Source organism: Bufo gargarizans, chromosome 4 (genome assembly GCF_014858855.1).
Source record: "Bufo gargarizans isolate SCDJY-AF-19 chromosome 4, ASM1485885v1, whole genome shotgun sequence".
NCBI classification, from domain to species: Eukaryota; Metazoa; Chordata; class Amphibia; order Anura; family Bufonidae; genus Bufo; species Bufo gargarizans.
This window is the reverse complement of record NC_058083.1, coordinates 517,977,336-518,049,424: the sequence shown is the minus strand read 5'-3', so window position 1 is coordinate 518,049,424 and position 72,089 is coordinate 517,977,336. Positions and strand designations below refer to the sequence as shown.

Below are 72,089 nucleotides of genomic sequence, written 5' to 3'. Positions count from 1 at the left end.
AGGAGAAGAGGGCTTCCATCAGGTAAATTGATGACATAGTCAAGATGGAAGAAAAAGGTGGGAAATGGTTAGAAGGATAGTGAAGAGAGAATATAAAGTGCCACCAGAGAGTAGCGGAAGATTAGAAAAGGTCAGGGTGTATGAAAAGGAGAGGAAGAACTATAATCATTAAATGTCAGAGGGTTAGGACATGTTATCACACCGGACATATCACAACACCTCATACAGTCAAAGGAGGGTTATATCCTCCCTTTGGTTGAACAGTAGAGATGGCCTTGCGTTTTGCCCGGCGGTCGTTTCGTGGCGAACTTTGCGTGTTCGCGACTGCCGAACATATGGAGAAATTCGCGCCCGCCATATTCTTTTACATTGTGAAGAACTTTGACCCATGACACATCCATCAGGTGGTAAAGGACAGCCAATTGAGACATTTCAGCAAATGGACATACCCCCTACCTTATAAATAAACCTGATCTGGCCGCCATTTTACATTCAGTGTTTTGCCAGTGTAGGGAGAGGTTGCTGTGTGGAGCAGGGACAGGCTGTTAGGGACACCAAACTCTAGCTAAGAGGGCCACAAAAGTCATTTTAAGCACTAGTATAGGTGTGCTATCGATATGTGTGATACACAGAGGGGTGCGATATACTTATAATATACTTTTATAATGAGTCAAAAACACATAGATCTATATAGTGATCACCTGGAAGTCAGGGGGCTAGGGGCTTACTAGGGCCATTTTTATATAGGGTAAGGTTCCAGACGGGGTTGCTTTTATTAGGGCGGGTGGTCTGTGGTTAGGCTATCAGGGCCAGAATAGCACCACCCTGTAGGGCAATATCAGGGACAGTTCTTTGCCCACCCTGTCCTTCAATACCACATCATCATCTAGCCCAGGGATGGATGTTTTTTTGCTTTCCCTCCTGGATTCATCGATGTGCACTGGAACCCCCCCAGATAGTGGTAGGACATATGGTTTCTGATTTGGTGCCGCCGAGCACTTGTTATTGCCTACCACAACTATGCTTTTTGGTTAACTTTAAAGGGAGTCTGTCACCTCCATATGGCCATATACAGTGCTTACATGTCTCTGTAGCAAACCTATACAGGATTGTAATGGTACCTTTGTCTTAGTTTTTCCTGCTGGTGCAAGTCTAAAGACAAAGTTTAATTCATATGCAAATGAGCACTCGCAAGTGCCCAGGGGAGGAGTTCAGTGTGTAAGTGCCCAGGGGAGGAGTTCAGTGTGTAAGTGCCCAGGCTGCTCTGCCTTCTTCTCACTTTACTCCTCCCCAGCCTCTGCCTTTGCCCGCCCTCCAAGTCTCTTGCCTCATCGATAGGTCCGGACTTGGAGGAAGGGCAAAGGAAGAGGCTGGGGACGAGTAAAGTGAGAAGAAGGCAGAGCAGCCTGGGCACTTACACACTGAACTCCTCCCCTGGGCACTTACACACTGAACTCCTCCCCTGGGCACTTACACACTGAACTCCTCCCCTGGGCACTTACACACTGAACTCCTCCCCTGGGCACTTACACACTGAACTCCTCCCCTGGGCACTTACACACTGAACTCCTCCCCTGGGCACTTACACACTGAACTCCTCCCCTGGGCACTTGCAAGTGCTCATTTGCATATGAATTAAACTTAGTTTTTCCTGCTGGTGCAAGTCTAAAGACAAATACAAAGGTACCGTTACAATCCTGCATAGGTGTGCTACAGAGCCATGTAAGCTCTGTATATGGCCATATGGAGGTGACAGACTCCCTTTAATAATTTAATTTATTTTCATTTTGAGGGATATCTTTTCCATTCACACGTCCGCAAAATGGGTCCGCATCCGTGCTTCCGTTTCCGCAAAAAAATAGAAGCTGTCCTATTCTTGTCCGCAATTGCAGACAAGATTAGGCATTTTCTATTATAGTGCCGACGATGTGCGGTCCACAAATTGCGGAATGCACATTGCCGGTGTCCGTGTTTTGCGGATCCACAAAACACTTACGGACGTGTGAATGGACCCTCATAGTAACATTATTAAAGGTTGCGTTTTATCTTTATGTATATTCTAATGGATTGCCTTCCTTGTACAATGTTATAATATACTTTCTATGTTAGAAATTATATTATAGTGCATTTGTATTGTGCGGTTCTGCTGCGATACTGCAGGTATATAAAGGGAAAAGCGTTATTGGAACAAATAATTTCTACTGGTGCGATATACCAGTCGTCCCCCCAAAAAACTGATTGAAGTGGGGTGTTATATACCAATATACTTTCTTTATAGTACATTTGGGTACTGTATAGTGCATTTGCGCGTGCGCATACGCGAAAATTATATTGCCGATTTTTCGCATTGAAAAAAAAATGAATGGAGATCGCAAATTCGAATAATACATCTGGTCGGTCACTGTCCATGTTGTGGGACTATTTGTGCACTTCTAGTAATTATTTCTTGGCTGCAAATATGAGCTGAAGGTTTTTCAGGTTCGTCTGCCATTAAAATGAATGGGACCCACCGCGAATTTGCGGTTCGCGAACATTTGATCGCGTTCGCGAACCGCCCCGGCAGATGTTCGTCCATCACTATTGAACAGTACACTCGGTCTATCACCAAATGGCTGGTTCAGGTGTTGTCTGAGATTATGTTCTTGGATCTCAGTGGTTCTGCATTCTTCTTTAGTTTTGCATTGCGGTTGGGAGGAACCTCTTCCCTAGGAGTTGGTGGTTGGATGTGTGGTAGGTTGGCCAAGTCCCTGACCGCTGCCCAATCTGGAATTTGGAGGTCAGGTAGATCTAGCTCTATGTAGGCATCTGGAAGGTCTGTTACTGAACAGATCAGGAATCGTTTGCCTCCAACTGAAAACATGAGGCAGAATGGGAACTTCCAGCTGTACTGAATGTCCTTGGCTCTGAGAGCTTCTGCTAGTGGTTTAAGGGTTCTTCTCATGGTGGTTCATTATCTCTGGGTTTTCTCCTCAGGGACCTATGAACATGTTCAATAATGATATCTTCTGAATTAGAGTCTCCAAGAATAGATTGAAAGAATTACTGGATGGTGGAGAGTAAGGACGTAGGTGAAACAGATTCTGGTAGACCCTTTATTCTCAGATTGTTCCTGCGGCCTCTATTTTCTTGGTCTTCGATTGCATCAAAGGTGGCATTGAGGTATTTTTGACATGAAGATATGCTTTCTGTAATTGCTGTGCTGTAATCGCAGATGGCAGCTTGAGTATTTTCCAGTTGCTCTACTCATGCTCCTATTTGTTTCACATCTTGCTTTATATCATGTAGGTTCTTTGATAAAGGGCTTAAAGCTTTGGCCAAAGCTGTATCTAAGTATTTTTGCAAAAAGGAGCGGGAGATTGGGAGAGATTCGGACTGAATAGAGGTGTAAGCGTCACTGTCCGTCTCCTCGCCAGTGTCCGCCTGTGCCATGGGGAGTGATTCTTTGGATGTCGTGATCATCTTGGAGATGGTGGGGTTGGAGTTCTTCTTTTTGGTCATATATTTATCCATTTCTCCACTCGCAGAATTTTGGATGTTGCTGGGGTCCTTAGAGTTGGAATTCCCAATTTTGACCAGTAATATTTATCAATGAAGTAGTGGGTCTCTTATGTGCTGTATATTTGATTACATCAGAGATCGTAGTTTGGAGTGTATATTGAGAAAAAGATAGTCCTAATTTTTAGGTGGTTGCATCCCTTCAACTACTATGTCCTCAAAATATAAAATTTTTATTTTAGACAGGGATGTAGTAAGTCCATTATACAGCAGACCTGAAAAATTGGGGTATTATACCCCTGGGGCGTAGCAGAACAGGAGAAGGGGGTGCTTGGTAGCACTGTAGTGGCGGGATCTGAGGTGCCTGGCAGCAAGTGATGGTGTGGGGCTCGGGCCTGCAAGCCGATCCCAGGCCACAATGTACAGTGCTTCCCCAGGACCCGGGCTGTCGCGTCAGGTCTGTACAAGTTCAGGAGCGTCCGGAACCTGGTGATTATGTTGGGCAGTTGGGAGCTACCCTGGGTGATATTAGTATGGGTTTACTTTACTGTAGGCTTATTACGGACCTCAGTGTTCTGCGCCACGCGGTCACGGCCCAGGGCCCGCACTAAAGGTCGGGTTCTTACCGGGACTCCCGGCCCTATTCTCCGTCCTGGTAAGGTTTGTGGAGCTTAGCGCAGCCACTAAGTCATCCAAGGCGCAGCGAGTAGTCAGTTGGCGGTCCAGCGGCGTGAGCTCTGCGGTCTCACAGGCCTCGGCTTATGTTTCCGGTTCTCAGTCTGGGAGAGGTGTCAATAAAGGCTCGAGGGTAGAGTGCACTGTGACTGGGTTGGTATCTGTCAATTCTGGTCCGGATCCCAGCAGTATAGACGCTGATGGCCAAGGATAAAGCAAATTATTCCAAAGAGCACTCTGAAATACATCTTGGCTGCTCAGCGTTAAGCCACGCTCCCCCAAGCCAGCGTACTTTTTTAAATAGTGTTACACGATTAGGTTAATGACGCGTGCCATTTAGGGAGCATGTGTTATGTCCCTCAGGTTCACAGCAGCCATAATGTTGCACCCATTGTTGTTCACCACCTTGCCATTTGGAGTTGGCGGGGTAACAGCCAGTGGGATGTTTGCTGCTTGATGTACTTTAGCAACTGTTCGCTTTGTGGCTACTCTCGCCCAGGCTGATCAGATCCAACACCGCATGGCAATGCTTGACTTGACACATGTGATAGGAAGGGGGAGTAGTGGGAGCAACACTGTGCCCTGCTGTTGGGGATGGCAGAGTGTCCATGGCAGGGGAGGCAGATAAGTACCTGGCCTTGTGGCTAGGATGCTGCCTCGCCACTGCCATAAAAAACATTGACCCAATAGGTCTTGAAATACAAGTACTTTCTCTGCCTTTAATAGCTGCTCCAGGTTTCCACTGTGGCGTGCACCTTGCTGTACAGTAACAATTGCAAGTCAGAGTACAAGGCACTACTAAATGGTAAATGTACCGCCAGCAATTTAGTCAGATGGGGGTTAAGCTCAGTGGTGTAACTAGAGTTCTATGGGCCCCAGAGCGAACTTTGGATTGGGGCCCCCTATTATAGGTTTGAATTTTGCCCCTCCCACACTGTATATATATATCATTTTGCGCCCCCTGTATTTAGTTGAATGATTGCCCCCTCTCAATCTGTATATATTTTCATTTGCCCCCTCTTACTCTGCATATATTTTATTTTGCCCCTCTCATTCTGTATATATTTTATTTTGCCCCCTCTCGCTCTGCATATATTTGATTTCCCCCCCCCCCCTCTCACTCTGCATATATTTGATTTTGCCCGCTGTATATAGTTGAATTATTGCCCCTGCCCCTATCACTCTATAGATTTTTGGCCCCCTCTGTCTCATATGAATATATATGGCCGTTTGGCCCCCCTTTCTACTTCAAATTCTAAAAAGTTTATAGTGCTGGGTGCCCCCCCCCCAGAATGGAGCGTGCATACATAAAAAAAAAATATAATAATACTTACCTCTGTTCTGTTCCGGTGATTCCACGAGACCAGGCGCTGAGGTCACGGGTCTGGATCATCATGGCAATCGCACATTGCTGCGCCACCAGCCAGGCACAGAGTTCGGGCACCGGGCTCGACCCGACTGGCCATTACCATTAAAAGCACCTGCGGCAGGTTGCGGGGCTGCGCCCACATTCCCCACCTTCCCCGCCGGGCCCATTCGCACCCTCTGCAACAGAGATAGTTACGCCCCTGGTTCAGCTTGTATACAAGACAATTCCATTATGGATGTCTCGCAATGGACCAGAGGATAATTAAGAGGTGGAATCGTAGTAGGAGAAGAAGCTGATGATAATGACAAGGACACATATTGCTTGGGCATTCGGATTGGCTGCCACCAAAAGGACCAGGAGAAGGAGGACAGATGTATTCTGATTGGGAATACTAGCCAGTTGTAAATTTCCCAAATGATCCAGTGATGCTGCTGGTACTTCTTCTATTTGTATTTGAACGCCCACAGTTTACTTTAATCCTGCAGACCTTGCACATGGCTGTGGTTATGTGTGCTGGCCTTGTGGAGAAAAAACTTTATTTGGGAGTTGCTTGCACAGAGCTAGCGAAAAGCAAGTTTGGCATAGGTCTGGCACATTGCACCTTTGCCCACGATATTATCAGCATCACCAGTTCTCAAGCTGGACAGAATATAAGCAGTTCTGGCCCTGCCAGTTCTTTGGAAGGTTTTGGCCATACATTGCTTTCACTCTATTTTGCCACAACGACCACCACCCTTCTCCTTAGATTTCTCCTCTTCAGCACTCTTATCTGGCTGCCAGATCCTGTTTAACACACAATCATTGGAGCACTCTTCCCACCACTTATATCAGACTGTGATATATCATGGGGGTCTACTTGGTCCCCCTCCCCATTCTCTGCTCTGTATTTGCTCTGACTGCCAGTGTCGCTGCCTCCACTTCCAATACTGTGGCTACGGGTGTCACTATTACTACCAAAAACCCAGCTATGCATGAGGCCGCCAGCATCCTCCTGAACCTCCTTCTCGGGGCAGTCCAAACGATGAATGGTCTCACACAAGTGGTCAACAGGGAGACTTTCTTGACCATCTTCCTTTGGGAGTGGTGGAATTTTGTTGCCTCTTCTTAGGGGAAAAAATGGTGCCCCACAAGGAAGGGGCAGTGAAGACAGACTAAAGAAAGCTATGACCCCTGGCTTCAAGGAACTGTGCCAGACTCAGAACTAACCTCCTCCATCCTGCTGTGACTGAGAGGAGAACTGAGCCATCCAATCCACAATCTCATCCTATTTTTCCTTAATGATAATGTTGCTCCTTTCTGAAGCCTGGGACAACTGTGGCCTACCACCACTACTACTATTACTTCTGACTGGATAGCTGGTGCTGCTACTACCCACATTCTGGCTCTGGGAGGACAAGGTTTGTCCCTGGATCATTTATTTGGAACCCATCAGTGTTCCAGAAGTTTTTAGGACTAATGTACACAGTCACACAAAGTACGTAATGGTTTGAAAGTCTGTTTTCTGGAACTTAAAGGGATTGTCTGGGCTTTTACAATTGATGATCTATCCTCAGGATAGGTTATCAATATAAGATCGGCGTGAGTCCGACATCAGACACCCCCGCTGATCAGCTGTACGAAGAGTGCGCACGTGCCGTCTGCCTTCTCTCTTCCTGTTCACCGCTGCTGTCTATGGCAAAGCCAAATCAATAGTGAAAGCCAGGACAACCTCTTTAAAAGAGAGAGAGAGACGCAATAAAATGTCCTTCCCTTTCTACAAACTCCCTGAAGACACTGCTTCCTACAATTGACTTTGTAAATAATGCAGTATCGGCGCCACTAACAGATTTGGGCCTAATGTCTTATGTGCCTTCAAATATGCAGATTCAGAAAAAAAAGCTTTCTCTGGTGTAAAAGACAAGTTGTCAAACTACAGTCGTGGCCAAAAGTTTTGAGAATTACATAAATATTGGAAATTGGAAAAGTTGCTGCTTAAGTTTTTATAATAGCAATTTGCATACACTCCAGAATGTTATGATATTAAGAGTGATCAGATGAATTGCATAGTCCTTCTTTGCCATGAAAATTAACTTAATCCCAAAAACGTTTCCACTCCATTTCATTGCTGTCATTAAAGGACCTGCTGAGATCATTTCAGTAATCGTCTTGTTTACTCAGGTGAGAATGTTGACGAGCACAAGGCTGGAGATCATTATGTCAGGCTGATTGGGTTAAAATGGCAGACTTCACCTGTTAAAAGGAGGGTCATGCTTGAAATCATTGTTCTTCCATTGTTAACCATGGTGACCTGCAAAGAAACGAGTGCAGCCATCATTGCATTGCATAAAAATGGCTTTACAGGCAAGGATATTGTGGCTACTAAGATTGCACCTCAATCAACAATTTATAGGATCATCAAGAACTTCAAGGAAAGAGGTTCAATTCTTGTTAAGAAGGCTTCAGGGCGTCCAAGAAAGTCCAGCAAGCGCCAGGATCGTCTCCTAAAGAGGATTCAGCTGCGGGATCGAAGTGCCACCAGTGCAGAGCTTGCTCAGGAATGGCAGCAGGCAGGTGTGAGCGCATCTGCACGCACAGTGAGGCGAAGACTTTTGGAAGATGGCCTGGTGTCAAGAAGGGCAGCAAAGAAACCACTTCTTTCCAAAAAAAACATCAGAGATAGATTGATCTTCTGCAGAAAATATGGTGAATGGACTGCTGAGGACTGGCGCAAAGTCATATTCTCCGATGAAGGCTCTTTCCGATTGTTTGGGGCATCAGGAAAAAGGCTTGTCCGGAGAAGAAAAGGTGAGCGCTACCATCAGTCCTGTGTCATGCCAACAGTAAAGCATCCTGAGACCATTCATGTGTAAGGTTGCTTCTCATCCAAGGGAGTGGGCTCACTCACAATTTTGCCCAAAAACACTGCCATGAATAAAGAATGGTACCAAAACACCCTCCAACAGCAACTTCTTCCAACAATCCAAAAACAGTTTGGTGAAGAACAATGCATTTTCCAGCACGATGGAGCACCGTGCCATAAGGCAAAAGTGATAACTAAGTGGCTCGGGGACCAAAATGTTGACATTTTGGGTCCATGGCCTGGAAACTCCCCAGATCTTAATCCCATTGAGAACTTGTGGTCAATCCTCAAGAGGTGGGTGGACAAACAAAAACCCACTAATTCTGACAAACTCCAAGAAGTGATTATGAAAGAATGGGTTGCTATCAGTCAGGAATTGGCCCAGAAGTTGATTGAGAGCATGCCCAGTCGAATTGCAGGGGTCCTGAAAAAGAAGGGCCAACACTGCAAATACTGACTCTGCATAAATGTCATGTAATTGTCGATAAAAGCCTTTGAAACGTATGAAGTGCGTGTAATTATATTTCACTACATCACAGAAACAACTGAAACAAAGATCTAAAAGCAGTTTAGCAGAAAACTTTGTGAAAACTAATATTTGTGTCATTCTCAAAACTTTTGGCCACGACTGTACTATGAGAATATTACCCTAACACGTGCAGTAAAATAATGATTTTATTGGATTCATCCGAAATGAACCTAAAAAGCTTTGGGATCGTCTTGGGGGACGAAATGTTGGGAAGTTCGTAACAAACCTGATTCGCTCATCTCTAATCTCACGTTGATGGGGGGAAAAGGGATTCACAGTCACGCCTCTCTGGGAAGAAATTCTGAAGAAAGTAATATCTTGAGACTTCCCCCAGCAGATCTCACTCTTTTCCTACAGCACAGGAAGAGACAGCTGCTGCTGGGTGTCTGTCCCTTCTCTAGAACAAATACAATTTACAGATCACAGACTCCTGCAGACTGTGCTTTACCTCTTCCAACAGCACAGCCTAGAGTCTGACCCCTCCCACACAGGATCACATGGTCATGACATCATCACAGGTCCTTTACCTCCTCCAACAGCACAGCCTAGAGCCTGACTCCTCCTACACAGGATCACATGGTCATGACATCATCACAGGTCCTTTACCTCCTCTAGGAACACACTCTGAAGCATGACTCCTCCCACACAGGATCACATGGTTATGACATCATCACAGGTCCTTTACCTCCTCTAGGAGCACAGTCTGAAGCATGACTCCTCCCACACTAGATCACATGGTCATGATATCATGAAAGGTCTTATAGCCCACTAATTCCTATCGGTAATGGTTGAGACTAGAATGGAGTTGTTAGGAGGAGGTCCTCCTCTATTATCAGTAATATAAGCTACAGAGCTATTAGAAGGAAGTCCTCCTCCTGGAGTCAGTAATCTAGCCTGTACACTATAGAATCAGCTACAATAGAGTTGTTAGAAGGAGGTTCTCCTCTATTATCATTGCTAGAAGCTGCAGAGGTGTTAGGAGGTCCTCCTGGAGTCAGTAATATAAGCTACAGAGGTGTTAGAAGGAGGTCCTCCTCCTGGAGTCAGTAATCTAGCCTGTTCACTATAGAATCAGCTAGAATGGAGTTGTTAGAAGGAGGTCCTCCTCTATTATCAGTAATATAAGCTGAAGAGGTGTTAGGAGGTCCTCCTCCTGGAGTCAGTAATATAAGCTATAGAGCTATTAGAAGGAAGTCCTCCTCCTGGAGTCAGTAATCTGGCCTGTTCACTATAGAATCAGCTAGAATGGAGTTGTTAGAAGGAGGCCCTCCTCTACTATCATTAATATAGGCTGCAGAGTTGTTAGGAGTCAGTTAGGCTACTTTCACACTAGCGTTAATATTTTCCAGTATTGAGATCCGTCATAGGGTCTCTATACCGGAAAAAAACGCTTCCGTTTGGTCCCCATTCATTGTCAATGGGAACAAAACGTAACTGAACAGAACGCTCCAAAATGCATTCCGCAGCAAGCAAGACGGATCCTTCGTGACCCATAATGCAAGTCAATGGGGACGGATCCGTATTCTCTGACACAATAGAAAACGGATCCGTCCTCCATTGACTTTAAATGGTGTTCAAGACGGATCCGTCTTGGCTATGTTAAAGATAATACAACCGGATCCGTTCATAACGGATGCAGATGGTTATATTATCAGTATAAGGCTACTTTCACACTCGCGTTTTGTGTGGATCCATCATGGATGGATCCATTTAGATAATACAACCGTCTGCATCCGTTCAGAACGGATCCGTTTGTATTATCTCTAACATAGCCAAGACTGATCCATCTTGAACACCATTGAAAGTCAATGGAGGACGGATCCGTTTTCTATCGTACCAGTTTGGCTCAGTTTCATCAGACGAACACCAAAACGCTGCAAGCAGCATTTTGGTGTCCGTCTCCAAAGTGGAATGGAGACTGAACTGATGCATTCTGAGCGGATCCTTTTCCATTCAGAATGCAAACTGATCTGTTTTGGACCGCGTGCGAGAGCCCTGAACGGATCTTTCAAACGGAAAGCCAAAACGCAAGTGTGAAAGTAGACTTAGGCTACTTTCACACCTGCGTTAGGTGCGGATCCGTCTGGTATCTGCACAGACGGATCCGCACCTATAAATGCAAACGATGGTATCCGTTCAGTACGCATAACTTAGTCAAAAAAAGTCTAAGTCAAACGGATCCGTCCTGACTTTACATTGAAAGTCAATGGGGGACGGATCCGTTTACAACTGCACCAATATTGTGTCAATGTAAACGGATCCGTCCCCATTGACTTACATTGTAAGTCAGGACGGATCCGTTTGGCTCCCACCGCCAGCAGCGTTTTGGTGTCCGCCTCCAGAGCCAAACTGGTGCATTCTGAATGGATCTGCATCCATTCAGAATGCATTGGGGCTAAACTGATCCGCTTGGGGCCGCTTGTGAGAACCAGAGTGAAAGTAGACTTGGCTGTAGAGTTGTTAGCGGGAGGTCCTCCTCCTGGAGTCAGTAATGTAGTCTGTTCTGTACTGTGCAGGTTAGAATAAAGTGGACAAAAGGAGGCCTCCTGTATTTGATGTGACTTTTATTATAAGATATGATATACAGGGATTTTAATAAATATTTTAAAACAATTTGACATATTTAACCCTTTATAACTTGGCCGATTTTTGTGTTTTCATTTGCTACCCTCTTCCCTAATGTAGTCTGTGTAGAGCAGACTAGAATGGAGTGGGAAAAAGTAACCAAGCCTGTTCAGTGGTTAAGCCTCATGCACACAACCTTATCCGTTTTGCGGTCTGCAAAGTGCCGAACCTCAAGATACATATGTGAACCGTACGCATTTTTTTTGGCAGACCCATTGACTTTGATGGGTCCACGGTCTGCATTTTGAGGACATATTATATCAGTTTTTCAGTCTTCAAATCGCAGATCCACAATATACAGATGTGGTCTGTCTGCCATCCAATTTTTTTTTTTTCGCGCCGTCATAGACAATGCATTTTGCAGACATATTTTAACTTTTTGCGGAACAGGTGCACAAAGCACATGGATGATCTGCGTCCTTTAAATATCCATATTTCTGTTCTGCAAAAGATAGAACATGTCCTATACTTGTGAACCACTAACCTATTGAAGTCAACAGGTCAGCAAAAAATGCAAATGAAACATGGACGGTATCCGTATTTTGCGGACCTTCGATCTCCTAACCGCAAAATATATACAGTCACGTGCATGAGGCCTTAGAAGGAGGTCCTCGTTCTGGAGTCCTGAATATAGCCTGTTCAGTGTGGAGCAGGCTAGAATGGTATTGGCAAAAGAAGATATGAATAATCTACCCTGTGCAGTGGTTAGGAGATCCAGCAGTTATTAGAATGAAGTCCTCCTTCTGGATTCTACAATCTAGTCTGTTTAGTGTAGAGCAGGCTGGAATGGAGGGGGCAAAAGGAGCGATGAGCAATCTACCTTGTTCAGTGACTAGAATGAGGTCCTCATTCTGGAGGTTTAAATATATCCTGTGCAGTTGTTATAACAAAGTCCTCCTTCTGGAGTCCATAACAGCCTGAGCTATTGTTAGAATGAGGTCCTCCTTCTGGCGTCCATAATATACTCTGTGCAGTTGGTAGAATGAGGTCCTCCTTCTGGCATCCGTAATATAACCTGAGCAGTTGGTAGAATGAGGTCCTCCTTCTGGCGTCCGTAATATAAGCTGAGCAGTTGGTAGAATGAGGTCCTCCTTCTGGAGTCCGTAATATACCCTGTGCAGTTGGTAGAATGAGGTCCTACTTCTGGAGTCCATAATATACCCTGTGCAGTTGTTAGAATGAGGTCCTCCTTCTGGAGTCCATAATATACCCTGTGCAGTTGGTAGAATAAGGTCCTCCTTCTGGAGTCCATAACAGCCTGAGCTATTGTTAGAATGAGGTCCTCCTTCTGGAGTCCGTAATATACCCTATGCAGCTGTTAGAATGAGGTCCTCCTTCTGGAGTCCTTAACACAGCCTGAGCTATTGTTAGAATGAGGTCCTCCTTCTGGAATCCATAATATACCCTATGCAGTTGTTAGAATGAGGTCCTCCTTCTGGACTCCTTAAGACAGCCTGAGGTATTGTTAGAATGAGGTTCTCCTTCTGGAGTCCATAATATACCCTGTGCAGTTGGTAGAATGAGGTCCTCCTTCTGGAGTCCATAACAGCCTGAGCTATTGTTAGAACGAGGTCCTCCTTCTGGAGTCCATAATATACCCTGTGCAGTTGTTAGAATGAGGTCCTCCTTCGGGAGTCCTTAACACAGCCTGAGCTATTGTTAGAATGAGGTCCTCCTTCTGGAGTCCATAATATACCCTATGCAGTTGTTAGAATGAGGTCCTCCTTCTGCAGTCCTTAACACAGCCTGAGGTATTGTTAGAATGAGGTCTTCCTTCTGGAGTCCATAATATAACCAGAATAGAATGTGTTCTATTTTTGAGGTGACATCTTACACTCATGATATACTTAGGTAAACTATTACATGTATTTTTAATATAAATTAAAATTGAATGGCAGTATTGAAGGCTTAAACCTGGCACAGTTAAATAGACTTTACAGTGAGACGGGCACAAAGCTGCGACTCTCGTTATATGTTTTGTAAATGGCAAATGTATTGATAGAACTGTAACTCCCACTGCAGAGTTCTATGGAGGGGGATGTGGAATAGCGTAGGACATGCTTTAGGTTTATACACTTTCATGTAGTCAAGTGCAGACACACCATAGGCCCTTTTGAAAAGATTCCTGGTGGGATGATTCCTTGGGGGCCACCCAAGCTCTTATCATGGCAGAGGGACAGGTACACAAGGACCTGACCCTTCCAGCATTAAAAGGGGTTGCATTATCTCAGACAATGGGGGCATATCGCTACAATATGCCCCCATTATCTTATAGGTGGGGGTCCCACCGCTGAGACCCGCACCTATATCGGGAACGGAGCCCCCCAAGGTGGTTGCTGGAGGACTCTGGTCCAGCCACTACCAAGCCGCCTCCCCATAGAAGTGAATAGGTGCGCACCGCGCATGACCGGCCACCGCTCCCTTCCACTTCTATGGGCTCGACTGAAATAGCCGGCCTTATAGAAAATGAATAGAGGGCAGCTGCGCATGTGCAGTGCGCCCTCCTTTACTTTCGGGCTCCGTTCTCTATATAGGTGTGGGACCCACACCTATAAGACAATGGGGGCATATCCTAGCAATATATGCCCCCATTGTCTATGATGAGACAACCCCTTTAACAATGGGAGCATCAGGTACTTATGTGCCCGGCCAGAGGCCACAGCTACCCACCTGAATTCAACTGTATCACTGCCCTTAGGACAGAAATAGAGTTGGATAATGTTAATAAGACCTCTATTCAGACCCCCAATATTTATAAGACCCCTATGTTAATCAGACCTCAGATCTGAGAAGAAAAAAAATAAATAAATCAACTTACCTCTCATGCCGCCCGCTGCTTCTGAGATCCAATGCTCTTGCTACTGCGCGGTGCTATGACCCGACGTCACACAGCGTGCGATGGCGTTCTCACACTGTGCGCAGGTCAGGGAGTGGTTAGTAGAGAGCTCAAACAGGGAGCGCTGTATTCACCGCTCTCCGGTCCTTCTGTACTGATGAGCGCTTCCACAATGGAAGCGCTCATTAGTATTCGCCCCACAAGACACACTGAGATCCCCCCCCACCTCGGTCTTATAAAGCGAAAAGTACAGTATTTGAGGGCATTGGTCAGTACAGAGGGCACATGATGGGAAAGAGGATTGAAAAGTGAGAACTCTAAGTTGTGGCAAACTCTGCAGAGCTGAGATCTAGCTGAAAGAAGTTGTCAAGAGGTTCTTGACTGACCTTGAATAGAGGCGAGGAAGCAGAATGTTTACATCACAAAAGACATCACAGGATGCATTAGGTAAGTAGTGTTTTATACTCCATTATATCTGGTGGTGCTGAACAAGGTAGCACGCTGAAGGCAGGACTGGCTTGGGGTTGTGGCTTGTATCTCAGAGGCTTCTGGAGGGGATTTTGTGCTGCACTGTTATTTGTGCTTCAGCAGAACCAAAAATCCAGTGGTATCTGTTAGTGCTTGCAGGCATTTTGCGCTGAATTATGGTATTGCTGACCCCAACTTGGGCCACTTAGTTTTTTTCCAGGGCCAGTAACATGCTAGTCCACCCCTATATGTTTTGTGTATATACCTAGATTTTATTACATGGCTATAGTGCTATACAGAGAGGCACAGCCTTTTATGGAACACTCAAGATTGGCTTGGGGGCTATACTAGGTCCTGGCCTGCATATATAGCACTTATTTTTGGGGGTCCAATGGGAAACAGAGGGAGTCCACTCCCTCTGTAACCGCTTACATGTGGAAAGCACCATTGCTTGTGGCATGTAAGAGGTTAAACCGCCTGGATTGGCGCTCCTGCTGGTCCAGGCTGTTAGTGCAGGAACACTGCTCTCAAGTGCATGCAGCGCTTAGATTGGGCCGCTGTGAAAAGGCTATGGCCCCTTATTGACTGCCAGAGAAAGGCGTATTGGTGGTCACTAAGGGGTTCAAGTCAAATAAAACTATGCAAAACAAGATGACAAAGTTTGAAATCACATTCTCGTAGTCTGCAGCAGCTCGCATGGCGTTCTGTACTGAATCAAATCTTTGCAAAACAGGCGTCACGTGCAGCGGCAAAGTCCGGAGGAAACAGAAAAAGAGTCTCTTCAATAACAGGAAAGGTTACGTAGAGGGCCGCATTCAGCCCAAATACCTGAAACATAAGGCACATATGAAAACGTGTTAACCCCTAAGCTTTCACGGTCAATAAAAAAACTGACTGCTTCATCTAAGGAAAAAAAAAGGAATTTTTTTATGTTAGGGTAAGATTACGTCTCTGTGCTTTCCATTTTTATGTTCTAGCGAACATTTTTTTGGGGCAGTGACGAGTTTGTAGTAGTATGGGCGAGATCCATTAGAGACTGCAGGGATCCTCTCACCTAACAAGCCCTCTGAAGCAAACTCCCTTTTTCCCCTCTTTAAACTCAACTCTCCACCTTCCATCCAAATAAAGACATCAATAGACTTAAAAATATATTAAATATTACCTACATGCCGCTTTCAGCGATGTGATGCAGGCCTCTTCAGGCCTGTGTCCCGCTCTGTACGGCTTAGGCGGCGGGACGACATCATTGCACCGCCTGCACAGGCCTCTATCAGAGGAACGGGGAAGGGCGACACCTCTCCGCTGCCCCGCAGCACAGCCATCCATACAGATGAGTATAGAGATGAGCGCTTCCACAATGGAAGCGCTCATCTCCCTGTGCCCTGCCGCCCCCCACTTGTCACCAGGGCCGCGCCACCTGAGGCGATCGCCTCACCTCGTCTAATTGGCGGTGTGGCCCTGGAGAAACCGATGCTCAAAATAAAATGGCTTTTTTTTTTTCTTATTTAGAAGAGTTGAAAGCTCAATGAAAGTATGAACCCAGCCTTACATTGTCTCTATAAACAAGACCCAATGGGGCACGTTTACTAAGACCTGCATTTTACGCCTGCACAGGATCCGGCACTGGAGCGCTGCTGTGCGCCTGCACAGGATCTGGCACTGGAGCGCTGCTGTGCGCCTGCACAGGATCCGGCCCTGGAGCGCTCCTCTCCCCTGGCATTAGTGACTGGACACCCCTCTCTTGTGCCATTAAGCTACTAGGAATACGATCTATGGGGTGCAAAAACACAAACATGTCACCACACAGCCACATAAGAAGAAAATGTAAGATGAGCCAGTGAACCCCCGACCACATGAAGCCCAAACCTAGGAGCCGCACTCCAGACATACATGCCGTACAACTCCCTGTAACTGCCTTGAGCGAGTTCACAGCGACACCCCCTACTCCAGACGGTGTCGTTCCTATACCCCATAAACATACTGCAACAGACGGCCCCTGACTTTACAGACTACACTAAAAAGTCCTAAGACCACTCCTCGTGCCACCCTACTGTAGCTAACAGCAGAACAAGTATACCCACCCCCATCCCATATACCCACTGACCCCCACATTGCCAGGGCCACTCGTCATGTCACCCCTCTCCCACAGTCTCAGATAGCAGCACGAGATCCCCTTGTTTGATCTGCATGGGTCCCACACACCACATGCCCCCTCCTCCCGATCTGCACCCTCATGTCTCCAGAATACACCTGGATCTGTACTATAACCTCCCTTAATTGCACCAGATTCCACTCCATGACCCCCACTGCCCCTGAGTGCTCCCCCTGCCCCTCATATATGAGCTCCATATGTCGCCCCTCCCCCGCTCCCCATGAAGCTCTGTGTACTCCAGGACTGCACCACATCCTGGCACACACAGCCCCTCCCCCTGGCACACACAGCCCCTCCCCCTGGCACACACAGCCCCTCCCCCGCTCGCCATGAAGCTCTGTGTACTCCAGGACTGCACCACATCCTACCTCACTGGGCTGCTTGCAGGCACACAGCCCCTCCTCCTTACACAAGCTGCTGCAGTCGGGGTTTGTCAGCACGTCCCACATTTGGTCATGTGACCATGAAGGAGCATGTGACCAATGACATCACAGACCTCCTTCTAACAACTGCACTCTAGCATCTACCATAGTCTGAAGCCTGACTCCTCCCACACATGATCACATGTTCATGACATCATCATCACAGGTCATTTACCTCTTCCGGCAACACAGCCTGGAGCCTGACTCCACACATAATCACCTTGGTGACGTAATCGCAGTCTGAGATAGGTTGTGGTGAAAGGTAAGTGTCCTGTGTGCTGGGCTGCGGGGCGTCCTCTCCGTGTTCTGTGCGGTCTCCTGTGGGGTCAGGATTAGGGACAGGTTTACAGTCAGGGAGGTTTTGTGGAGAAACATTAGTTTCTAGAACAACTTGGGGGCGGGGCTACATCCTCTCAGAAGCCCATACATTCTAGGTGGGTACATGTTGTGTCCAGCAGGGCAGGTAGGTGTGTAGTCACCGCCATTGTCTGTCAGGATTACTGGGGCAGAGGGGGCATTAACCCCTTCACCGCCAGCTCTCTCGGCCAGGCACAGTCAGCCTCCGCCAGCACTCAGCCCACTAGGCACTAGGCTGCCCAGGGACTGACTGAGCTACAGGAGCAGCACCCGGGTCTATCTGAGTGTAATCTGTATGTACAGCGCAGGTATATACATAGTCATCCTCCTGTGTATTATAGTATATACTGTGCTGGTATAACCTGGGTATATCTGAGTGTAATCTGTATATACATAGTCATCCTCCTGTGTATTATAGTATAGACTATGCTGGTATAACCTGGGTCTATCGGAGTGTAATCTATATGTACAGCGCAGGTATATACATAGTCATCCTCCTGTGTATTATAGTATATACTATGCCGGTATAACCTGGGTCTATCTGAGTGTAATCTATATGTACAGCGCAGGTATATACATAGTCATCTCCTGTGTATTATAGTATATACTATGCTGGTATAGCCTGGGTATATCTGAGTGTAATCTATATGTACAGCGCAGGTATATACATAGTCATCCTCCTGTGTATTATAGTATATACTATGCTGGTATAACCGGGGTCTATCTGAGTGTAATCTATATGTACAGCGCAGGTATATACATAGTCATCCTCCTGTGTATTATAGTATATACTATGCTGGTATAACCTGGGTCTATCTGAGTGTAATCTATATGTACAGCGCAGGTATATACATAGTCATCCTCCTGTGTATTATAGTATATACTGTGCTGGTATAACCTGGGTCTATCTGAGTGTAATCTATATGTACAGCGCAGGTATATACATAGTCATCTTCCTGTGTATTATAGTATATACTATGCTGGTATAACCTGGGTCTATCTGAGTGTAATCTAGGGTTGCCACCCGTCCGGGATTGACCCGGACAGTCCGGGTTTGTAATCCTGTGCCCGGGTACAAGCCTTTCTTAGACCCGGGCACAGGATTATTCTATTCATTCAAACTGCAGACAGTGAGTGTGGAGTCCGTCCGATCGCATAAGCTGCCTGTCGGCTGTCACTAGTGACTCACACTGCTGCGGCCGGGTGATCAGCTGAGCGGAGTGGAGCGGAGGCTGAGCGCTCCCTCCCCCTCCTCCTCTCCTCTCCCCTCCCCTCCCCTCTTCTCCCCTCCCCTCCCCTCTTCTCCCCTCCCCTCCCCTCTTCTCCCCTCCCCTCTCCCCTCCCCTCCCCTCCCCTCCCCTCCCCTCTTCTCCCCTCTTCCTCCCCTCTTCTCCTCCTCCCCTCCTCTCCCCTCCTCTCCCCTCTCTCCCTCTCTCCTCTCCCCTCCTCTCCCCTCCTCTCCCCTCCTCTCCTCTCCCCTCCCCTCCTCTCCTCTCCTCTCCCCTCCCCTCCTCTCCTCTCCTCTCCTCTCCTCCTCCCTCCTCTCCCCTCCTCTCCTCCCTCCTCTCCCCTCCTCTCCTCCCTCCTCTCCCCTCCTCTCCTCCCTCCTCTCCCCTCCTCTCCTCCCCTCCTCCCCTCCTCCTCCCCTCCTCTCCCCTCCTCCCTCTCCCCTCCTCCTCTCCCCTCCCCTCCCCCTCTCCCCTCCCCTCCCCTCCTCTCCCCTCCCCTCCCCTCCCCTCCCCTCCCCTCCTCTCCCCTCCCCTCCCCTCCCCTCCCCTCCTCTCCCCTCCCCTCCCCTCCCCTCCCCTCCCCTCCTCTCCCCTCCCTCCCCTCCTCTCCCCTCCCCTCCCCTCCCCCTCCCCTCCCCTCCTCTCCCCTCCCCTCCCCTCCCCTCCTCTCCCCTCCCCTCCTCTCCCCTCCTCTCCCCTCCTCTCCCCTCCTCTCCCCTCCTCTCCCCTCCTCCTCCCCTCCTCCTCCCCTCCTCTCCCCTCCTCTCCCCTCCTCTCCCCTCCTCCTCCCCTCCTCTCCCCTCCTCTCCCCTCCTCCTCCCCTCCTCTCCCCTCCTCCTCCCCTCCTCCTCCCCTCCTCCTCCCCTCCTCCTCCCCCTCCTCCTCCCCTCCTCTCCCTCCTCCTCCCTCCTCTCCCTCCTCCCCTCCTCCTCCCCTCCTCCTCCCCTCCTCCTCCCCTCCTCCTCCCCTCCTCCTCCCCTCCTCCTCCCCTCCTCCTCCTCTCCCCCTCCTCTCCCCTCCTCTCCCCTCCTCTCCCCTCCTCTCCCCTCCTCTCCCCTCCTCTCCCCTCCTCTCCCCTCCTCTCCCCTCCTCCTCCCCTCCTCCTCCCCTCCAGTGATGCGGCTCACTCACTGTTCAGTAGTCTACGTTCTCCTCCTTGCTCCTCCCCTGCCTCCCAGTCCCTCCCTCCTTCTCTCTGATAAGGAAGTCAGGTCCACAGGAAGTGACATCAGAGAGAGAGGCAGGGAGGGAGAATTGAAATCATTCTTCCAGCAGCCTGCCCATGCCCAGCCCAGACTGTGCCCACTGTGCCCTGCCAGTTTTTTTCAACCTGACCAAGACACCAGATAATCACTTACTACTTCTAAAAAGGTATAAATATAAAACATCTGAAGTGTGTATGTAAAATACAGTGTTTAAACAGCCTCAATTCTGAATCTGTCAATCAGAAAAAACATTATGTTATGTAGCTGACTGACGTTAGCGATGGGCTAATGTCAGCAGTACATAACAGTGTGTTTTATAACTCCCTGCCCGCCGCTGCCGCCGTTCTATTAAAATAAAGACGTATAATATGCTAATGAGCCTCTAGGTGCTATGAGGGCGTTGCTGCAGCACCTAGAGGCTCCGTCTATTCACCCTTTGGCAGTGGCACGCCCATGTCCAGTTGATTGACGTCCAAGTTCTCCTCTTCGTCCCGTAAATCCCGCACCTGCGCCGAATACTAAACGGGATGGCGCAGGCGTGGGATCAGGGGCGTAATGATCACGGTGCGACAGCGACCAGAAATGGAGGTGGGATGTGGGCGTGGTTGGAGGCGGGACATGGGCGTGGCTGGAGGCGGGACTGGAAGGGGGCCCTCCCTCCCTTCTGTTCGGGTTTGGCTTGAAGAAAAGGTGGCAACCCTAGTGTAATCTATATGTACAGCAGTGGCGTACCGCCCATAGAGGCAGACCACGCCACTGCTATGGGGCCCGCGGCACTGGGGGGCCCGTAGCGCAGATAAGGCCCCGCCCACTGATGACCAGCAGCCGGCTATGCGGCTGCTTTTCTCCCCAGGGCCCCCCCCATGTTTAGCTGAATCGCCTCCCAGAGGCGCGGCTAAGTCCTAGACACCCGCCCCCCTCCTCAGCGCTGCGCTCTGAAACACCCGATCCTCCTCTCGTCGGCGTCCCAAATCCCGCGCAGGCGCAGTGCCGGCGATTGCCTGCGCTCTGATAATACGGCTGAGGGCAACAGCTTCAACATCGTCACTGGGCATGCGCCGAGCCCAGTGACGATGTTGAAGCTGTTGCCCTCAGCCGTATTATCAGAGCGCAGGCGCAGGCAATCGCCGGCACTGCGCCTGCGCGGGATTTGGGACGCCGACGAGAGGAGGATCGGGTGTTTCAGAGCGCAGCGCTGAGGAGGGGGGCGGGTGTCTAGGACTTAGCCGCGCCTCTGGGAGGCGATTCAGCTAAATGATGGAGGCGTTAGAGTTTTCATATTTAGGCGGGCACGGCACTAATCAGAGGGGCACCGTGGAGAAAGAAAAACGCCCCTCTGGGCTCCAGTCCTTACAGCAAGAATCGATTTTTAGAAGAAAGGACAAGACTGACATGGAAAAGAAGAACACAGATGGAAAAAAGGTACTTTATTAAACATGGATCCATGAGTACCTTTTTTCCATCTGTCTTGTTCTTTGGATTGTGAGTCTTGTCATTTCTTCAAAAAATCGATTCTTATGATATGTAAATGACGCTGTAAGGAGCCCAGAGGGGCGTTATTCTTTCTCCACGGTGCCCAGGAACGCCCCTCTGAAGTGCCGTGCCCGGCTAAATTTGAAAACTAATAACGCCTCCAAGTTCATCTAAATCGCCTCCCAAATCCGATCCTCCTCTCGCTGGCATCCCAAATCCCGCGCAGGCGCAGTGCCGGCGATTGCCTGCGCTATGATAAGATGACTGACGGCACTGCGCCTGCGCGGGATTTGGGATGCCGGCGAGAGGAGGATCGGGGTGTTTGCCGCAGAGCGCGGCACTGAGGAGGGGGGTGTTGAGCACTTAGCCGTGCCTCTGGGAGGCGATTTAGATGAACTTGGAGGCGTTATTAGTTTTCAAACTTAGCCGGGCACGGCACTTCAGAGGGGCGTTCCTGGGCACCGTGGAGAAAGAATAACAGCGTCATTTACATATCATAAGAATCGATTTTTTGAAGACATGACAAGACTCACAATCAAAAGAACAAGACAGATGGAAAACAGGTTCTCTGTTAAACATGGATTCATGAAAAAAAAATTGGGGGTAAATTGCTAGTGACAGATTCCCTTTAAGGCTACTTTCACACTTGCGTTCAGAGCGGATCCGTCTGGTGTCTGCACAGACGGATCCGCACCTATAATGCAAACGCTTAGATCCGTTCAGAACGGATCCGTTTGCATTAACATGAACAAAAAAAAAAAACAACATTTTTTTTTTTGTTCATGATAGTGCAAACGGATCCGTTTTGACTTTACATTGAAAGTCAATGGGGGACGGATCCGTTTGAAAATTGAGCCATACTGTGTCAACTTCAAACGGATCCGTCCCCATTGACTTAGATTGTAAGTCTGGACGGATCCGTTTGCCTCCGCACGGCCAGGCTGCAAGCAGCGTTCAAGTGTCCGCCTGCTGAGCGGAGGACAGACGGAGCCATACTGATGCATTCTGAGCGGATCCGCATCCACTCAGAATGCATTAGGGCTGGACGGATCCGTTCGGTGCCGCTTGTGAGAGCCTTCAAACAGAACTCACAAGCGGAGACCCGAACGCAAGTGTGAAAGTAGCCTAACATGGCACCCCAAATAAGGAGACCTGCAGGCTGCAGCAGATATCCCATGTGACAGGTCACCCCCAGGAAACCCCTAACAGTTTCTGTAGGTCATGTATAAATTTATTTAATGGGGGTGTGGCATGGGAGGAGCAAAGTCAGGAAGTGGGAGGGGCCATGGTGGGTAGTGGGCGGGGTTAAGGGGCCCAATTCAGATTTTTGCTATGGGGCCCAGTGATTCCTATGTACGCCTCTGATGTACAGCGCAGGTATATACATAGTCATCCTCCTGTGTATTATAGTATAGACTATGCTGGTATAACCTGGGTCTATCGGAGTGTAATCTATATGTACAGCGCAGGTATATACATAGTCATCCTCCTGTGTATTATAGTATATACTATGCTGGTATAACCTGGGTCTATCTGAGTGTAATCTATATGTACAGGGCAGGTATATACATAGTCATCCTCTTGTATATTATAGTATAGACTATGCTGGTATAACCTGGGTCTATCTGAGTGTAATCTATATGTACAGCGCAGGTATATACATAGTCATCTTCCTGTGTATTATAGTATATACTATGCTGGTATAACCTGGGTCTATCTGAGTGTAATCTATATGTACAGCGCAGGTATATACATAGTCATCCTCCTGTGTATTATAGTATATACTATGCTGGTATAACCTGGGTCTATCTGAGTGTAATCTATATGTACAGCGCAGGTATATACATAGTCATCCTCCTGTGTATTATAGTATATACTATGCTGGTATAACCTGGGTCTATCTGAGTGTAATCTATATGTACAGCGCAGGTATATACATAGTCATCCTCCTGTGTATTATAGTATATACTATGCTGGTATAACCTGGGTCTATCTGAGTGTAATCTATATGTACAGCGCAGGTATATACATAGTCATCCTCCTGTGTATTATAGTATATACTGTGCTGGTATAACCTGGGCCTATCTGAGTGTAATCTATATGTACAGCGCAGGTATATACATAGTCATCCTCTTGTATATTATAGTACAGACTATGCTGGTATAACCTGGGTCTATCTGAGTGTAATCTATATGTACAGCGCAGGTATATACATAGTCATCCTCCTGTGTATTATAGTATAGACTATGCTGCTATAACCTGGGTCTATCTGAGTGTAATCTATATGTACAGCGCAGGTGTATACATAGTCATCCTCCTGTGTATTATAGTATAGACTATGCTGGTATAACCTGGGTATATCTGAGTGTAATCTATATGTACAGCGCAGGTATATACATAGTCCTCCTCCTGTGTATTATAGTATAGACTATGCTGGTATAACCTGGGTATATCTGAGTGTAATCTATATGTACAGCGCAGGTATATACATAGTCATCTCCCTGTGTATTATAGTATATACTGTGCTGGTATAACCTGGGTATATCTGAGTGTAATCTATATGTACAGCGCAGGTGTATACATAGTCATCTTCCTGTGTATTATAGTATAGACCAGTGATGCCCAACCTACGGCCCGCAAAGCCGTGTCATGCGGCCCGCGCAGTAACAGGACTTTGTCAGCGCAGGGTGCGCTGCGAACGGCACAGGCAGCAAAGCGATGCTGCCTGTGCCCGCAATCTCCCCACCCAGAGCCGCTTCCTAGCTAATTTATTCACTGCAATTGCCTCTGTGAATTGAAGAGAAGCGCCGCAATCTCGCACAGGCGCACTGACAGAGGCATTGAAGTGCGCATTCACCGTCTTCCTGGCCTCTGTCAGTGCGCCTGTGCGAGATTGCGGCGCTTCTCTTCAATTCACAGAGGCAATTGCAGTGAATAAATTAGCTAGGAAGCGGCTCTGGGTGGGGAGGATGTCTGTGGGTGACACTGAGGGGGGATATCTGTGGGTGACACTGAGGGGGATCTAGGGAGGGGTGTGGGGATGTTGGGGCCAGAGGTCCTGGAGGGGTGTTTGGGTGCGAGCTCTGGAAGGGGTGGGTGGTCCCATAGGTATGTGGGGGTGGGAGATCCGTGAGGGGGGGGGGCTTAAACCTTTTTGCTATGGGGCCCAGTCATTTCTAGCTACGCCCCTGATTGGTAAGATTCGGCGGGCACTGGAGCTATAGAGCGCCCTGCTGTAAGAGAAGCCGGCGGGAGATGAAAGGAGGAGGGGCCAGCTGCTGGTGGTGTCGTGCACACGGTGCAAGCATGGCGGTTGAGGATCTGACTTAAGCCTAAAGACCAGACGCAAAGGTAGACCTACAGAAGAAGGTGACAGCGCAGTATGTGATGTATATATGTGTGTAATGTATGTAGTGCAGTGTGTGATCATCACACACATGTATACATCACATGCCCCCTCACACTAATAATGCCAAGATATGTGCCGGCTTCACAGTAGTAATGCTCACACATGCCCCCTCACAGTAGTTATGGGCAGATATGTACCCCCTCACAGTAGTTATGCCCTGATATGTACCCCCTCACAGTAGTTATGCCCTGATATGTGCCCTCCTCACAGTAGTTATGCCCTGATATGTGCCCCCTCACAGTAGTTATGCCCAGATATGTGCCCCCTCACAGTAGTTATGCCCAGATATGTGCCCCCTCACAGTAGTTATGCCCAGATATGTGCCCCCTCACAGTAGTTATGCCCAGATATGTGCCCCCTCACAGTAGTTATGCCCACATGTGCCCCCTCACAGTAGTTATGGGCAGATATGTACCCCCTCACAGTAGTTATGCCCTGATATGTGCCCTCCTCACAGTAGTTATGCCCTGATATGTGCCCTCCTCACAGTAGTTATGCCCAGATATGTGCCCCCTCACAGTAGTTATGCCCAGATATGTGCCCCCTCACAGTAGTTATGCCCAGATATGTGCCCCCTCACAGTAGTTATGCCCAGATATGTGCCCCCTCACAGTAGTTATGCCCAGATATGTGCCCCCTCACAGTAGTTATGCCCACATGTGCCCCCTCACAGTAGTTATGGGCAGATATGTACCCCCTCACAGTAGTTATGCCCTGATATGTGCCCTCCTCACAGTAGTTATGCCCAGATATGTGCCCCCTCACAGTAGTTATGCCCAGATATGTGCCCCCTCACAGTAGTTATGCCCAGATATGTGCCCCCTCACAGTAGTTATGCCCAGATATGTGCCCTCTTCACAGTATTAATGCTCACACGTGCCCCCTCACAGCGTTTGCATTTCTTTCTGGCAAAGCTACCTGGTTCTGGCCCGTGAAATTTATACCAAGTCTAGTGCGGCCCTCAGACGAAAAATGCTTGGGCATCACTGGTATAGACTATGCTGGTATAACCTGGGTATCCCCGGTATATAATTATATATGTACAGCTGGTATAAGTTATACACCTTCTTGTATACAGTGATACGGACCATGCTGGTATAACCTGGGCATCTCCTGTATATAATTATATATGTACAGCGCAGGTATATGCAATTATTTTTTTTTTTAAATGCTTTATTTTGTATAACTGAAGCAAACAACCAAAAAAAGTATTGCTGCGTCCATAACAACCTGCTCTATAAAAATACCACGTGATCTAATCTGTCAGATGAATGTTGTAAAAAACAAAAAATAAAAACGGTGCAAAAACGGCTGTTTTTATAGCATCACCACGACGACATACAAGGAGATTGACCTCCGACCTCTGTAGGGGCAGGAACAGAGAGGTTTAATTTCCACCACCAATACCAATGTTTCCTGTCCCTACAGAGGACGGGGCAGAGAAAGATCTCCTGGACTTTTGGACCTTGCACCATTCGGAACACGGTGTCCCCCTGTCCTCCCACTGTCCTGTACTAATGCTGGACAGGGGGTGGATTGGGAGGGCTCGCTCCGGTAGATCTGGAGCCTGCACCCGGCGTACGGTGGACGAAGGGACGCGAGGCGGCGTGCAGAGTTCTGGCTGACTTAAAGGGGGCTCAGACAGAGACCCAGATGGTTCATCCTTCACCATTTCAGGACCAGAGCCGTGTTCTCCTAAGGAGTTGGATGCTGCATTGCTGCTATCAGTAAGTTCCCGGTGGGAAGTTTACTTATTGACTTTCATTATGTGTGTTGGTCAGGGAGTCTGCTTGATCCCCCTCTCCTTTAACCACGTTATATTATAGAATGGGGTAGGTCCTAATTTATACTAAGTGCCGCCTGATTCATTTTACTTTTAGATCTCCAAGGAGGCACAAAAGAAAGTTAAGAAGTCATTTAGATGCATTTCTTGTGACATACGGCTTCAGGATAATTACCCCCAAAAATTGTGCAAAGATTGCCTTACTACTATCGTTCGTGAGGAAATTCCCTCACTTAGGGAAGAATTTCATAAGATGATACAGGAAGAAGTAAAATCCTCCTTGTCTCAACTACCTACTACTCCTGGGGATCCTCCTCCTTCTAACCAGATTCTGAGGACCTGATGGATGATGCTTCCTCTTTTAATGCTGAGGAGAACGAGGAGGGAGCTTCTGAAGCAGAATCCTCTGGGAGTAATAGAAGATTTTATTTTTCTATGGACGATATGGCAGATCTGTTGAAAGCAGTCAGATGTACTATGGGAGAAGAAGTGCAGAAATCTCACTCCGTTCAAGATGAGATTTTTGGGGGACTTTGTGTCAAAAAAACTTGTGTGCTTTCTATTAACGAATATATAAAAGGTATGGTTATAGAGGAATGGTCGGACCCTGAAAGACGTTTGGGGGTATCTAACTCCTTCAAAAATCGTCTATTATTTGATCCAGTGGAATCCAATATCTTCAATGAGATTCCTAAAATAGATATACAGGTGGCAAAAGTGAATAATAAACATCATTACCCTTCGAGGATGCCTCCCAGCTAAGAGATTTCTATGGACAGGAAGGCCGACAGTCTGTTGCGGAAGTCATGGGAAGCAGCAATGTTCAACCTTAAGTCCAACATCGCAGCAACGTCTGTGGCCAGGTCTATGTTCCTTTGGCTAAACAAGCTGGAAGATCATATCAGGGATAAAACGTCAAGAGAGGAAATTTTTTAATTCTATACCCCTTCTAAAATCAGCCACAGCTTTTCTCGCAGATGCTTCAGCCGAATCAGTGAGGTTCCCTGCCAGAGACGCAGGTCTCTCCAATGTGGCCTGCAGAGCACTCTGGATGAAGTGTTGGTCTGGTGACAAAACATCAAAAATGAAGCTCTGCTTCATTTCTTTTTCAGGAGAATTTGCCTTTGGTCCAGTGCTGGACAAGATCTTAGAGAAGGCCTTAGACAAGAAAAAGGGTTTTCCCCTTTCGTTCCTCCACAGGTCAAGACAGGTTGTATAGGGGAAAAGGAAAGTCGGGGCGTTGGAGCTACCCCAAGGGTGGTAGAGGAAGGGGTTTCCTCCCCTCTTCTCATACGAAACCTGGCGAGAAACAATGATGCCAGAGTGGGGGGGAGAGATAAATTTCCTTACGTCCTGGGAATCAAACAATCTCCCAGAATCCCTGGACCAATGAAATTGTAGGATCGGATTACAAGATCGAATTCTCTTCAAAATCCCCAAACAGATGCATATCAACCCGGTACCAGGAAAAGATCTGGCAGGGAGAACAGGATCTTTTAAAGGTGAATGTCATAGTCCAAGAGTAGGGAAAGGGTTACTACTCAAATCTCTTTCTGATAAAGATGAGGGAGGGCTCTTTCCGTACATTAATAAACCTAAAGTCTCCACAATACCATTGATAGGGAAGGACGCCTTGATGTGTACGGTGGACTTGAAGGACGCTTGTTATCGCATCCAAATCCATGTCAGATCCCAAAAATTCCTGCGGTTTGCTATCAAAGACATTAGAGGTCTGGTTCATTATTATCAGTTCACAGCCCTTCCATTTGGAATTGCCTCTGCTCTAAGGATGATAGTGGAAATTGTGGCATTCTTGAGGAAGAAGGGGTTGACGATTTTCTGCTGATCGGCGACAACCCTCAACAAACCGAAAACGACTTAAACACCTTACTATCAGTTCTGAGCAGATTGAGGTGGATAGTAAATATAAACAAATCCAACTTTAATCCTTCCAAAAAAACTAAATTTCTGGGGGTGATCCTAGACCATGTTCAATCCACATATCTTCCCCAGGACAAGATGGTTTCTTTATAGCAAAAAATCTGTTTTTTTTTTTTCAGAGGAAGAAGACGTGCTCCATAAGAGAAGCCATGAGTCTTTTGGGTCTACTAACTTCTTGCTTACCATCGGTACCCTGGAGTCAGTCATTTTCGACCCTACAAGTTTTGATCCTCAGGGTCTGGAACAGACAGCAGATCTCATTAGATTGCAGAATTTGTATACCCCCGTTGATTAAAAAAAAGTCCCTAAACTGGTGGAGGGAATCAACTAATCTTTCCAGGGGTGTACTATGGAAAAAGACTCTTTACATACAGATTGTGAGAGACGCAAGTCAGTCGGGCTGGGAGCGAAATTTGGGAGACCTCTTATACCAGGGATCCTGGTCCCAATCAGTCAGGTCTCAGTCATCGAACTTCCGAGAACTGCGGGCAGTCTGGGAAACCCTAAAGGTAGCAGAAAAGAACCTGCAAGGTTACCACATAAGGCTGAGTTCACACGGGCGAGATTTCCGTGCGGGTGCAATGTGGGAGGTGAACGCATTGCACCCGCACTGAATCTGGACCAATTCATTTCTATGGGACTGTGCACATGAGCTGTGAAAATCGCTGCATGTTCTATATTGTGCGTTTTTCACGCAACGCAGGCCCCATAGAAGTGAATGGGGCTGAGTGAAAATCGCAAGCATCCGCAAGCAAGTGCGGATGCGGTGCGATTTTCACGCATGGTTGCTAAGATGACCGTCTATTAACTGTATTATTTTCCCTTGTAACATGGTTATAAGGGAAAATAATAGCATTCTTTAATACAGAATGCTTAGTAGGTAGTCAATTGAGGGTTAAAAAATAATTAACTCACCTTTTCCTCTTGATCGCGTAGCTGCCGGTCTCTTCTTACTTCTTTAATCATGAGTTGCTGGCTAAAGGACCTGTGGTGACGTCAGATCACCTGGTCCATCACCGTGGTGATGGACCATGTGATTGGACCATGTGATCTGACGTCACCACAGGTCCTTTAGCCGGCAGCTCATGATTAAAGAAGTAAGAAGAGACCTGCAGCTACGCGATCAAGAGGAGAAGGTGAGTTAAATATTTTTTAACCCTCAATTGACCACCTACTAAGCATTCTGTATTAAAGAATGCTATTATTTTCCCTTATAACCATGTTCTAAGGGAAAATAATAACATCTACACAACACCGAACCCAAACCTGAACTTCTGTGAACGCATTGCACCCGCGCGATAAAAACTGGAACGCAATCGCAGTCAAAACTGACTGCAATTGGGTACCTACTTGCGCGGGTTTGCCGCAACGCATCCGGACCTTATCCGGGCACACTCGTGTGAACTCAGTCTAAGAGGCTTCTCAGACAACAAGACAGCCATTGCTTACCTTTCGCATCAGGGAGGGACAAGATCAGACGCTCTTCTGTCACTATCATCCATGATCTTCAATTGGGCAGAGCACAATGTAAGCTCCATTTCAGCAATCCATCTCAGAGGAGCTTTAAACCTAGAAACGGACTTCCTCAGTCGCAAAAAAATTTGATCAGACAGAATGGTCCCTGAACTTAGAAGTTTTTCAGATGATAGTAGACAAATGGGGAGTGCCCGAAGTGGATCTCTTCGCCTCCAAAGCAAATACAAAGATGGGAAAATTCTGTTCCCTAAACCCCAGGGACAATCCCTGGGTGTTAGATGCTTTCTCTCTAAGATGGAATTGGAGTCTATGCTACACTTTTCCCCCTCCGATTAATTCAAAGAGTGATTCAAAAAATATGTCAAGACAGAACAACAATAATTCTTATTTAACACCTTTTTGGCCAAAGAGAAGCTGGTTTTACTCCGTCAGAAAGCTCTCCATCTCGGAACTTGGACTCTCCCTCTTAGGAGAGATCTTCTGCATCAGGGATCAGTTCTGTATCCCAATCCTCAGTTCCTGAAACTAACGGCCTAGACCCTGAGATCCACATTCTGAAGTTCCAGGGTCTTTCGGACAAAGTGATAGATACACTTAGAGCCTCCCGGAAAAAGTTACCTTGGCAATCTACCTGAAAATATGGAAACAATTCTGTTCCTGGTCAGGTGAAACATCCCCGAATTTAGAGAAAACAAACATTAAAAAAATACTAGATTTCTTACAACAAGGGCTTGATCTAGGACTAAAACCATCGTTGGATTAAAAGGTTCATGAGAGCAGCCTCCAGACTTCGGCCGACTGTAAGAACTCGAGTCCCTTCCTGGGATCTAAATGTCCTATAAAGTTGTTATCACTAAAAACAGCTTTTCTAATAATGATCACATCTGCCCGTAGATTAGGTGAGATACAGGCAATTTCCATCAGAGAACCGTACCTACGTGTTATGGACGATAGAATAATCCTCAAGTTAGATCCGGGCTTCCTTCATAAGGTAGTATCCGATTTTCATCGTAGTCAAGAAATCATCCTGCCTTCTTTCTGTAAAAATGCCTCTAATAATAAAGAACTAGTTTTTCATTCCCTGGATGTCAGACGTTCTGTCCTGAATTACATTGAATCTACCAAGGATTTCTGGAAATCCGACAGTCTACTAATTCAATTTGCAGGGAAAAACGAGGGCCAGAAAATATCCAAATCTTCTTTAGCCAGATGGATCAAGAATACTATCTCTCTTTTTCTTTTTTGCTCTGTGTGATTTTGGAAACACTGGTGTTGGTGGTGGGAGGGGGGATTTAAACCTTTCTCTGTTCCTGCCCCTACAGAGGTCAGAGCTCAATCTACTTGTATGCCATCGTGGTGATCTGAATTACCGGTAAGACTAATTCCATTTTTTTTGTTACCTTGTCTCACAAAAAGTGTAATATAAAGCAACCAAAAATCATATCTACTCTAAAAAATAGTACCAACAAAACTGCCTCCTTATCCCGTAGTTTCCAAAATTGTGTCACTTTTTTGGCGTTTCTACTCTAGGGGTACATCGGGGTGTAGTTTTCTAAAATAGGGTAATTTTTGGGTGGTTTCTATTATCTAAGCCTCACAAAGTGACTTCAGACCTGAACTGGTCCTTAAAAAGTGGGTTGTCAAGTTTTGCTTCTAAACTTCTAAGCCTTCTAACGTCCCCAAAAAATAAAATGGCATTCACAAAATGGTCCAAACATGAAGTAGAAATATGGGAAATGTTAAATAATAACTTTTAATTTTTGGAGGTATTACTATTATAAAAGTAGAGAAATTGAAATTTAGAAATTTGTATATTTTTCTAAATTTTGGGTAAATTTAGAATTTTTTTTTTTTATAACATTTTTTTTTACATTTTTTGACTCAATTTTACCACTGTCATGAAGTAAAATATGTGACAAGAAAACAATCTCAGAATTGCTTGGATAAGTAAAAGCGTTTTAAAGTTATCACCACATAAAGTGACACATGTCAGATTTGCAAAAAAATTGCCTGATCCCTAAGGTGAAATATGGCAGGGTCCTTATGGGCTTAAAGAAGACCATGTTTTGGAGGGAAAAACCCAGACTTGTTTACCACCAAAAAACAGACAGACTGACCTTTTAAATGTCTGGTTTTAGCTATGTTATGTCTGAAAACTTTTTGTGTGGAAAACCTGCTTTGTCATTGCCATTGAGTATCATTGTAGCTCTAATGTAAGTCTATACCAGACGGGAGTTTAAACAATGTATTTGTTTGTGCTGAGTTTCTCCACTCCACGCCTCCTACTAGAAGGTTCCAGTTTAGCTATAAACTGTATATAAAGAAGAGCTGTCAGAGATCCTAGGGTGCTGCAGTTAGGGAACAGTGCTTGGAGGGGAGACTTAAGCTAGCCTGCATGAGTGACCAGAAGAAGACACTGAGATGGGGACGCTGAGCCACAGACCATGGGTCACTAGCCCTGTGACAAAGAAGCCACTCTGACTTCTGAGCTACAGACCGTGGGCCCTTGACCAGGATGCCAGCCTTCTGAGAGAGGGACAGCTAGCTCAGGCCTTTCCTCAGCATCATACCCTTCTTCTGCCAGGGAGGAAACTGGAGAAGCCAGCCCAATGCCTCGCCAGTATTGTTGTTTTGTACCTGAATTCCTCCAATAAAGAAGCACCCAGGTTTACTGCAGACCCTGACTCTCTGGACTTATTTCCCATTGGGGTGCACCATGCCTTACCATACCTTCCGGAGAGCAGCAACATGTGGTGACACCTTGACGGTGTCCGGAGGACCCAGCGTAGCTTTGGGACCACCTCAAACCCGGCCACTGCATATATAAATAACGTCATGTACCTGTATGTTATTGTATGTACAATGCTGGTGTAATCTGGGTATCTCCTGTATACAATTATATATGTATAGCTGGTATAAGTTTATATATCTTCTTGTATATAGTGATATGGACCATGCTGGTATAACCTGGGTATCCCCGGTATATTTTCAAATGTTTGTTTTTATTTCAGGTTGACATAATAAGTGAGTACATACAGTGTGATATGATAAGTAGTACTTTACAGCATCATTTACAGCAAGTCTTTGGTAAAAGTCCCAACATAGACAATCAGAGTAGTATATAGGAGCTATTATGTCCACCAGTCGTTTTTAGAAGGGGGATGAGGGGGAAAGGAGAGGGGAAGGGGAAAGGATGAGTTATGGGGGATTCGTAGTACAGAAACCATTACTTGACTCCTTGCAAACCGCAAGGTGAATAGAACATAACGGTAGCCCAATTCTGTTCCACAGTTAGTGGAAATAGAATCCAAGCAAGCACGCGGCGCGCAGGGACTCCCGCTGAACCCTCAAGTAGGATCATATGCCTGAGATTGGCGAATCGTTTAGTAAGACACGCGTCTGATACCAGGAAGTGAGTTGAAAACATTCCTGCATGCATCTTCTAAACTGGAGGGGCAGTATTTCTATGAAGCTCTCCCAGCATACAAAGAATTGCTTCACATGGATCTCCTTTCTGGAAGACGCCTCTACCCAGTCTATCTTTATCAAGGAGACTTTCTCAAGAAATAGCTTAAACAGTGGAGGTGTGGGGTCGATCTACGTGTAGAGGATAGTCTTTATTCATGCTGCTGCTATCAGATATAACAATTTCCTGCTACCAGGGGTGCACCGTGTACTAGTCGGGTCAATGTACCCAAAGATGGCCCATATAGGGTCCAGAGGTGCTGCAGATGTCATATGGGTGGTGGTAAACGTGTGGATTTTATGCCAGAAATATTGTATCACCGGGCATAGCCACAAACAATGGAAAATGTCTGCTCCTATCTCTTTACACCAAAAGCAGTTGTCAGATTCAAAGACGCCCATACGGTGGCCCCGAACTGAAGAGATATATGCCCGGTGATAAATCTGTAGGGTCATCTCCCTGTAGCGGCTGGATGGCAATTAACGAAGATTGCATTCCAGAGCCTGATATAGATGGACATCGTTAACTGCGGGATGTCCATTTAGCTAATGCCCATTCACCCTTACCATAGTCCAGAGGGGTGTGTAGAAATTTATAGTAGCTAGTGGTGTCCCCTTATAGGGGTATGTTTGAGGGAGGCCTGTATACCTGGGCTCTATTCTCGGGGGGGTGGGTTGGGTTAAGTTTGTCAGTAATTTCTGGAGATAGCTGTTGGCTTGTAAATAGGGAAAGAGTATCCCCGGTATATAATTATATATGTACAGCTGGTATAAGTTATACACCTTCTTGTATATACTGATATGGAGTATGCTGGTATAACCTGGGTGTCTCCTGTGTGTATGTATGTGTATATATATATATATATATATATATATATAATTTATTAATTACACAGTACAGACCAAAAGTTTGGACACACCTTCTCATTCAAAGAGTTTTCTTTATTTTCATGACTATGAAAATTGTAGATTCACACTGAAGGCATTAAAACTATGAATTAACACAGGTGGAATTATATACATAACAAAAAAGTGTGAAACAACTGAAAATATGTCAAGAGTGTGCAAAGCAGTAATCAAAGCAGAAGGTGGCTACTTTGAAGAACCTAGAATATGACATATTTTCAGTTGTTTCACACTTTTTTGTTATGTATATAATTCCACATGTGTTAATTCATAGTTTTGATGCCTTCAGTGTGAATCTACAATTTTCATAGTCATGAAAATAAAGAAAACTCTTTGAATGAGAAGGTGTGTCTAAACTTTTGGTCTGTACTGTATATATATATATATGTACATATGTCAGGTCCATACATATTGGGACATTGACACAATTCTAAGATTTTTGGCTCTATACACCACCACAATGGATTTGAAATGAAACAAACAAGATATGCTTTACCTGCAGACTGTCAGCTTTAATTTGAGGGTATTTACATCCAAATCAGGTGAACGGTGCAGGAATTACAACAGTTTGCATATGTGCCTCCCACTTGTTAAGGGACCAAACGTAATGGGACAACTGGCTTCTCAGCTGTTCCATGGCCAGGTGTGTGTTATTCCCTTATTATCCCAATTACAATGAGCAGATAAAAGGTCCAGAGTTAATTTCAAGTGTGCCATTTGCATTTGGAATCTATTGCTGTCATCTCTCAAGATGAGATCCAAAGAGCTGTCACTATCAGTGAAGCAAGCCATCATTAGGCTGAAAAAACAAAACAAGCCCATCAGAGAGATAGCAAAAACATTAGGCGTGGCCAAAACTACTGTTTGGAACATCTTCCTAAAAAGAAGGAACGCATCGGTGAGCTCAGCAACACCAAAAGACCCGGAAGACCACGGAAAACAACTGTGGTGGATGACTGAAGAATTCTTTCCCAGGTAAAGAAAACGCCCTTCACAACAGTTGGCCAGATCAAGAACACTCTCCAGGAGGTAGGTGTATGTGTGTCAAAGTCAACAATCAAGAGAAGACTTCACCAGAGTGAATATAGAGGGTTGGTGAGCCTCAAAAACAGGAAGGCCAGATTAGAGTTTTCCAAACAACATCTAAAAAAGCCTTCAAAGTTCTGGAAACAACATCCTATGGACAGATGAGACAAGATCAACTTGTACCAGGGTGATGAGAAGAGTATGGAGAAGGAAAGGAACTGCTCATGATCCTAAGCATACCACCTCATCAGTGAAGCATGGTGGTGGTAGTGTCATGGCGTGGGCATGTATGGCTGCCCATGGAACTGGTTCTCTTGTATTTATTGATGATGTGACTGCTGACAAAAGCAGCTGGATGAATTCTGAAGTGTTTCGGGCAATATTATCTGCTCATATTCAGTCAAATGCTTCAGAACTCGACGGCGCTTCACAGTGCAGATGGACAATGACCCAAAGCATACTGAAAAAGCAACCAAAGAGTAAGAGTTTTTAAGGGTAAGAAGTGGAATGTTATGCAATGGCCAAGTCAATCACCTGACCTGAATCTGATTGAACATGCATTTCACTTGCTGAAGACAAAACTGAAGGGAAAATGCCCCAAGAGCAAGCAGGAACTGAAGAAAGTTGCAGTAGAGGCCTGGCAGAGCATCAAAAAGTTGGGACACTATACAAATCGTGAATAAAAACTTAATGCAATGATGTGGACATGGCGAATGTCAATATTTTATTTGTAATAGAACGTAGATGACAGATCAAACGTTTAATCCGAGTAAATGTATAATTTTAAAGGAAAAATAAGTTGCTTCAAAATTTCACAGAGTCAACAAATACCAAACAAGTTGGGACAAGTAGCAATAAGAGGCTGGAAAAAGTAAATTTGAGCATAACGAAGAGCTGGAAGACCAATTAACACTAAGTAGGTCAATTGGCAACATGATTGGGTATAAAAAGAGCTTCTCAGAGTGGCAGTGTCTCTCAGAAGCCAAGATGGGTAGAGGATCACCAATTCCCACAATGTTGCGCAGAAAGATAGTGGAGCAATATCAGAAAGGTGTTACCCAGCGAAAAATTGCAAAGACTTTGCATCTATCATCATCAACTGTGCATAACATCATCCGAAGATTCAGAGAATCTGGAACAATCTCTGAGCGTAAGGGTCAAGGCGGTAAAACCATACTGGATGCCCGTGATCTCCGGGCCCTTAAACGACACTGCACCAAAAATAGGAATGCTACTGTAAAGGAAATCACAGAATGGGCTCAGGAATACTTCCAGAAACCATTTGTCATGGTCTTACCTTCGTTTGACATGTGCTGGCGGCCATCTTGGTTTCTGGGTTTCTTGTAGCCTCCCACCCTGCGGCTTCTCCTTCCCACTGGGAGGAGCTGGATGCCTAGCTCATATATATAGAAGGTCTGTGGCTTCAGTTCCTTGCTTGGTCCTCCTGTGTTCACATGCTTCTAAGACTGCTGCTGCTTCTGGTTCCTGATCCTGGCCTCGTCTGACTACCCCGTTGGTTCCTGATCCTGGCTTCGTCTGATTACCCCGTTGGTTCCTGATCCTGGCTTCGTCTGACTACCCCGTTGGTTCCTGATCCTGGCTTTGTCTGACCACCCTCCTGGTTCCTGACCTCTGTCTACGCAAGACCCTGCTTCGGTTTAGCCATCCGTTTGGACTTTTGCTACGGCTTGATTTCCAATAAAGCCTTCTTATTTCCACTCATCTCTGTTGTACGTCTGGTTCATGGTTCCATGACACCATTGTCAGTGAACACAATCCACCGCGCCATCCGCCGTTGCCAGCTGAAACTCTAAAGTGCAAAGAAGAAGCCATTTCTAAGCAAGATCCACAAGCTCAGGCGTTTTCACTGGGCCAGGGATCATTTAAAATGGAGTGTGGCAAAATGGAAGACTGTTCTTTGGTCAGACGAGTCACGATTCAAAGTTCTTTTTGGAAATCTGGGACGCCAGGTCACCCGGACCAAAGAGGACAAGGACAACCCAAGTTGTTATCAACGCTGAGTTCAGAAGCCTGCATCTCTGATGGTATGGGGTTGCATGAGGTGTGGTATGGGCAGCTTGCATGTCTGGAAAGGCACCATCAATGCAGAAAAATATATTCAGGTTCTAGAACAACATATGCTCCCATCCAGACGTCATCTCTTTCAGGGAAGACCCAGCTTTTTTCAACAAGATAATGCCAGACCACATTCTGCATCAATCACAACATCATGGCTGCGTAGGAGAAGGATCCGGGTACTGAAATGGCCAGTCTGCAGTCCAGATCTTTAACCTATAGAGAACATTTGATGCATCATAAAGAGGAAGGTGCAACAAAGAAGGCCCAAGACGATTAAACACTTAGAGGCCTGTATTAGACAAGAATGGGAGAGCATTCCTATTTCTAAACTTGAGAAACTGGTCTCCTCGGTCCCCAGACGTCTAAGTGCTGTAAGAAGAGAGATGCCACACAGTGGTGAAAATGGCCTTGTCCCAACTTTTTGGGGATTTGTTGACACCATGAAATTCTGATTCAACATATTTTTCCCTTTTTAAAATGGTACATTTTCTCAGTTTAAACTTTTGTTCCGTGATTTATGTTCTATTCTGAATAAAATATTAGAAGTTGGCACCTCCACATCATTGCATTCAGTATTTATTCACGATTTGTATAGTGTCCCAACTTTTTGGGAATCCGGTTTGTATTTATACACAGACAAATACAATAAAAGTGTCCTAGTGTAGACAAGCTTCGAGTTACTATGTTTGGTTTGAGATAAGAAAATGGTCAGCATGGATGGATTAGGGGCCCACCTTGGACTTTGTACTTCTGCCTTCCAAGGCTAAATCCCCCTCCTATCTAAGTGCAGGTTATACATAGATATAAAATGAATACATATGCAAAATGGACTCCTTTATGCTTTCCCTCACAACAGCCAGGGCACGGTTTTGGAGGATAAGGTTCCCCGTTCACAGCAGGGTGGCACCCAAATCAGCTCACGGGCATCACTGGAGCATGGATGGGGGAATACAGAGGACACAGACAATACAGCTCCCACCAAGGACAGCTTGTCATTGTGTCTGGCATACATGATCGAGAACATGCTGTAGTGCCTGCGCAACGACCTCTGAGTTGCCCTGATGGTTAGCAGTGCTGATTACTGATGCCGTCCTTACTTCCGTCACTGGAGCATGATCATGTTGGCTATCTCCTTCTTCGCCTCTTCCACCTACATCACCACATCCACCGCCTCCTCAACCTCTACTCCACTTGGATCTCCGCCTCCTGGTTCAAGAATATTTTATTATTTTTAATGTTTTTGTATAATACATTATTTTAAGTCATTTCCCTATCCACATTTGCTTGCAGGGCAATTGTCCTGATATGACCCATTTTGCTTCCTTTTGCAGCCCTCTAGCCCTTTACTACGACTATTTTACAGCACCAAAGTTTGGGTCCCCATTAACTTCTATGGGGTTCGGGTTTAACTTTGAGTACCCAAACCGATTTTTGAACTAACGTTTGGCCGAACCCGTCAAACCCAAACATTCATGGGTCTGCTCATGACTAATCATGACTTTTTAATTGATTCCTTAAGATATTTATTAGCCAAAGTACATCACGATTCTTCCCTAACCAAGCAATTTCTTCACTTTAATTTACTATTTTCGGAGATGAGAACACAAGATGTCTGCCTAATACAACATGGCCGACCATCAGATCTAATCTTGTTTCTCCAACAGCCAAGTGAAAGGGACAGCGCAGAGACAGTAATCTGAAGCTGCACGGCACAGAGCAGTCTAATAGAACAGTGTCCACATTGATTAATAGATAAGCAATTCTATTAGGGCCTCATTCACACAGTCTCACATTCTGTATGTCTTCTCAGTCCATTTTTGAAATGTTCTTCATTGTTTACCATTGGTAACATTTTTGTGGAACGTACAACATTTTGATCACTTTTATTAATAATCACCCATTGTAGAGCCTGACTCCTCCCACACAGGATCACATGGTCATGATATAATCACAGTTCCTTTACCTCAGCAGCCCAGCCTGGTTCCTCCCACACAGGATTACCTTAGTGAGGTAATGTAATTCTGAGATAGGTGGTGGTAATTGTGAGAATTATGGATTAATATTTACTGTCAGCCATGTCATCACACCTACCATTTGCAGAAAGATAGCAGAGGTAGTGAACTCCACCAGAGGGCCCTGCTTCAAAGCTGTAGCCAGATAGCAGAAAACTCCTAGCAGGCCACATTTGGTTACATTTCACACCTCCATTCAGACAGCACGGATCCTGCAGAAAAAACTTCCCTGCAGGGGGTCTAAGCCATTTCCCAGTTCAATCGAATCTAGCAGACAGCATGGAACCAGTGATTTATAAGGAATTATGAATCGCCCGGCCATCGCAGGCGCAACGAAGAACATGCCCATGGTCTTAGTTTGATGGTGGGATGTCAGGGAGGGGAGATAAACATATCTCCCCGCAGAAACCCAATAGGAGCACCATGTTTGGACTCTAGTTGTAGCCGGAGCCCAGACGGATCCGTTGGTCCCGGAACCATCTGCCTGTGACCTTCTGGACTGGAGCTATAAACCCTAAAGGGTTTTTTTTTTTTTTTTTTATAAATACTTTATTTTATTTGTGATACAAAAAATAAATATCCATATAACCTTAGTAGTATTATAAATCCTAAAGTCCGTACATTTCTGATTTATAAGCATAATTAGTACCAATTACATACAAATAACCATACTTATGGAGATAAAACAAATCAAATGGAGACCTCGCTTGCTAAGAGGGGAGCGGGACTCGCAGCCACACAAAGCATCTAACTTAACATGTCAATATCCAAAAAAGGGCAGAGGTCGGGGGCCCACGGTCCGGGCGGCCATCGGGGAGCGAGCACGCGCTCCACGCGTCCTTTCCCGTATATGGGTACAGAAAACGGCTGGATTAACAATCTTAGATCCATTCACCTGGTGCTCACATTAACCATACATAGCGGGCTTATAGCGATCTTTAGTCGCAGACATTTCTTAAAGCAACCTGGGGGGGTCCAGCAGTCTTCTATCACAGTGGAGAGAAAAAAAGAAACAGAAAACCACAGCATATTTTACTGCCTCATCCCCATATAGTTAAGATTGAAAATTCGTGCCCAACTCAACCATACCTCGCATACAGTCACACCAGTATCTCAGGTGCGAGGGGACTCAAATCAAGTATCGCTCAACACTCACCGGCGTTTAAAAGAAATGTGGGCAGAAACACCACCAAAAGCCGGCTCTGTCCCCTAATTGCACCCATACAACATGTATCGTATCGCTGCCTACAGTCCAACCACATATCGAAAAGAAAGAGCCGCATTTCGGGGCGCACCCGGCCGCCCAGAGTCCCAAGCCCCAGGTCCCCGCCCGTAAGCACAGAGTGCCCTGTTTTAGCAAAAACTTTAGCCATTATTCAGTGCCTGAGAGTCCCGCCGTCCTCCAGCGTTCCTAGAGATACTCCAATATTCAGATGCGACTTCACATCCTTTCCCAATTGCAGTACATAAAGAAAAACCGGACTAATAAGATCGTCCCCAACCCGCCCCCCCCCATGACCCGCCCCCCCCCCCCCCCCCACCTTGCAGGAGAAGAAGAAAAAAAAAAAAAAAAAAAAAAAAGGAACAATTCCAAATTAATTAATTACCCATGTCCCAATCTTCCCACAGTTTGCACCACTTTAGATAGGATCCTCTTTGTTTATACAGAATCCTCTCATAAATTTTCACTTTCTCGACCAGGGCCAACCAGTTACTGCAATCTGGAGCAGAGGAGCAAAACCATAGTCTAGAGACCAGAAGCCTGGCCAAGAACATAACCTTAATCAGTAGTTGGCGTTTTATGGGCTGGTAGTTAACCTCCGATAAGTCTCCCAGGACCCATATCCTGGGGGACAAAGGAACAACAATGTTAAATTTACGAGCCAAGGTACTTTGGACCGATCTCCAATAGCTACCCACCATCGGGCAGTCCCAAAACAGATGTAGATGGTCTGCCCCAGAGTCCTCTGGGCAGTCAGAGGAGACTCTGAGTCCTCTCCTATATAACCACATAGGTGTCACATATATTTTGTGCAAAATATTAAATTGTACAACTGAAGGTGATTATTCAAAGTGCTAGAGAGTGCTGACCTCAATTGAAAATATGCATACCAAGCCACCTCACCCAAATTTACCCTTTGCCCTAACTCCATCGGGGGCAGAATTTGTCCGCCACTAACCACCTGATGTAGGTACTGAACATTCTTAGTCCTCCAGTACTGGCAGCAATTCAAATCCCTTAAATTCAAAAGCTTTGAGTTATGCCACAATGGAGTACAAATAAGTGATGCCTTGATTCCACACCAACTCCTAATAGCCAGCCAGGTCTTTATAGCCATTCTGCAAAAAGGTGTATACTCAGTCTGTATATTTAGTAAATAGTCGGACTCCAATATAGTAAAGAAGTCCGTAAAACCTGAGTCTTTCACTACCCTGTTGCAGAAATGGCTATTTTCCCAGTCGTTAAAAAAGCAAAGTTGAGAGGCCATAAAGTAACCCCTAAAGTAGGGCAGATTAAGGCCTCCCTGATTATAAGGCATGGAGAAATAGAGTGTCTTCAATCTCACGCGCTTCCTCCCCCATAATAGATCATTAAGCATCCGCTCTATCAATCTGAAATACTTGTCTGCGATCCATACAGGCGAGTTGCGCAGGACATAGAGGACCTGGGGCAGTACTACCATTTTTATTAAAGAGATTCTATCCGCTCTTGCCTGTACAATTTTTTGCCATATCTTAATTTTGGCCCTCAGTTTTATCAACAGGGGAATCAAGTTGAGTTGTAAATATTCCTGAGGTTTGGCAGAAACTGAAATCCCCAGGTACTTTATTGAATCAGAGACTGTTAATTGGTTATCCCAGTCGCCTCGCAACTCGTCTATAGGAAGGAGAACCGTCTTCTCCCAATTGATTTCCAGACCAGACGGCGCAGAGAAAGAGCCAACCAGATCCATTATACGAGGGAGAGTGGTTTCTGTTTGATGAACAAAAACCAAGATATTATCTGCGTAGAGAGATACACGGTCATGCTTCCCCATTATGCCAAAACCGGCCACTTGCGGATCCTGCCTTATACTAGCTGCTAAGGGTTCGATATAAATATTGAACAAGAGAGGGGAGAGAGGGCAACCTTGGCGGGTACCTCTTCCTAGGGTAAAGCTCTCAGTGATCGTATCATTAATCCTAATCCTAGCAACTGGGGAGCTATATAATAGCTGAACCATCGCCATGAATCTAGGGCCAAAGCCCATTTTTTTCATTACCTCCCAGAGAAAGGTCCACTCCACCCTGTCGAATGCTTTGGTGGCATCCAGCGACAGGATGGAGCGGGTACTACATCCCGGGGACTGAATATTCATAAATAGTCTATGCAGGTTATGATGGGTGCCCCTTTTTGGCATAAAGCCATTTTGGTCTGGGTGGATAATAGAGGATATCACCCGTGAAAGCCTCCTAGCCAAGACTTTTGATAATAACTTAGCGTCTGTATTTAATAACGAAATTGGCCTATAAGAACTCATTTCTATCGGGTCTTTATCCTTTTTAGGGATTAGAACAATAAGAGCCTCCATCATAGAGCATGGTGGGCTCCCTCCCTGTATTGCCTGGGAGAAAACCTCTAGCAGCTGAGGAAGAATCACATCACTATACTTACGATAGACCTCATATGGAAGGCCATCCGTCCCTGGCGACGAATTCCCAGAGACCGATCCCAAAGCCTCCTGGAGCTCCGAAAGAGATAGCTCCTCTTCCAGATATTCTATTTGAGCTTCATTTAAAGTTGAAAGTGGAATCCCCTCCAGGAACCGCGTCGCCAGTTCGGGTGACAAGCCAAAAGAGGAGCTATATATCTGAGTAAAGTATTGTAAAAAGGTGTCCCTAATTCCTTCTGAGTCTGTTATAATTTCCCCCGCTATATTGCGAATAGAGACAATAGATTGATTTTTCTTGTCTTGTTGTGTGATTATCCTAGCTAGCAGCCTACCAGGACGTCCAGACTCCGAGAAATATTTTAAGCCCTTAAAAAATACTCTATGATTTGCTTTCTCTATTATATATTTTTCCAAGGAGCAGCTGGCCTTCTGCATCACTTCCCTGTTATACTCAGTAGGTTGACTGGTAAATCGCTCAGTTGTATCTGCAGCAGCCTTGGCCAGTTCCTCCTCTTTTTTTTTTAAATGTTCTCTTTGCTGCAACAATCTCGCTTATAAAGACCCCCCTCAGATATGCTTTCAGGGCATCCCATACTACATTGATGTTCGCAGAGGGAAGGTTAACCTCCCAAAAGGAGGACATCAGAGATTTAATGGACTGAAGATTATCCATAATAGTAAGCCAGTATGGATTCAGCCTAAATCCTAACCCCCGGTTATCCTTATTCCTCCCCGTGCAGACCTCAACCAGTACGGGTGAGTGGTCCGAAACTGTTCTTACCCCATATCGTATCTTCCGGATATTACTCAGATTGCTCTCATTAGTAAATGCTAAGTCGATCCTGGACATTGCTCTACCACCCCTGCTAACACAAGAGTATACTCTCTTTCCCCCACCAAGATGTTCCCATATATCCACCAGTCCCACCTCCGAGCAGAACTGAGGCAGCGGGGAATTACATACATTCCTCACCCGTTCTGCATCTAGTGTGAATCTATCTTTATTGGGGTCCATGACCGCATTAAAATCCCCCATCAGAACTAGCCGGCATTCTGATCTCCCTTCAGAGAAACGTGTTAGCTGGATCAGTGGGTACATTGAGAAGGGCGGGGGTATATAAAAAAAAAAAGCAAGAATATAGCTACAGCCATACAGCTTACCATACAGAAAGATAAACCTGCCTTGGTCATCTATATAAGATTCTATAAGGGTGAAATCCACAGAGTTATGAATCAGAACTGAGACGCCCCTAGAAGAACTACTAAAAGTGGAGTGATAGGATTGAGAATACCATCCCGTTGTCAAACGGAACACGGTTTCTTTAGTAAGATGAGTTTCTACCATGCAAATAATTGCTGGAAGGTATCGCTTTAATGCATCCATAATAGCTTGTCACTTAACCCTGTCCCCAAGCCCTCTAATATTCCAAGTTACAATTCTAGTAGACATCCTTCACTACAGCAGAGAAAAAAAAAAACATACCTGCAAGGTGGTGCCCTGATATTCAATAGGTGTACATTCTCTTGCTCTTCTCAATATCATGTCTCTATCGGCAGATAATAATAATTTCATTAAGATTGCTCGCGGCGACCTCCCTGGGATAGGTTTCCCTCCTGGTATTCGGTGGGCTCTTTCTATTTGAAACGTAGAGGAAAAACAGTCACTACCAAGATTGTTCAAAACTACGTCTTTAAGTTGTTCCTCTAGCTGTCGGCCTTCAGCTCCTTCTGGAAAACCAATTATACGAACATTATTTCGCCTTGCCCTATTTTCTAGATCCTCCAGCTTATTTTGTAATGATTGATTTTCTGAAGCTAACAGGACGGTTTGGGATTTTAAAATATCTATGTCAGTTTGCAAAGAGTCCACTACTTTTTCCACATTCTGGACTCGGTCCCAGATATTTACTAGATCTTCTCTTATTAAGGAAATATCGCTCTGCACCGAACCCAGCTGAATAGACATCCCTTGCACTAATGTGCCGTTATTTTCCACGGCACCCAAGATTTTGTTCAAAACTAAAGGGTCATATTCAGTTCGCATTTGTACAGCTTGCGTTTGTGCAGAGAGACTTTCCTCGTCTAGCACCTGACCTGCCTCCGCTGATTCACCATCAGAAGATTCATCAGTTTGGGGGATTTTCACGGGTTTCTTCAAATTAGCAGACAATTTTGTCTTAGCTATATTCTTTTCATTTGGGAAGGGTGATTTCAAAAATTTATCGATTTTATTCTCGGGAGTCTTAGACGCCATCTTCGCTACAGAGGAATCCACCGACCGTCGTTTTGGGGGCATTTTTCTTCCCCTTTTTTTTTTCCCCCCCTTCCCCCTTTTTTTTCCCTTTTTTTTTTTTTTTTTTTCTCTCTTTCCTTCCTTCTTTTCTCTTTCCTTCTTCCTCTAACCTAAAGGGTTTTGTCGGTCATTTATAGCCAGTCCAGCAGAGGGGGGGGGGGGACCCCTCCCACAGGCCGTTTAAAAGGCTTGTGCCAGCAAGCGGGCGTGTCTTTCTCTGAAAGGGGTTCACAGGACTCATCACTACCCAAAGGACTCACATATCTGGTAAACTGACTTATTGTTCTGCTTAACCCTGTTTTACCTATATCACCTGTATCTGTAACCTCAGACCACTGTATATATTCTGTGTGTATACTGTGTCATCTAGTGTGCCCTTAAGGCGATTTAAATATATAATTTAATCTTGTGCTTTCTTGTATCTCGATCACGAATCCCCACGTCCGCGTTTCGGCCTAGTTATAAGCTACCGCGGGTTGGTTTCTCACCCTATATAATCCCGTTAGCGGACCGGGCTTATATCAAACGAGAAGCTGGTGGCAGATACCCAGGCTGAGACGGCGCTGTTTTCACTGCAGCAGTGAAAAGACCCTCTCAGCTTGTTGCCTCTCTGTGCCCGCGTGGACAGGAGGTGTCTGTGTAAACTGTACCGAGCTGACCTTACCTGTTCCTCCAGGAGGGCGTAACGTCACGTCTTGGTAACCAGGGACTATACCGCGTCTCATGAGCTCGATGTAGTTGATGTCAAGCGGGCACGAGGGGTGTTATTTGTCACATATTGGTGGCGGCAAAGTGGGATTGAGATACTAGTGTGTGAGTGTGAGACCCATACTCCCAGACACTAAAGGCGACCAGCAGTAGCTTTTGCCACTGGAGTCTTAAGATCAGCTCAACACTAGACAGTCTGAGTGCAAATACAATAAGGTGTGTGGGTGCATCAGGTTGCAGTCTGTGTCAGTGACCATCCGTGGCAATGATGGCCAGTTACACAAAAAGCAAGGCTAAGGATATGGCCGAGGCTATGAATGATGGCGGGGAGGACGCAGTCCAGATAGGGGGCCGAGAGGAGGTGGAAGGCTACTTTCTTCCAGACGAGGGGGAGCACAGCCAAAGCTCCCCAATGAGCCAGTTGCTGGAGGTGAGGTCCGCGGTGGGCCTCACTCCACCTGCTCATCCCCCCCAGCCAGGCAGGCTCAGCTGCTCTCCTACAGGCTGCCCTAGACCGACTCCAGGCCGGAGACCAGGCTTCCTACAAGATCCTTATGGCAACTGCAGAACATTGTGAACAAACAGAGGCTGCAGAACGAGAACGTTGTGAGCAAGCTGCAGAACGACGCAAGCAAGCAGCGGCTGCAGAACATTGCGAGCAAGCACAGGCCGAGCGTGAGCACCAGCTACAAGTGCTCCAGCTCCAACTCCAGCAGCCCTCTCCAGCCCGATGTGAGTCTCCAGAGATCCGGATTCCAAAACTGCGGGCTGAGGACTTTCCCCTACTGGACAAAGATGGGGACTTGGACTCTTTCTTGTTGGCATTTGAGATGGCCTGCCATCAGTACCAGCTGCCAAAGGACCAGTGGGTCAGATTCTTCACGCCATGTCTCAGGGGAAAAACCCTTGAAATCTTTGGGTACCTGCCCAGCGAGACCACCCTGAGCTATGAGGACATCAAGCAGGCTCTGGTGCGGCAGTACAACTTGACCCCTGAGACATACAGGAAAAAGCTCAGGAGTTTGCAGCGGGGTTCTACCCAGAGCTGGTCCGATCACATGAGGGCCTTGCTGAGAGCAGTCGACCAATGGACCACGGGATTGGAGCTCTCCATCGTCCAACAGCTGAAGGAGCTCATCGCCACAGAGCAGTTCTTGTGGAATTACCCGGAGGACCTACAGCAGTACCTCCACGACCGGAAGCCAAAGGGGGCCTCCGCAACAGCAGCCCTGGCCAATGAATACACCAACAGGACTTCAGAGGCCCGAAAATCTGTCTTTTTGGAGAGGGGGTAAGACCCACGCTGCACCTGCTGCCCCTAGGCCCAAGGGGGCACCAGCCCCTGCTACATTTTCCACGTCAGTGGGGGAACCCTGACTTTGCCACTTGTGTAAGCAGCCAGGGCACTTCAAAGCCATGTTTCCCCAGCACCCGAGGGACCCGTCCCAGTCGCCGACCCGGAAACCGTCCACTATGTTGTGTGTGTGTGTGGGTGGGCGAGGTGAGAGGTCCCTTGACAATTTGCAACTGGTCACGGTGGGCCAGGCGGTGGCCATGGGACTTAGAGACACCGGGGCTGAGAAGACTGGTATGGCCTGAACTGTTGGAACCCCATGATTTGCCCGGGAGATCCCTTACTGTCTCCGGGATTGGAGAAGTAGAAGCGTCGCTGCCCGTCGCCAAGGTCTATTTGGACTGGGGCGCCGGTCGAGGAGTAAGGGAGGTGGGGGTATCCTCAAATATCCCTTCCAGTGTTTTGCTGGGGACGGACCTGGGGCGGCTTGTGTCTAAGTACGTGGCCGCTGACACCCCGAGGTCCGATCCCCCAGAATGTGATGTCATGTCCACCCCTGTTGATACTGTTATTGTTCATAACATGCCTGTTGATGGGGATGTGGGGGATATAATGTGTGCCTCTCCCCTCAAGGGGGAGGGGGTCATTCACACCAGCTGTGCTTAGGCCCCAGTGTGTGGCCAGCAAGCATGCTGGGATCTGTTGTCCTCAGGTGTGGCTATTGAGGGGACAAGCAGGGGGCAGACAACTGCGGGGGAGAAGGATGAAAATGAGGTCAGGGTTGTCCCAGGAGAAGTAGGGCTCCCAGGTAAAGCCTCAGTGCAGGATTCCTCCACAACCAGGATGGCCGAGGGCCAGGTTAGTCCGTCTGGACTGGCGACTTGGTCTGAAGCCAAGTGGAAGCAGGCATTACCAGCGGTGGCAGAGGCCATAGCTGCTGTCGCGTGCAGTGGGAGTGCTGGGCCTTGTCGCGATTGGTGCAAGACAATATGGAGCGGGCCCAGACCGACCAGAAGCGATGGTACGACCAGAATGCTTGTGAGAGGACCCACCTTGTGAAAGGCCTTCCCCGTGAACCTGAGCCGGGAGGCAGGTGCCCTCCCAGAATGCCGCCCCTTCCGGGAACTGTTCACCAATGCGCCCGGAAGGACGGCGTCCTCCGAGATGCCGTTGGGTATGGAGTATGCCCCTGCCACTTCTAATTGGATGGTCAAGCTGCTTAAGGGACTTGAAGGGTACGCAGTCGTGTACCTGGAGGTCATTGCCGTCTTTGGTCCTACATGAGAGGATCCCCGAGAGCATCTGGCGCAGATGCTCAGGCAGATCTGCCAGGCAGGCTTGATGTCACGACCATGTTCATGGTCGTGACTCCTGAACCGCATGCAGTTGCCTGCGGTCTTGGTTTTCTTGTCAATCACAGGTGAGGGCTGAAGTATGTTGCCTCACCTGTGGTTGCCGCTGGCAACATTGTTTATGTGGCAGCAAAGCAGCCTGAGCTGTGCTAGGCAGCTTGCTGTAATGTGCATGCGGTTGCACCTGGCAACCTCTCTTTATAGGTGTGCCTTTTTATCGGTGTGCACGGGGTGTTACATGTTTTGTGTGCAATTTTTCCCTTTAAGTGGTTGTCTTCCTTTCCCTGGTGTGAGAAGGGTTAATTCCTTCCTAGTGTGTGTGCATTGAGTGTGGGTGTGGCTAATTTGGGCTATAAAGCCTCTGCTGGTTTCAGTTAGCTGAGGGGTTCTTCAGCCATGGTTGCTGGAGACATCCTCCTGTTATTTACCATCTGCCAGTGGGGGCCACCCTTGTGGTCATAAGTTTATGTCTATGTGATGTTCAGTTGATATTTTCCGTTTGTTATTTGGTGCAGCTATGGATCTGGGTTCCTGTGTGTGGATGTGTGTTTGCTGGGTTCATTTAATGTTGTGTGGACATCAGCTTGCCAGCACAGGGATCCAGTCAGCAAGGCTGTGGCAGGTAGGTGGAACTAGTTCAGTTCACCTGCCATATCCATAGGACTGTTTGTGTTCCCCTTTTCCCTGCAGCTTGGCCAGTGAGACTCCTGTTCCTCCGTGTCCAGAAGGAACAGGTCGTCTTACCCTGCTCCTAGTTTAGGGCCACCCTGAGGGCTAGCAGGGACTTCAAGGTTCCCGAGTATGAGCCCTCCTACCATCAGGGTCGGCTCATACAGCTAGGAGTCAGGGTCAGATTAGGGATGCGATTAGGTGACCTGCTCCCTAATTCTGTCGTCCTGGTCGAGCAGCGACTACCATCTTCTGTCATCACACGGCTGAGGGTTTTCCCCATCCTCAGCCGTGACACTTGACCCTTAAGCCAGGAAAGTGCCAGCTGGGCATAAGCGAGGGGCTCCGGGCAGGCAGGGGAGCTTCGGAACCTGGGAGAGTGGATGCCAGCTCATCCTGGCTAACCCTCCAGGACAAACACCAGGTAGTTTGCGCCCCACTATAGTAGCCTGGCGAGGCCCCTAGCCCAGGTACTTCCTAAGTTACAGGAGCAGCACCTGGGTATATCGGAGTATAATTCTATATGTACAGCGCAGGTATATACATAGTCATCTTCCTGTATATTATAGTATAGACTATGCTGATATAACCTGGGTATCCCCGGTATATAATTATATATGTACAGCTGGTTGTACATCTTCTGTATATACATGGAAGACATAATCAAAGCTTTTGTGGAAACCCAAACTGTCCTGTATTTCGCTCGTGCTCCGGTTTTCCATGTGTAATCCACAGCTGATTCCATACGGTTTTCCATGTGGAGAAGCCCAGCCCGAGTGTAATACAGAACCAGCAGTGTATGAGATTAGACCGATCTCATCTATATTGGGCTCTTTTTCTCTATGTGGATATTGAACTGCTGTGCAAATGTATAAATTCTTAGCATGTCAGTTTTTGGTGTGGGTTTTTTCCGTTCCCCAGAGGCAGTTATAGGTGTTGTCGCCATTTATATTGATAACCGGTTGTCAGGATCAGTCATCAGTATCTGATCGGCGGGATCTGATACCCGGCAGCCCCGACTATCAGCGGTTGGAAGAGGAGATGATGCTCCAGTGTGAGCGCCGCTTCCTCGTCAGTACACCGCACGTTGTCTCCTGTGGAGCGGTGGCATCGTGTAATTACTGCTACAAGTATGTATTGTAGTATCGGGCATGCTGTAGTATTGAAGTATTATGTGCCACTGTCCCTGGTACAATGTCCTCCTTTATGGGGTTGTGGAAGTGACCGCCCGACGTGACTGAGAATTACTAAAAGCTCATTCCCTTTGCTGGTTCTGTACAACGCTGCAGATTTACCGCACAGAAATCTGCAAAGTAAATCTGCAGCTGACCAGTCACGTGTGAACCCCGCCTTATACTGCAGCCGTTCTCTATGTGCTATATGGCGGAATTATTTCTGTACTGTGCGATGGACGCAGCTGAAGGTTTCTTATTCATTAGTTTCTTATTATCATAATTTTGTATTTTTTAACTCCTTCTCGACCAGCGACGTAACGTGCCATACAGCTACCTTCCGGTGATCGGGCAGGCGAACTGCGATAGAGAGAAGGAGTTTTTGCCGAGTAACGTTGGGGGGGTGCCTGGGCACTTTGAGCAGCAAACACCGCCCCTGGGCACTTGCAAACCCCGTTTCCATATGGTGTAAACTTCATTTTTGGAACATTGCAGCTACAGAAGTGGCAAAAAAAGGTCCCGTGCGTTATCTGTGTGTGACCTACAAGGCGGTATAACAGCGAGACAAGACTGAGGTTGGTGACCGACGGCCTGTAAGAGTTTTCTATTTATGCAGGAAACCGTCACCAGTCTACCCTACACCTGCCAGTAAGGAGCTTTAATATTGGATGCTATGGGTAACAGCAGTATTACTGTGCTGCCCATCAGATTCACAGCGTGCAGTGCGCTGGTTAACTAACTACATGAAAAGCCTTAATGTTTATTCATACGCATTTCCCTCTTTTTAAAGCATAACATTTCCTAAACGCGTCTATGCCGCTTGTACAGGCGTTATTGCGACCTCTGATCAGAACCATCTCCCTGTGACCTTCCGGTATGGAGCTATGAGCCATGATGGGTTTTGTGGATCTTTGGCTACTAGGACCAGGGAGGGGAGGGGGATCCTCCCGGGGGAGTGAGGGGCGCGACCCACTAAGGATTACACTGCCTGTGCGAGCAGCGGCCATGGTCTTTCTCTATAGGGGGTCCCATCGTGTAATGTGTTTGGAGGGACCGTGGACAACCTGCTGATGTCACTGCTCCTGTGTGGCTATAGCATTCATCATTATAACCCAGAGGATTACTCATCTACCCGGGAACTGACTTTATCTGTTTATATGAGACCATCTGTATTTGCACATCTGACCATTGTGTATATATATATATATATATATATATATATATATATACAGTCATGTGAAAAAATTAGGACACCCTTTGAAAGCATGTGGTTTTTTGTAACATTTTTAATAAAAGGTTATTTCATCTCCGTTTCAACAATACAGAGAGATTAAAGTAATCCAACTAAACAAAGAAAACTGAAGAAAAGTCTTTTCAAGATCTTCTGTAAATGTCATTCTACAAAAATGCCTATTCTAACTGAGGAAAAAGATAGGACACCCTCACATGTATTCCCTCTTAAATTGGCTCAGATCTCACACAGGTATATCACACCAGGTGCACATAATTAGTAGATCGTTACTCTGCATGTTGAATGAGTCTTGCCCTATTTAAACCTCAGACATTTAGTTTGGTGTGCTCCTGACTGTTGAAGTGAGAGTGAGCACCATGGTGAGAGCAAAAGAGCTGTCAGAGGACTTCAGAAAAAAGATTGTAGCAGCCTATGAGTCTGGGAAGGGATTTAAAAAGATCTCAAAAGATTTTGAAATCAGCCATTCCACTGTCCGGAAGATAGTCTACAAGTGGAGGGCTTTCAAAACAACTGCCAACATGCCCAGGACTGGTCGCCCCAGCAAGTTCACCCCAAGAGCAGACCGCAAGATGCTAAAAGAGGTCTCCAAAAACCCTAAAGTGTCATCTCGAGAACTACAGCAGGCTCTGGCTACTGTTGATGTAGAAGTACATGCCTCTACAATCAGAAAGAGACTGTACAAGTTTAACTTGCATGGGAGGTGTGCAAGGAGGAAACCTTTGCTTTCCAAGAGAAACATCGAGGCCAGACTGACATTTGCCAGAGATAAAGTTGACAAAGACCAGGACTTCTGGAATAATGTTCTTTGGACAGATGAGTCCAAAATTGAATTATTTGGACACAACAGCAGAGGACATGTTTGGCGTAAACCAAACACAGCATTCCAAGAAAAGAACCTCATACCAACTGTGAAGCATGGAGGTGGAAGTGTCATGGTTTGGTGCTGCTTTGCTGCAGCAGGACCTGGTCAGCTCACCATCATAGAATCCACGATGAATTCTACTGTGTATCAGAAGGTGCTTGAAGAACATGTGAGACCATCAGTTAGAAAATTAAAGCTGAAGCGAAACTGGACCATGCAACATGACAATGACCCAAAACATACTAGTAAATCAACCAAAGATTGGCTGAAAAAGAAGAAATGGAGAGTCCTGGAATGGCCAAGTCAAAGTCCAGATTTGAATCCCATTGAGATGCTGTGGGGTGACTTGAAAAGGGCTGTACGTGCAAGAAACCCCTCAAACATCTCACAGCTGAAAAAGTTCTGCATTGAGGAGTGGGGTAAAATTTCCTCAGACCGATGTCGAAGACTGGTAGATGGCTACAAGAACCGTCTCACTGCAGTTATTTCAGCCAAAGGAGGTAACACTCGCTATTAGGGGCAAGGGTGTCCTATCTTTTTCCTCAGTTAGAATAGGCATTTTTGTAGAATGACATTTACAGAAGATCTTGAAAAGACTTTTCTTCAGTTTTCTTTGTTTAGTTGGATTACTTTAATCTCTCTGTATTGTTGAAACGGAGATGAAATAACCTTTTATTAAAAATGTTACAAAAAACCACATGCTTTCAAAGGGTGTCCTAATTTTTTCACATGACTGTATATATGTATGTGTGTGTGTGTGTATATAGTGTTGTGTCTAATGCGCCCTTAAAAGGAGACTGTCACCTCTATATGGCCATATACAGTGCTTACATTGTCCTATAGCACACCTGTACATGAATGTAATGGTACCTTTTGTCTTTTTCTTTTCACATGCAGAAGCTGGAAAAACTAAGTTAAATTTATATGCAAATGAGCACTCGCAAGTGCCCAGAGGCGGCGTTCACTGTGTTGGAGCCCAGGCTGCTCTGCTTTTTTTCATTGTTTCCTGCCCCAGCCTCTACCTATGCCCATCATCCTTCGGTCCAGCTGAGATCTCGCGCCTGCGCACTGCCGGGCTGGAGCATTCTCACTGATGATGCTCATTGTGGGTATGGCATCGCTTTAACCACTGCACATGCGCCAGCGAATGGTGTGAAACCAGGGGTAAGGGGGCGTTCGCCGGCGCATGCACAGTTGTTAAAGCGATGCCGGGCCCACAATGGGCATTGCAGTGCGCATGGCCCGGCGAGGCAGTGCGCAGAATCAGGATCTCGGCCGGACCGAAGGATGACGCAAGGGAATAGGTAGAGTCTGGGGTGGGGAAACAGTGAAAAAAGGCAGAGCAGCCTGGGCTCCAATACAGTGAACGTGCCCCTGGACACCTGTGAGTGTTCATTTGCATATGAATTAAACGTTGTTTTCCAGCTTCTGCAAGTGTAAAGAAAAAGACAAAGGTACCGTTACATTCATGTATAGGTGTGTTATAGGACAATGTAAGCATTGTATATGGCCATATGGAGGTGACACACTCTCTTTAAGGCAATTAAATATATAAATTAATTTTGGCTGTTCTGTATCTCGATTACGAATCCCCACGTCCGTGTTTCAACATAACGCTATAAGCTACCTGGGGTTGGTTCTGACCCGATATAATCCTGTTAACGGACCGGGCTTATATCTAACGAGGAACTGGTGGCAGTCTACTGGGCTGGCAGAGCTCTGCTTCACAGTGAAAAATCTCTCTCAGCTTGTCAGGGTTGTGAGCGAGTGTTGTGTCACACCGGAGGTAGCGTGGACCACCCTCTATCACTCTCCGTGCCTTCGTACGCCCGTGTCTGTGTAAACTGTGCCAAGCTGACCTTATGTACTACCCGGGAGGGCGTAACATCATGTCTTGTTAACCAGTGACAAAACCATACCTTGTGATCCTGATGTACAGTGTCGGTGGGCGGGGCTGCGAGGTGCACTATCGTCACATATTGGTGTCCCTTTTTTTTTTTTTTTTTTTTATACTGTAGGGGGACTTTAAATGTTACCTGGCAACTTAAAATTGTCTTAGTGAAATCTGCCCTCCAAAATTCCTATGTCGCTCCTTCCCTTTTGCGCCCTGCCGTGTGCCCGTACAGCAGTTTACGACCACATAAAAAATATTGAGGTTTATTTTGCTGTTAACCCTTGCTGTGTTGCAGGAAAAAATGGATTAACATAAAAAATTAGCAAAAAAAATTTTAAATATTGAAATTACCTTCATTTTCTCCTAAACAGTTGTGGAACACCTCAAGGGTTAGCAAAGTTTGTAACACCAGTTTTGAATAATTTGAGGGGTTAAGTTTCTAAAATGGGGTCATTTATGTGTGGTTTCTACTATGCAAGCCCCTCAAAATCACTTTATAACTGAATTGATGCTTAAAAAAGCTATTTTGTAAACCTTCTAAACATCCTAAAAAAATAAAATAACATTTACAAAATGATGCTAACATAAAGTAGACATATGGAGAATGTTGACTGATAACTATTTTAGTTTCTTAATTTTCTGTAAATTTAGATTTTTTTTATATAAGTTAAGGAAAAAATATTGACCCAAATTTGCTGCTAACATGAAGTACAATCTCAGAATCGGTTAGATAAGTAAAACTATTCCAAAGTTATTACCACATAAAGTGACACATGTCCGATTTGCAAAAATGGGCCTTGGCAGGAAGGTAGAAAATGGCTTAGGGTAGAAAGGGTTAATATATGCAAGTAAGCCTTTGGGACCAACAGGGGTGTTGCCCTTACACCTAGAGGCTCCTCCTTTCTGCACCTGCCAAGCCCATTTCACTGTCATTGACAGGGTCAGGTGTGATTACGTTTTCACTGCCTGGTCCTGTCAATCAAAGTGAAAAGGGGCGTGGCAGGTACAGAAAGGAGGAGCCTCTAGGTAAAAAGGCAACACCCCCCTTACTCCTGGAGGTTCATTTGCATATAATAAAACATCATTATCTCAGCAGTGCAGGCACATATCCACATGGGACAAGCACAGATGCCTTCAGCTGCCAAGCGCACATGTACCAGGTCAGCCGCTGTCACAGGTACCAATCTGCTGACAGATGCCCTTTATTCTTGTGATTCCATCTGATAGGACGAGGGCAGTCTGAGCTCTAGATCTATGAAGTGATCTACCAGATTACAGCTTTAGGCTGCTTTCATACTAGCTTTTTCAATTCCGCAATTGAGATCCGTCATAGGATGAAAACACTTCAGTTTTTTCTCCATTCATTGTCAATGGGGACAAAACTGAACGAAGCGCAGTCACCAAAATGCTTTCTGTTCTATTTGGTTGTGATCTCATCGCGGACAGAGTAATGCTGCAAGCAGCATTTTTCTGTCCGCGATGTGGTGCGGAGCAAGACTGATCCGTCCTGACACACAATGTAAGTCAATGGGGACGGATCTGTTTTCTCTGACACAATAGAAAACTGATCCGTCCACTATTGACTTTCAGTGTTGTTCATAACGGATCCGTCATGGCTATAGAAGACATAATACAACCGGATCCGTTCATGACGGATGCATGCAGTTGTATTATTGTAACTGAAGCGTTTTTGCAGATCTATGACGGATCCGCAAAAAAAGCTAGTGTGAAAGTAGCCTTATACTGGTATTACGGCTGTGACCTGTAACTGACTATAGTGGTGATATGAAGGTGTGACAGGCTTTTGACCTGAAACATGGAGGAACTGCCTTGATACACTTTATTATCTCCCCCAGTGTTTCCTCTTCTTATCTTCAGTAATTGTATTTTACATGGGATTTTCTAGGATTTTACATCAGTTCATCTTCTTTCTATTCAGTTTCCTACAATATAGGGTCCGAAGATCATTCTCCTGATTGACCCATCAAGGATGGATAGGGATGGGGACAAGATGGCAGAGAGTATAATAAATCTCACCCTAGAGATCCTCCTCCGGCTTACTGGAGAGGTGAGAGATTCTGATGGTGTCACATTACATCATCTTCTCTATGTTACCAACAGATGGACATGACTGGAGAGATGAGGGACTCTGGAGATGTATAGAGTGATATTTATTACCGTGTCTCTCCATAACCAGGAATACACAGTAGTGAAGAAGACCTCTAGTGAGCATTGTCAGGCCCCGGTATCTGAAGGACGGGGAGGAATCCTGAGCCCAACATCTAGGCCGACACCTCACTTCCCGATACATGAGAAAGTCAACAGAGAGAAGATCCTAGAGCTCACCAACAAGATTATTGAGCTGCTGACTGGAGAGGTGACATCGCTGGGAATGCCGGGTCATTATACAGTAACGCTATGAAGGGATATGGGTGATGACTGTATCATTGAGTTCCAATGAAGAAAAAAGTCGGCACTCCTTGCGATGTAATCGTTGATATTTTATTCGCCCATGAGTGGCGAATAAAATATTCACGATTACATCGCAAGGAGTGCCGGCTTTTTCCTTCATTGAAGTACCTGGGGCGACGCCTGCGGACCGTGCACCCACCATTCACGCAGTGCCGCCCGATCTACATAAAATGTATCATTGTGTTGTCAGGTTCCTATAAGGTGTCAGGATGTCGCCGTCTATTTCTCCATGGAGGAGTCTGAGTATTTAGAAGGACACAAAGATCTGTACAAGAACGTTATGATGGAGGATCACCAGCCACCAAGTAAAAGACATGACTGAATACAAACACATCCTCTCACTAGTTATATGTCAGAAATTAATTGTCACCGTATGTTTTTCCTACAGTTAAAGAAGAGAGAACAACTCCCAGTCCTCTTCTTCTACAGGATGGTTCAGAAGAACATCAAAGCATTCCATATGATGATCAGATAGATGGAAATAAGGTCTCATGAAAGGTTCCCTATGATCTGTAGAAGTGCTGTGAAGATCTTGTGTTCAGTCTTTTATAAACCAGTATTATATGTTTTATCCTTGTATAATGAGAAAGGTAGACATACTGTAGAAACATAGACATGTCTGGATTACAGCTAACTATGGACCTTGCATGTTGTCTGGATCTTATAGTTTTCTGGTCAGTAGAGACTGCTGGTTGGAATAAGGAACCAACTAGATACATATATACAGGAGACCTGCAGATATTATTGGGTCAGACAATGAAACATGGCACATGTAGATCCACTGTTGTTCTTGAACAGATTTGACATGGTTCTGCTTGTGTTATGTAAGTGACCCCCTTTCCCTCCACTTTATCCCCTGTACAGGGATCTGGACTTTGTTGCAGGGGGACCACTAGGCTGCTGCACCTGAAGTAGTTTCTGTACAAGTTACTGGTGACCCCTCCACGGGGTCAGGAAAGGCAGAATACATGTAATCCAATAAATGGTCCGTTGTCAGGACAAGCCGCTCAGGATAAGAACAGAGATCAGGCAAGGGTCAGGTCAGGCAGCAAAAAGTCCAATCTAGAAGTCAGGCTGAAATCTGTACACAGAACAGGCAAGCAAGCTTTGCATGAAACTAGCATACTAGAACCTATTGATCAGGCTCCTTTCCATGGCTTGTAGAGATCAGAGTGCGTGCATGCCGGCCCTATAAGAGCCAGAGATAGTGTGTGCACACATGACCTATGGGCAGAGAAGGTCATTATCGGCAGGAAGCAGGCCTCAGCTTGTGTGGGAGGACAGCGTTATTCCAGCAGCCGGGACCACTGGGAAGGGAGAGAGGGATGTCTGTGGGACTGGACCGCTGGAGCCCTAAAGCTATGGAGCAGGTAAACCAGGCAGCAGGCGTGCCCACCAGCAGTAAGGAGAGGAGCTATAGGCATGGACCGCTGCCATAGCAGATAACTCTGCTGTCATTTCATCACTTATTGTCATTGTAATTTATGATCTTTTCTGGTCACATCAAACATTCCACACAACTTCTCCATCAGTCTGCTGACTTTTACAATTTTTGTTTCACAGCTTTTAAATCTAGGTAAAGATTTGAACAATATTAAAGCTGAAGATACATATGTGAGGGGTGATGAGCAGATCAAAGAGGACATTCCCACAGATAACCACCCAGGTGAGTAGTAACCACTACATAAAGCAGAGAAGACTCACAGATTCTGCTCCTTCACTGCCTACTGATGACTCACTGTATAGTCAGGTAGTGGTGGCAGTTTGGGGGTCACATATTGTACTTTCTGACAGGTTTTCCTTTATTGGCACACAATTGTTACCGATACCAGGTGTCCCACAGTATTGATCAGAAGGTTGTGGTTATCACCCATTCTTCTAACTTCTATGAACCCTCTTTCCGTAGTACTTGGAGGCTTTACTGACACTTCAGAATTTTTGGAAATAAGAAAAGCCTTATGGTAGGGCTGAAATAAAAAAGAGCCACCAATGGACAGTAGCAGCTGCCTGTCTGACCATAAAGATCTCACAATGTTCTGCCCTAAAGAGGTAATCATAGGAGGACAAATCCCCAGTGGTCAGTGACAGCTTGCCGGCCATTCTGCTCCCCCCTTCCTGCTAAAGACTTCAGTTCTATACCCCACTCTCCCCAGGGGCTCTGACCAATCCCAGTATATGGGGCCCCAAAATATCTCATGGCAGCTGTTAAATGGTGCCTTGTTGACACCTCCGAGAACACAGTCACAGTCCTGGTCTGACAACATATAGGATTATTGTTTTATAGGGGAGCAGTTCTCTTTTTGCCTTACACCGTGTGTTATCGGGTTATAGACATAAATTGTAAACCCAGTGGTGTCCTAGTATCACACCCAAACAGGGAGGGGGGGAATTGTGTAATCAATATTGGAGCCACCTATAGACTGCATCTAGTAGTTCAAAAAGTAATAAATTCTTCTCTGATTGTTGGTTTGCATGAAAACTTCATTTTCACTGGAATAATACAATTTTGGGACTCCCAGGCTATGAGCTGTGCACTGCGATTGGCCAGCGCTGCAGCAAGGGACAACCCTAATACAAAAACTCCGCCCAGTACAACAGAGGGAGCTGCAGACATCGGAGCCTGGGGGGCGTGGCCTGCGGAGGATGTGAGCAGATGTGCTGAGCAGAGCTCCCGCACCAACTCGGCTATTTATCCTGCATAGAACCCGCAGACACCGACTTTAATTCAGCGAAACCAAAGCCCTGGTACTGTAGTCGCCTGCTCACTCGACGCTGACACTTTTCAGGCCGATTTGTGCGCTAAAATGGGTCCAAAGAGGGATTCCAGAGGCTCGAGTAAGGAGCTGCAAGATGGCGCCGGGCCCGACACGCCGCGGCGCAGTGATCGCGCGAAAGATATTCAGCGGGAAGCGGCTGTTAAGCTGGGGAGATTCGCGCACTCACCCGACCCTGTGGACTTGCCTGAGTCAAGCGGGCAGCGAGACGGACCTACGTCTCAACCCGAACCTGCTGAAGTGGGTGTGGAGAATAGAGCGCATGATGTCTCTGCCAGTGGCTCTAACAGGTACGAGGCGCTGCGTGGATGTACAGACTCAGAGGACACTGACGCTATAGAGCCTGATATAGAAGAGCCTACCCTCAAGGATGTGCTGAAAGCCATCACCCAGTGTGGGAAATCACTGACGGCCCTGAGAATGCAGGTGGGCTCCATAAAGGAGGACGTGTCCATAGTACGCCATGACTTGAAACGCCTGGCAGACCGCACAACTGCCCTGGAGGGGCGGATGGGGGAAATGGAAGATACTGTACCATCCCTCAAGAGAGCTTCTGCTGACCATACCCAAAAAATAGCTCTCCTAATGGCCAAACAAGATGACTTAGAAAATAGGTCGCGGAGGAATAATGTGCGCATTGTGGGGGTGCCGGAGAAAGTCGAGGGGTCTAACCCGTCAGATTATTTTGAAACGTGGGCGAGAGAAACTTTTGGCAGAGAGACTCTGACACCTCTTTTCGCTGTCGAAAGGGCCCACAGGGTCCCTACCAGACCGTTACCACCGGGTGCCCCGCCAAGACCGGTTCTTATGAAAATCCTGCACTATAAGGACAGAGATATTCTCCTGCGTAAAGCCCGGGAGCAGCCTGATTTAACCATCGCTGGTCAGAGGGTGTCGCTTTTCCCAGACTACTCGATGGAGGTCCAGAAGCGGAGGTCGCGGTTCATGGATATAAAGAGGCGGCTGCGCAGCCTGAACGTCCCCTACTCCATGCTGTTTCCAGCGCGGCTACGGATAGTTGCTCTGGGCAGAACCAACTTCTTTGAAGACCCTAAAGAGGCCCTCCGATGGGTGGACAGTCATGAAAATCGTTTGAGAAATGCTGACCCACCGGCGGAAGACGACTGAAGGATGAGTGCAGTTGTTCGGTCTGCATGATTGTATATGTGCATGTGTGTGATTCTGTGTCTCTATGATTAGACAGTCATGCGCATAGGGTTTGGGATTGAGCTATTTACAGTTTATTGTTTTAGTACGTTTACTACTGATGGAACATTTATATCTTATCTTCTTAATGGGTTCATGTGATAATAGATATCATATCGAAGAGAAGGTGCGGGAGGCGGCAATGCTAATGCTAGTGTGGTGTGAATTCTGAGGACCACTGTATAGCCTTGATGTTTAGTGCTCGCCATGTCTTCCCACTAGACGTCTAGTATGTAATGAGGTGTTGGCGGTTCTGACACGGTTAGGTTTCCTCGAGCCTGCAGTCCCTTCGGGAGCAAGCGCAGGGCCTTGTCAGGTACGCCGACGACCGAGGCCTAGACTACGTTCAAATAGGAGTGACTGGGATTGTTCCTTTCTCTCCTGTAATGTTTTTTTTGTTGTTTGTTTTGTCTGTCTTTATTCTTATGTTTGGGGAATGGGCTCAGTTAGGAACCAGGATGTGCAGAAGTCCACTATTATACACAGCGAGGCTGCAGCATAAGCGTGTGGCCGGGTTAGGTCAGAATGCGATCTCATTCACTTGTAGAGCAATGTATTGTACTAATGGCTAGTAGGGTCACATTTTTTAGCTGGAACGTTAGGGGACTAAAAGAAGCTAATAAAAGACGGGCGGTGTTGGATGCGGTGGGGAAGTATCAGCCCTTGATTTGCTGTCTCCAAGAGACCCATTTACTGCCAGATCAGACTGGCATTCTTACACCGAGATGGGCTGGTCACTGCTTCCATGCCACCTATTCTGCTTATGCAAGAGGGGTGAGCATCCTGGTACATAGGTCTATTGCATTCACCTGTTTCTCCCAAAAAATAGACAGTGAGGGCAGGTATGTGTATTTGCATGGCTCCCTATATTCGGTTGAGTGTGTAATTATTGGGGTTTATATCCCTCCACCATATTCCCCACAGGTGATGAAACAGTTGATTACTATGATAGCGGAAAGACCTACTGTACCTACATTAATGATGGGAGACTTTAACAATGTACCTAACTTATCAGTGGATAAATTCTGGGCTTCCCCACAGGTGGTCAGCAGCGATTTCACTCCCTTTGGCCGATTATTACAGGAAGCAGCCATTCTGGATTTCTGGAGGTTGAGGTGCCCTGATGTTAGGCGTTTCTCCTGTCGCTCCAGCACATTTGGGTCCTTGTCCAGAATTGATTTCATTCTGGGCAACGAAGAAATGGGTTATTTATTGCATGACATTAGATACTTACCGAGACAAATTTCTGATCATTCACCGATTGTGGCGACCATCCAGATGTTGCCGCCCGTGTCGCGCAGGGCTACTCAATGGAAGTTCAACCCCTTCTGGTTGAATATCCTAACTGATTTGTCAGATGTAAAGGAGGATCTAACAGAGTTTTTTGACAGAAATCTTCCCTCTGCCAGTAAGATAGTGGTGTGGGATACGATGAAGGCCTATTTGCGAGGGATACTGGCTGCTAAAATTAATGGGCGGAAAAAAGAAAACAATGCTCTAACCAAACAGTTACTCCTAGCGGTGGAAACTGCCGAGAATAAATATATAGAGGACCCTAGACCAGAGCTTGAAACTCAGTGGAAAGAGGCGCAGCAACAGTTAGATGAACGCCTGCTCCGGAATGCCCGTAATAGGAGATTTTTCCTGAAACAAACGTATTATGAGGAGGGAGAGAAAGCTGGCAGGTTATTAGCCCTGATCACTAAGGCTCAGCAGAAGTCTAACTATGTGGCGGCGCTGCGAGATGCAGACGGAGCGGTGCAGGTTACCTCGGAAAAAACATCCCAGGTATTGTTAGGGTTCTATAAGAATTTGTACTCTTCTAAAACTGTAGCTACGGACACTGACATTCGAAATTTCCTCCATCCCTTAAGAATACCCACTTTAGATCAGGACCAAAGGGCGCTTCTGGATGGCTCCTTCACCTTGAGGGAATTAGAAGTGGCGCTGGGGGATATGGCTAACAACAAAGCTCCAGGGAGTGATGGCCTACCTGCTGAGATTTATAAACAATTTGCTCCAATTTTACTGCCCCAGCTATTGGAAGTATTTAAGGAGGCCCAACTAACAGGTAGCTTGCCTAATACAATGAATGAGGCGATTGTAGTGGTGATACCTAAGCCGGGTAAAGATCCGTTGGAGGCAGAGTCATATCGGCCGATCTCATTGCTGCAGGCGGATATTAAATTGCTAGCCAAAGTATTGGCTAACCGTCTTAACTCGGTTATTGCCACACTCATAAACAAGGACCAGGCAGGTTTTATGCCAAACATGTCGACTGCGATAAACATCAGGAGGCTATTTCTGAATATTCAGGTTGGCCAGGTCCACGCCTTGAATGCGGCGGTCGCGTCTCTTGACGCGGCCAAAGCATTCGACAGCGTGGAATGGAAGTACTTATTCCTGGTACTGGAGAAGATGGGGGTGGGACCGGTATTTATTGAATGGATCAAAATGATGTACGCTGGCCCTACGGCTAGAATACTGGTAAATGGCTGCTTGTCTGATTCGTTCAATTTGAAGCGGGGTACCCGACAGGGGTGCCCGTTGTCACCGCTATTGTTTGCAATGGCAATTGAGCCTTTGGCAGAAGCCTTACGTGTATCAGCGGAGGTCAAGGGTTTTGCATATGGGTCGGCAACTGAAAAAGTAGCGCTATATGCAGACGATTTGCTCATGTTTTTAGATGACTGGGAAAAATCCCTGCCAGCTGCCATGGAAATTATAGACGGTTTTGGGCACATATCGGGTCTGAGGATTAATTGGTCGAAGTCGACCCTAATGCCGCTAACTGATAGTGTGGCGGTAGACCGTATGTCAGCGGCTGGGCTGCAGATAGTGTCGGGTTTCAAGTATCTGTGTATTCAGATATCCAGGGATAATAGGGATTTTATGGATCTGAATGTAACACCGTTGTTGGGTAAGTTCAGGAAGAAAGTGCAGGCGTGGTCAAAATTGCCTTTATCTATGGTTGGTAGAACAAACTTGCTTAAAATGATTCTTATGCCCCAGCTCCTGTATGTGCTGCACAACGCCCCTGTGTGGATTCCGATGGGTATGTTCTATACTATCAATGCTATTTTTAGAGACTTAATCTGGAAAAAAGGGTTTCCTCGGATTAAATTAAGTACCTTATGCAGGTCCAAGACCCAGGGAGGACTGAGTGTCCCTGACCCCTTAGCCTACTTTCTGGCGGCCCAAATGCAGCACATGAGGGGCTGGGGGGAGGAAGGAATGGTGAATAGGGTAGGTACGCTAGCGAAGCACTTGCTTAACGTAAGGTGTCTTTTACCAGCACTAGAAGATGGTAGTTTTAAAGAGACTGGGAAGAAATACGGAGTATTAGACTTAATGCATAGGGTGTGGTGGAAAACAAGAAAAATGGCAGGAATTGTAGGATATACGAAGTTCACTCCAATCTGGCCGAATATCATGTATGCTGAACTTAATAAGGTTTCGAGTGTTAGGACATGGAGGAGATTTGGTTTGGACAGGCTGTGCCAATTATTCAGAGGCACATCCCTCAAGGATTTCTCCGCATTACAGCAGGAGTTCAATCTGCCCAAATCTCTCTTTTATGTGTTTTTACAAGTGAGACATGCCATACAAGTGCAGGAGCGACGGGAGAAATTGTTACCTGCCCAGAAACATCCGATTATAGACCTCACGGCCGCTGGTGGCGGCTCTGGGGGAGTGATATCGCTGCATTACCTTAGCTTAATGGAGGCCTTACATAAAAAGAATCCGTTGCCACTGTTCCAGAAATGGGAAAAAGATATACCAGGACTGAAGGAAGATCAATGGGAGAAGGTGCTCGCTGATTTCCCTGACGTGGCGGTGAGTGAGGCTCATAGAGTTTCGCAGCTACTGCTGCTTCACCGGGTGTACAGGACGCCAAAACTGCTATGTAGAATTGGATATCGAATAGATGATACATGTCCAAGATGTGGGGCTTCGTCGGCTGACTTAATACATTTAATGTGGAACTGTCCGCGTTTACGGAGATATTGGAGGGAGGTGGTTGATCTTATTGAGAAGATTTATAAGATTACGATGGAATGCTCTCCTATTCTGTGTATTTTGGGATTTGTTGGAGGGGTGTCGGCATCCAGGGAGGTTAAACTGGCAATCCAGCGCATTCTGTACCAGGCTAGGAAGAGGATAGCGTTTCATTGGATTGCTCATGACCCACCGGAGCTAAGTGAGTTAATAACAACGACGCATACCTTGGTACAACTTGAGAGCTACGTTTATCAAAAGAGGGGTAATAATAAAAAGTTTCATAAAATCTGGTGTATGTGGATTGAACACTTTCATATTATTGTCTAGCATGAAGGATTGGGAATGGTAAAGGGAGTGGACATCGTAGGCATCAATTACAGAAAATGGATGGGATGTATTTTGTAAAGCAATTGGTGTGAGCTGCGGTACATGTGATTTGCTTGTGGTTTAAGTGTGTATTGGATGGCATCCTGCTAAAGTGCTGTGGACTTTTTCTGAACATGGACTGCACCTGGACCTGGGGGTTGGGAGGGGGGAAGGGGGGGAGTTTGGAGGGGGGGGGACAGGGGGGGTTGTGTGTGTTAATACTTTTGTTTACATGAAAAAATGAAAAAAGGAGATTGTGATCTTCAATAAAAAGATTTGATCAAAAAAAAAAAAGACATCGGAGCCTATACCGGGAGAACGGAGCGGCGCCCAGACATACTACTAAGTGCAGGGGGACCCCTGGGCACCGCTCTGCCCACAGATATAGTTAGTTTTTAGTTTTTAAACTAGTGAAAGGTCCTCTTTAAGGTTATGGTTAGATCAGCTTGACTCTCATATTAAGGACAAGACTCCAAGAGAACAATTACTTTCTTCTCTTCCTACCTTCCTTAAAGCAGCTGATTTCCTAGCAGATGCGTCCACTGATGCAGTGCGTTTTTCTGCTAGAGCGACGGCCATGTCGAATGCTGCCAGACATGCTATCTGGTTAAAGTCATGAAAAGGAAACCAAGGCTTTAGAGCTAGACGTTGTGCAGTCCCCTGTGTAGGTTCTATGCTTTTGAACCCCCAGTTAGATCATATTCTGGAAAGAACTTCTTATAAAAAGAAGGGGTTCCCAGTTCCCCAGAAGCCTACCTTTTTTGTAAACCCCAGTCCAATTTTAGAAAACAAAGGGGAAGGCAGGTGATGAGAGAGATTTCCTAAATGATCTAGCTTTTTTTGTTCAAGTCCCAAGAAAGTAGATCTAAGGACAAACAGCAATGACTCTAGAATTAAGGTGGGAGGAGGTTTTCCTGACTGGGGGTCCATTCCCCAGAACTGATGGATTCTAGAGGTTATAAAATATGGGTATCCTGATAGAATTCCTTTCTCATCCGCTCAATTTTTTTGTTCAAACAATATGCCTCAAGGATCTCCAAAAAAGAGATACTTTAGAATCGGAAGTTTAAGGCTCCATTAAGCATTGCCCGGTTCCCAAAAGAGAAGTAAGGAATGGTTTCTATTCCCCTCTTTTCTTAGTAAGAAAGCCAAATGGATCGTTCAGAGTAATACTAAATCTGAAGAGACTAAACAAATTCCTAACTTACAAGAAATTCCGTATGGAAACGATAAAGTCAACGACAAATTTAGTCTTCCATAATTGTTGGATGACGAGCTTGGATCTGGAAGACGCTTAATACCACATTCCGATTCATGCCTTGTACCAGAAATTCCTGAGAACAGCAGTGTGGATAAAAGGAAAGTTGTTACATCTTCAGTACAGGGCGCTCCCCTTTGGCATATCTCAGGCTCCAAGACTTTTTACAAAGGTGGTAGCAGATAGCAACCTTTGTAAGACTAAGAGGTGTAACTTTAGTACCTTATCTAGACGATTTTCTGTTGATTTCCCATGCAAAGAGTTGGAGAGAGATATAGATCTTCTATGTTCCACCTTTTTTGGGTTGGAAAATAAATTGGGAAAAATCAAACCTTGTTCCCTCTCAGATTTGTGTGTTTTTAGGAATCCAGAAGGACTCCTGCCAACAAAAGAATTTCCTTCCCCTCATAAAGAGGGAATCAATCAGGGAGCAGATTTTGTCATTTTTTCACTCCTACCTGTGTACTTTTAGAGAAGTAATGGCTGTGTTGCGTCATATGACGTCCACTATTCCAGCAGTAACACATGCACAGATTCACTCCAGAGAGCTGCAGACGGATATTCTGAGATCCTGGGACGGCTCCCTTTACTCTTTGGACCGAAAATTCCACCTTTCATCAAAGGCCAGGTGTTCCCTGTTATGGTGGACAATACCAAAGAATCTGTCTGTGGGAGTCCCATGGTCTTTCAAAGATCAGATAGTGGTTACCACAGACCCCAGTCCATGGGGTTGGGGAGCTCACTCTCAGAACAGGTACTGGCAATGGAGGTGGGACCTAAACTCAAGGAAAGCCTCCTACAACTTCAAGGAACTAAAAGCGGTAAATAGAATTAGCAGTTCCAGAGGAAAGGAGCAAGAAAATATATTTTTTATTTAGACAATTCAACAACAGTGGCCTACATAAATCTTCGGGGGGAACAAAAGAGATTTTTTTTCGTATAGCGGAAGAAAGAATGCTTTTTCTTTCAGCAGTCCAACTAAAGGGAAAGGAAAACTTGATAGCAGACTTTACAAGTCGTACATCCATCAAGCAGGAGGAATGGTGTCTGAACAAGTACGTCTTTTTGGAAGTAGTCCAAAAATATGGTCTTCCCACAGTAGATCTGTTTGCTTCCGGAGCCAACAGAAAGGTGGAAAGGTTCTTCTCCCTCAATCCTTTGGACAGTCCTCTTGCAGTAGATGAGTTAGCGGAAGACTGGAGTCGGGAGCTGGGCTATGCCTTCCCCCCCCCCCCTTTTTGCCTTATTCCCCAAGTTATGAGGAAATTAGAGGAAGAGGGAGCCTCAGTAATCTTCGTAGCTCCAAAGTAGCCAAATAGATCCTGGTACACAAACCTTCAGAGTTTAGCAGTAGAGACTCTTTGGACCTTACCAGTGAGGAGAGATTTACTTTACCAGGGGCCTCTATTGCATCCCAATCTAGAGATACTTCATCTCTCAGTATGGAAATTGAAAGAGAGATCTGGTCTAGGGGAGGTTTATCAGACAGAGTAGTTTCCACAATGTTAGAAAGTAAAAAGCTAGTCACCTCTAAAAGGTACATTAGGGTGTGTAATATTTTTTTCTACCTTCCTAGGTTACAGTCCAGATCCTTTTAAAAGTCCCGAATGTGCCAAAAGTTTTTTGTTTTTTGTTTTTTTACAAGCGGGTCTAGATAAAAATCTAAAAGCATACAGGTTGCGGCTCCGAGTTATTTTTTGACACTAAGTTAGCAGAACATCAGTGGATTAAAAGATTTCTCTCTGCAGCTTCTAGATTACATCCCTCATTAGGACCCTTATCTCCCCCCCCCCCCCCCCCTGAGATCTAAACACTGTCTTTAGGCTTTATCTCAGAGACGTTTCATCCGGTTAATAATGTCTCTGTTAAGATTGCTTACCTTTGAGACTGCTTTTCTGATTGCAGTTACTTTAGCTAGAAGGGTCTCGGAAATTCAAACTTTTGCAGTTTTTCCCCCTTAAATTTACTGTGTTGGAGTATGAAATAATTATTAGGCCCATTCCATCTTTCCAGCCTAAAGTAGTCTCAGATTTCCACAGGAATTAGGATGTGATGTTGCCATCTTTTTGTCCAAATCCTGCGAATCTGTTGGAATAAAAATTCCACTGTCTGGATGTCAGAATATGTTCGTTATGTTACTTAGATTCCACGGCATCCTGGAGAATAGATGAGAATCTATTAATACAATTCCATGGTAGATTCAAGGGTCACAAGGCTTCTACTAATGCAATGTCTAGATGGGTCAAAAATGCCATTTCCCTTGCCTATTCTTATTTGAACTTGTTTACCCCAACTGGGTTTGGGACATATTCAATAAGAGCAGCTGCTGCCTCTTTGGCAGAAAAGGTGGATGCTTCAGTGTCCCAAATCTGCAGAGCAGCCAGTTCTCGTCATACCTTTTTTAGACACTATAGGCTGCATCTAAATTCAGATGCAGCCTTTAGGAGGAAAGTACTACAGGCTGTAGTGGGGTGAAATTGAAAATAAATTTCACCAAGTTTTTTGGAGTTTTGACATCACGGCGTTCCCTGTGCTCTAACAATGACCTAATGTCCTTATTCTGCAGCTCAATATGATTGTGGCAATACCAAACTTGTATAGTTTTTATTTTAATTACATAAAAAAAATTTAAACTTTTGAAAATAAAAAAAAATTCTTTGCATCGCCATATTCTGCCAGCTATAACTTTTTTATATTTCAGCCTACAGAGCTGTATGAGGGCTTGTAGTTTTTTTGCGGTATTTCCGACTTTGAAAAAAAATAAAATTAGTGGGGTGGGGGGGGGGGGGGGGACAAGATGACAAAAAAATTGTGAATAACGTAATTTTAATCTTTTTTTTTTTTCGTTAGTACGTTCAGCCAACAAGCTATTTTTTTCATATTTTAATAGTTCAGACATTTTCGGATGCGGTGATACCTAATGTTTATTTTCTTTTATTTGATTTAAAAAAAAAGAGAAAAGAGAATTGGATCGCACATCCATAAGCTTTGCTTTGATCTATAACTGCTTCTCAGCACAATTCACATCGCTTATCAGCGCAATATTTAGTGTATGGCCCCCTATACTGCATGCTATATAAGAGGCATTAGTGTACATTTTGATCCAAAGGCATAAGCCCAGTATTCTTTCTTTGTATATTTTTATATGTAAAGTTGGGAAAGGTGAGTGATTTAACCTCTTAACGCATTAAGCCCCTGTACGGCGGGGGAAACTGTGCACAGTGGGCTGATTGGGCGGGTGCAGGAACTGCGCCCTCCCGATCAGCGGCAGGGGTCCGGCAGTCACTAATAGAGGGACCCCTGCTGTATACGCCGGCATCGGTGAAAACACAGATGCCGTCGCATTAACAATTGCACTGCCGTGGTCAGCGCTGACTGCGGCAGGTGCAACGTCCGTGCAGGGAGTGAGCTGCCATCGGGTCTCCGCGCTGCTGTGATGGGGACCCGATGGCAGGAAAGGCAGACAGATGCCTTCCTTAGGCATCGTGGCTGCCTTCCGTGACAGCCTGTGAGTTCCAGCCCCTGTGGGAATACAGTGTGTAATACATTTACAGCCAATCCTTTACAATACAGAAGTAATGTAATGCATTGTAAAGGGGATCAAACCCCCAGAGTGGGACAAAAAATAAAGTGAAAAATATAATGTTTTATAAAAAAAAATGTAAAGTTTAAAGTAAACAAAAAAAATAGGGAAAAGAAGGAAAGTAGACCTATTGGGTATCGCCGTGTCCGTATCAACCGGCTCTATAAAAGTAACACATTACCTAACCCTTCAGGTGAACACCGTCAAAAAAATTAAATAAAAACTGACCTTACATCACTAAAAGTGCAACACCAATCGAACAAAAAGGCTTATGCCCTCCAGAATAGTACCAATCTAACTGTCCCCTTATCCCTCAAAAAATGAGCCCCTACCTAAGACAATCGCCCCAAAAAAATAAAAAAAAATATTGCTCTCAGACTATGGAGACACTAAAACATGATTTTTATATTTTTTTTTGTTAAACTTTTTTTTATTGTGTTAAATGTCAAAAAAATTTAAAAGGTATACATATTAGGTATTGACGTGTCTGTAACAACCTGCTCTATAAAAATATCACATGACCTAACCCATTAGGTGAACACTGTGTAAATTTTCTAAATAAAAACGGTGTTAAAAAAGCCTTTTTTTGTCACTTTACATGACAAAAAGTGTCATTCCAAGCGATCAAAAAGTCATATGTGCCCTGAAATGGTACCAATCAAACCGTCCTCTCATGCCGAAATAAAATGACCCCCTACATAAGACAGTCGCCCAAAAAATCTAAATAAACTATGGCTTTCAGAATATGAAGACTCAAAAAAAAAATCTTTTCATTTGTCTGCCTTAACTCACAGGTGCTGCAATCAGCGTTGATCGTGGCACCTGAAGGGTTTAGTGACAGATGTGACCGCAGCTTCCTGTCATGATACAGCCAGCACCCTCCGCATATGGAGCGGGGTCACTTCAGAGCGTCAAGGGGTTAATTGATTATGCACTTTATGGGATAATTACCGTGTGTTATATATATATATATATATATATATATATATATATGAGGATCAGCACAACAGGTGCACGTTGCCATGGCTAAATACACACAGAAAAAGAAAATGCAACAGCGCTCTGCAGCCCAAATAAAGGACATAAATGTCATAATAATTATAAAATGTTATAATGTTAATCCTATTCTTATTTAGTAAATTTGAGATTCTTGGCAAATATATTTTGTACAAAATTATTTGAGCCCGTCTGCCAAACGTCAAGGCGATATCTGTAAGACGGGAACCTAACACTAAACGCTACCTGTAATGAGCCCTCACGGCCACTATAAAATTCATGTAGTTTCGGTTCCACATGCATGCTGGTGGCTGAGACGGCTGGCACTGACTGGTGGCTGAGACGGCTGGCACTGACTGGTGGGGCTGAGACGGCTGGCACTGACTGGTGGGGCTGAGACGGCTGGCACTGTGACTGGTGGGGCTGAGACGGCTGGCACTGTGACTGGTGGGGCTGAGACGGCTGGCACTGTGACTGGTGGGGCTGAGACGGCTGGCACTGTGACTGGTGGG

At 46.0% G+C, this 72,089-nt stretch overlaps 1 long non-coding RNA gene across 1 annotated transcript; it reads left to right on the top strand.

Annotated features, from left to right (window-relative positions):
- Positions 1-17,547: 17,547 nt before the first annotated feature.
- Positions 17,548-57,636, top strand: LOC122934038. Its single transcript, XR_006388625.1, has 3 exons — positions 17,548-17,672; positions 56,860-56,988; positions 57,118-57,636. It is a non-coding gene; the product is annotated as an uncharacterized LOC122934038 (long non-coding RNA).
- The last annotated feature ends 14,453 nt before the right edge of the window (positions 57,637-72,089 follow it).